The sequence below is a fragment of the Pezoporus occidentalis genome, unplaced genomic scaffold (assembly GCF_034315485.1).
Source record: "Pezoporus occidentalis ecotype Australia unplaced genomic scaffold, CSIRO_AGI_Poc_V1 ctg236, whole genome shotgun sequence".
Taxonomy (NCBI): Eukaryota; Metazoa; Chordata; class Aves; order Psittaciformes; family Psittacidae; genus Pezoporus; species Pezoporus occidentalis.
In genome coordinates this window covers 785,454-852,707 of record NW_026914244.1, presented here as the reverse complement: position 1 = coordinate 852,707, position 67,254 = coordinate 785,454, and the positions used below count along the sequence as shown (strand labels likewise).

The following is a 67,254-nucleotide window of genomic DNA, read 5'->3' as shown; positions in this document are numbered from 1 at the left end:
TGGAAAAGTTGCTTCTCCTCTAGCTCGATCTCTTCCCTTTCACGTATTTCAGGACATGTGTAACTTTTACCAAAGGGTGGTGATAATTTCACACCCAGATTTAACTTTGCTTCAGAAAGAGGCAAAACATTAAAGAAGATCAATTCATAAAAATGCCTTCAACTATTGCACATAAAATGACTACACATCCAGGAATGGAAGCTGAGAGTTCGGAGACAAATGGAAAGCATAGTAACTTGTTCCGAGAGGAACAGAGGAGCATCTTCCAACGAGCAGTGATATTTGTTCACCTATTGTTTTTTCCTAAAGGATTATTTTCTCATATAGCAAGGAAAGAAGCCAGGCCTTACATCATCAGAAACTCAATCTCTGAGCATCCACGTGAGAATCAAACAGGGTTGGGATTCAAGTATCAAAAAGAAGATATAGCATGAGTTTATTAAACTCTGAGTTTGGAGAACAAAAGGAGGAGATCTCAGCTTCTGCAGTGCATACAGGCAGGAAAAAAAGAGATTTGTAATCTAAAATTAATATACATTTCAATTGTGAATGCAAATTAAAGTTGTCATATGCTCTGGATTGACCCAGCACCAAACGAAAGGGGAGTTGAGCCTCCCCCTTGCAGTCACCAGCCTTTTCCCATGGACATTGCAGCGTGACCTCAGTTCATCCTTGGGAGCTGACAGCACAAAGCAGCAGGTCTGTAAGCAGCAAGCCCTGCTGTGTTATGATGCATTCTCTCAGTCATAATGATTTGGAGAAAAATATTGTTCATGGGCTACATAAACAATTTGAATTGGCTCAGGCACCCCAAATGTGCTTTTTTTGCTTGGCTGCCAAGGCTGCTTTCTCTCTTGCTAATTATGTTTCACTTTAGCTTTCAGCAAAAACAGGAAATAAAGCATCCATTACTCGAATGACAACTTTTCAACAAGCCAACATTTCAACATCCATTGTGTAATTTCCGACCTAGAGCCAGCCAGGAGCTAAGTGCCTTTAGAACCGTATATCCCCTCTTACAAGGGCCTCATCAGCCCCCTGTGCTCCTAAATAACAGGGCACAATGTTTATGAGGCTGAAACACAGGCCAGAGATGTTTGCCACTGCTACCTAATGCCCAAAGAACCTCCTTCCAAAACAGAAGATTTCAAGAATCATACCATCATAGAATCATAGAATAGTTAGGGTCGGAAAGGACCTGAAGATCATCGAGGTTTTTGTTGTCTCCTGTGGGCTGGCTGCAGCCACCTCCTGTGTCACGCTCTGACTGATGCCCATTTTCATGGTGCTTCTTTTCCTGACATCCATTTTCATGGCATTTCTTTTCCTCTCCCCCATACACAACAAGAAGTTTCTTCTTCCAATAAAGATAGCTGATAGCTCAAGTCAATGCAATAGATGTTCAATATTCACCTGCTCTGGTACAGAAGATAAAGGATGGAGGGAGGCTGGGAACCGTCACCCATGTGTCAAGTGGCCATTGGCCTTATTGAGCCATCAGTGGCTTCATTTCTTTCACAACTGTATTCAAACCAGCTCTTTGTGTCCTCCAGGAAAGTTCTATATAGATGTATTTGCAGCTTTCAATTATCATCATCTGGGGCAGTGGACATGGAACTTAGTACAAACAAAGCATCTTCAAAACCGTGGTTACAGATGACCGTTTTTCTTATGTAAACTCTCTGACATAAACGTTGTGGAGTTGTTTAGGATGTCTGAAAATCAACTGCTGAGATTCTGGAAGCAGATTAAAACACAGTGTCTCCTCCCTTGGATGAAAATCTGGTGGTCTTGAACCACAGCACCAGCAGAAGGGGGCTGGACTGAGCAGTGCCTGTATTTAACTTCTACACCTCTGTTTCTTTAGTGCTGATATTGATCCTGAGCTCTGATGTGGTCGTTTTTTAACAAGTCTTGTGAGTTAGATATTTTTCCGCCTCCTGAGATGCTCTGCTTTTTGTGGTTTCAATGCACACTATCAAAACCACCTAGACAAGATGCTGTGTACCACTTCCCAGTTTGCGTGTGGAGAAAAAGCTCTTATTCCTCTTGTTCAGCCAGCTGAGCTGTAATTGGCAAAGCAAGCAATAGGTATATACCACATCATGGGGGTGAATGAGGATGCCCTTTAAATTACCTATAAACCCCTTTGATTCAAACTGCTGATGTTGCCATAGGCAATTTGCTAAGCTTATTGATCATCTTCTGTTTAAATTAAAGTTTGATGTCCTGGAACAGGCTATTCAGCACGGAGAGCTAATGGGATGGGATGAGATACAGGGAGCGAGAAAAACACATGTACACAGGGGAAATGGATTGTGGTCAAGAAGAGAAAATAAAGAGAGGGTTATATGCTGAATAGGTTCCACGGGTCAGTTAGCAATAAATATTGTGGTGATAAAAGAGTCCAGTGTAGACATTGAAGGTAGAGGGTTTGCTGTGTAATTAAAGGAAAATGGGCAGCTTGTTAGAAAACAGTGTTTTGTAACTAAACTAAAGACGCTAAAAGGAGTGTTAGGATTTATTCCAAATGTGTGCCTACAAACTCAGTGATTTCTGCCAGAAATTCAAGCTCCCCCAAGTTTTGGTAAGCTGGGTTAGATGCCAGCTGGTGCAGGCAGGAAGTGATAGGCTGCAGGTAGATTTTGGCTGAGGCAGCTTGGAAGAGGTTGCTCCTAATAGCAGCCCTCTGGCTGCCTGTCTGTCTCTCCATATGGCAGTCAATCATACAACCATTCAAATAGAATAAAATAGAATCAACCAGGTTGGAGAAGACCTTTAAGATCATCAAGTCCAATCATTACCCCAGCACTGCCAAGGCCACCACTAACCCATGTCATTGATGGCCACTAAACTACATGGGTTTTGAACACACAGAGATGGTGAGTCCACCACTGCCCTGGACAGCCTGTTCCAATGCCTGACCACCCTCTGGGGAAGGAATTGTTCCTCATCTCCACTCTAAACCAGCTTGAGGCCATTTTCTTTTGTCCTATCACTTGTTATTTGGGAAAATAACACTTGGAACAAGTCCAGAGGAGGCCACGAGGATGATCAGGGGACTGGAGCACCTCCCATATGAAGACAGGCTGAGAAAGTTGGGGCTGTTCATCCTGGAGAAGAGAAGGCTGCTTGGAGACCTCATAGCAGCCTTCCAGTATCTGAAAGGGGCCTATAAGGATGCTGGGAATGGACTCTTCATCAGGGACTGTAGTGATAGGACAAGGGGTAATGGGTTCAGACTGAAACAGGGGAAGTTTAGATTGGATATAAGGCAGAAGTTCTTTACTGTGAGGGTGATGAGGCACTGGCACAGGTTGCCCAAAGAAGTGGTAGATGCTCCATCACTGGCAGTGCTCAAGGCCAGGTTGGACAGAGCCTTGGGTGCCATGGTTTAGTGTGAGGTGTCCATGCCCATGGCAGGGGGGTTGGAACTGGATGGTCTTAAGGTCCTTTCCAACCCAAACTATTCTATGATTCTATGAAAAGAGACCTACCCCCATCTCACTACAACCTCCATCCACGTAGTCGTAGAGGGCAATAAGGTCCCCCCTGAGCCTTCTCTTCTCAGACTAAACAACCTCAGTTCCTTCAACTGTTCCTCATAAGACTTACAAAACCAATAAAAGCTTTAGAAGGAGGAAAAATCAGGCTTTCATAGAGAATGAAATGTACCTTCCTCGTGTGTACCCAGCAGGACTGTGGCTTTTCTTCTTCTGTGAAGATCCAGCCTGATTTCATGGTCTCAGACTGATTTTCAAACTTTTCAATATTTTCATTGCACAAGACCACACTTGACCTAACATTAATGAAACAGATGCACCTGCAGAGGGAATATCAAGATAAATTCTGTATTTGAGTTACCGGAGGTGTGACTGAGAGCACAAGTTAACTCACTTCAAACTCAGGAACTCTGAAATCAGTCTTCACCCGAAAGAACTGAATCCTGCAGAGCTGTTGAGCAGAGAACCACAGGCAGAATGGTTTGGGAAGTCTTTCTAAACCAGGATTTCCCTCTAAGCTGCAGCAGAAGCATTGCAGTAGGGCTGGGGATGCACAGTGTGCATGGATGAAGAGGTTTTATTACTTATCCAAGAGGCAGGAAGACAACAGCTACTACTAAGCTTATAAATACAAGCTAGGCCTGTGCAAAGAGTAAATTTTGCCCATGCTGACCTAGGAAGTTATTTGATAACCCCCAAAGCTTATTAAAGCTGAAATAGTCCTGGTAAACAGTGGTCCTGTGGCATGCATAGATCTTCTCAGAAGCCCATTGTGGGCTGTGTGGCATGGCAGGATGGTTTTACATTCTCTGTTCCATTTTGTATTGCTGTGGGGTCCAAGCTTGCCCTCAGTACAATTTTAGTCATCTTCATATTTGGCAATAGAGAGATATCACTCCTGCTTCCAGCCAGTCCCAGGAATAGCTCATGCTGTTGCAAAGAGAGAGTTTTCACTGTTAAGTGACAAAGGAATTGCCTTATGTCTGGTGCTGATGCTTGTGTTACAGCAGCAAACAAGCAGCAGTGCCACACTGCATTTCATTTGACTTGGAAAGCAACAGGAACACAAGGAGGGAAGAAACTCTGGGAGTAAAGATACACAAATGTGACAGCAGAGATACGTTTACTTTCCTTCACCTAAAATGGGGAAGGTGAGAGGCAGAGATTTACCAGGACGGCTTAATGGAAATAAGAAATATAAGCTGTTGGCTACCACATCACACTAAGTCACACCATTCACAGCCCACCTCTGCTCATACAGCCCTTGGAACCAAGGGCTCAATTGCTCCAAACCTGAGTTTACTGCTTTGTATCTGTTTCGTATAAATACAGAGGTGAGGTTTAAACCATTTAACCCTTCTTAGCTGTGAGAAATTGGAGAAATCCATGGCCAAATATTCCATCCATTTTCTGATGTAGGTCCAAGCAACCCAAATGACCCAACCACAGCCTCAGCCCCAGCCTGCAGATGTTTTACAGCCATCAAACCTTCACTGCTGATGGATGTCAGCCGGTACCCGGAGAGCTGTGGTGCCCGGGAAGAGCTATCACAGGAAGCCATCTGTGCACAGGCAGCTCTGCAGGAAACCCAGCCAGGCCAGCACCCATCTTTTATTATTATTTCTCTCCGTGACAGCTTTCTCCTTGACACTTTCCCTAAACGACACTGGAAAGGAAGTGAGTTGTCAATTGAAAATCATCACTTATTATTAGTGGGGATATGCAAAGTAATTGACTTAAGAAACTGATGCGAAGCAGATTTGCATTTATTTCCTGTAGGCGTAGTTAACAGGAAATGTATTTGAAATGGAAATAATGAGAAAACTACAGAGGGAGCTTTTAGGATCATAGAAACACTCAGGTTGGAAAAGACCTTTAAGACCCTTGAGTCCAAACGTCCAACTTATCCTGAGAGGAGTAACATTGTCTGGCCAGAAATTCATGTTCTGTTTTGGTGAATTCTTGCAAACACAGCAGGGTTACAAAGAGGGAGGAAGAGGATAGGAAAAGAAATCAGTTAGTGAATGAAGTCTGATACAAGCTTTAAAGGAGTCACAGAAAAGCAATAGCACAGAATGCACCTGTAAGATCTCTGTGGACACTCTCCTAAGGAAGAAAAGCCAATCCCAAATTAAAATGATGTCTTTTCCACAGCTAAATAATGAGTGAAATAGCCATTAATTCTACAATGGCCATTAATGCTACAATGGCCATTAACTCTACAACACCCACAAGGTGGTGGGAAGAAAATACAGAAAATGATGCTGAGATTGCAAACTAAATTATCACGTTGTTCATAACCATCATTGCAATATGAGGGGAGTTATCCCACCTTGGAAATACCTTTCCTCTGCCCAGGCCACTATGTAATTATTCTATTTCCTATTGTACAAAATAACAAAAATATCTCTAAAATATTCCCTGAACAACTGTTATTCACAAAAATCTTCCTAGATTGAAACTGTAAATCTATAGAATGAATCTCAAATCTATAAAATGAATCTAAAAAAAAAAAAACCTCAAAATCTATAAAATCAGTTTTATCAATTCTATGTAGACGGTGTCAATTTAAGAGTCTGGGGATTCTATTTGTTATCTTAAGTCATTTCTGACATACCCCACTGTGGGGAAGACCACTAGATTTTGGAATCAGTCTTCTGTTCACCTTCTGCGAGTGGCCTCAGGGTGCTCACAAACCCTAAGCCTACATGACAAACTTGGGTTGGCTCAGAGATGGAAGGAGAAAAGATGCCAAATCCACACTGTGGTGTTGGCAAGAGCTTCTGCCACGGAATAATTCCTAGAATCGCAGAATGGTTTGGATGGGAAGGGGCCTTAAATCTCACCCAGTTCCAACCCCCTGCCATGGGCAAGGCCACCTTCAAGCCCTGTCCAGCCTGGCCTTGAACGTTGCCAGGGATGGGACAAAATTGCATTTCTGCCAACAGACCCTGTTTCACCTGAGGAAGGCTTCAAGAAGGTGCTGAAGGTTTAAGCTACGGCGACAAAATCAGTATTTTGGTGGCACAGTGTAACAGCATAGGCAAATATTCCTATGTTGGTCTGCCCCAAGTTTCCTACCCAGCAGGTAGTAAAGGCAATAGGAAATCAGACATCAGGAAGGCAGTGAAGGAATCTCTGTGTCTAACGGGGAATCTCCTAAAGCGGCAATCCCTCCAGTAAATAGGAACGCTGGGGATCTTCCTGCCCTGCAACAGCACTCGCAGCCCTTGCAGGCTGCAGAACAACCCAGCTGCAGGGGATGGGGAGGAGAAGTTGTGCAACAAGCTCAATCGGCGCTGAAATGCGGAAGGAAATAATGTGTTAAATGATTTAATTTTCTAAGTTTGCTTTGTTCCTTCCAGATAGACCTAGAATTGGGGCTGATTACAGTGCCTTGTTTTGATTAAAGATCTAAGGCAGAGACATTTCTATCAGTTTCAAAGAGTTTCCACGTCTTGTATTTCATTTTCATAGGGGGGGTCAGGAAAGCAAAAGGCATTTATCTTTCGTTCTTTATAGCTAAAAAATGATTCTCAATGATGTTAGTTTAACACCAGTCAGCTCCACTGACCTTACATTTCCTATACTTCAGTGGAATTACTCCAGATTTACATTAGTGGAAGCAGGTGTAACCTTATGGGATGGTAAATGAATATACAAGCTTACAGTCTGCACATGCTTGTTCCACTTCCTGGGGACTTTAGATGGAATTTAGAAGGAATCAATTATGTCTTTCAGCTCTACATATTCCATCAGGCAGGTTTACTGTGTAATGCAGCCAGAATTTGGGAGTTAATGAACCAAGTGAGGTCTCTGATGCACCCTGAGATGCGGTTGAGATCTCCCCCCCCCCCCCATCACTCCTTCTGCCAGCACCTGACAAATCTGAGCACCTCTGTAGTGCTGCAGGAGATTAAAGCAACATTTCTTTTGTACTACCCAGTAATCTTTATGCTCGGTGGTAAAGTTAATGTACGGGATTGTCACTCCACTCATTTCACAGCGGCTGCCAAAGAGCCTTCAGAGAACAATGAGGTGCTGTTGCTACCAGCCTAGAGCAGACCTGAGGCAGCAGTGTAGAGGCAAACGCATCTCGCACCCGTCCATTCAGAGGGTGCGCAGTACAGAAAGCAATTGCTGGAGAGAAACGTGTCACCACTGCTCCTAAATGAATCATTAAATAGAATCTAAGATTCTTGATGCTCAGCACTGTTGTAACTACTAGAAAGCACCTCCACCCCCTGAAGTCTCTAATTCTCAGGAACTGCAACTCTCTTGAGGCTTGATGAGTGGAGAAACGGGGGAGAAATGTATATTAGACAACTCTGTTCTTTAGTGAGTGTGTTCCTTTTAATAAGGAATGAAGACAGGCTTACTGAGCCTATTAGTTGTTCCACATACACATTCATTGGGAAGGGGAATTAGTTTCTGGCTACCACACAGCCGCTGGGTAATACAAAGGAAAGACTCCTTTAATCTTCTGCAGCAGTATAGCAGTGTCCAGGCTTGTCAGAAGCTGCAGGAGGGGTGATGGCCTGGCTGCTGACAGCCTTCTAATTGGGTAGTAGAAAGCAGCTCTAAATGATGTGTTTGTGCCAACAAGTGTGGCTTGACATCAAGAGAGATCTGCTGAGGAACGGAGAGGGGGAGTACAGTGGTACTGCAGTGCTGGATGCAGTCCGAGCCAACAGGGCTTAGGTTTCAGAGCCAGCAGAGCCTGATAATGCTGAGGTTACTGGTTAATGCTGCTGGAAAGCTACTGCAGAGAAGACATTGTGTGACAGGAACTAGAAGCAATTGGAAGGGGATGGCCAAAAAGAGGTCTCTGTGTCCTGGCAATGGAATTTGAGCTCACAAATTGCCTAGAAGATGGGAGATGCACTGGAAAGCATATGTCCACAGTGGGTTTGTCCTCCAGTTCTCTTGCTCTGTACCACATAACCACAGCGCTCCCAGTGCTACCTGCTGCATTGCTGGGATCCAGGTACTGAGATCCACAAGGACCTCCTGTGTTGGCCCCTGCTTTTCCAAAGCCACTACAAACCAGCAGCAGAGCTGCCAGAAGCTTCACACTGGAAAACACAGGCAACTTTCTAATACTGTCTTCACTTAAATATGAACAGGAGATGCTGAACAACTCCACCCTGAGACCTTAATGGAAGGCATCTGAGTGAACAAGCTGATGTGTATGGGCTGAATTACTGCACCTACATGCCATTGTGTTTAGTTAACTCTAGAACTGAGTCAAAGGGGAACTGAAACCACAGTTCAGTCTGAAAACACTCAGCCCCTGTGGTTGTGGAATTAAATGTCTGCTTGAAATATAAAGGCTGAAGAACCCGCTGCCTAAAATACCTGGAGAGAGAGCTGTGGCACAGGCAGGGTAAGAGAGGCACCCGGGCTCAGGAAGGAGCTCTGGTTGGAGCAGAAAATGCAGGCGAGCCTGTCCAGACTTCTTCAGGCTTTGCTGTTGTTTTGCTGACCAGTAAGACAAGCTGCAGCTCTGGGGTGAAAATCTGAGCAGGTTACATCAGAGTCTAAAGGTCCCAAATGGAGCTAAGAAACTGGAAAGGAGAGCTCCAGCAAAGGGTGCAGGCCAGAGGAAAATGTCTATTGTTCTAAACTGAGAGTGGCCCTGACTGTGCTTCCAGTAGCCCCAAGTCTATACAGAGCTTCTATTGTTAACAGCAGAGAAGCATAAATCAGCAACGGATAGGGGTGACCAGATGGGGTAGGAAAGTACTGAATGCTCTGCCAGCAAACCTCTCAGCATCCCAGCTCTCCTCCTTTGGCATGCACCTGACTTCTCCATGTCCTGCCAGAGTGAGGAGATGGCACTGCTCATAGCTGTGGAGGTGCTCCAGGGGTGAGCCAGCTACTCATCATCCAGGAGCAAGGAGGCAGGAAAACTGCCAGCAGCAGATTCCCCCATGGAGCGCACACTGCAACCCGGTGAAGGCAAAAGGATGACACCAGCATCACTCCAACCCTTGTGAACAAGGTGACCAAGGGAATAAAGGTCAGGATTGATGAATACTCCAAGAAACAGGAGAGTTTGATAGAGCCACTGTAAAGAGGAGATGTAGTAACAGCACAGAGAGATACCAGTTGTGCTACAACCAATACTGCTTTCTCATTTAAATGATGCTTATCCACACTCTGGTGTGCATGTAGAGGAAGCCAGACAATTCATACCCACAGCAGCTAGAGGTAGCTGATAATTTGGTCAGTGGTGGAGTGCAGCATGTTTCCCTCACATCTGTGGTAACTGGAAATGTACCCATCCAATTTTCTCCCCTACCCCAGCCACAAAGGGAGACCACTCCAATTATATTCTAGACAGAATTAAGGCTGATGTTTACCATTATCTCCCTGGTAACCCTCCTCTCATGACTACATTATGCAACCTAATTGTAAAGCTGCCTCAGCTCACTGGGGTTGTTATTAAATGCACTCTGCTGCTTTTCTTCCCAAGGTCAACGTTAATAATTAGGTGCTGCGATGCCTGTGACAGAGCCTTGTTAGGTAGAAAAAGGAAGGGAAGCAATTTAAAGGATGTATCAGAAATTCCCAGGTGATGAAATTTCAGGGGAACATTAGAATATGTGCTGAAGGTGGTCAGTGAAGTTGGGTGTATTAATGAATAGGAAGGGGTCCAGCACACTGGTCTATGGGTGAAGCTTGGCCAGACTCACAGTATGAAGGATGTTAGATGGATTTCTATGGGGAATGTGGGAAAGTAAGTGATGAGATTTGAAGCTGAGCTACACTGCATGACACCAGAATTCCTCATTAGAACTATCTCCTATTATATTGTTTTATCACATCTTAAAGCCCCAGAAGGAATTAACAGCAGAAATGACATTATATAGCGAGGAGTAAGAGGACTGGTGTGTTCCTGGAATGATGTTAGACTTTCTGGTAATATTGCCAGCTAGCACCAAGGTTACATCTACCTGGTGACTCTCAGGTGATAATATGAAACAGTGTGTCAGCTAGAGGCAGCAGTAATCTTTGTTTGGGAAACAGCTTGAAAAGCAGCCTTCCAGTATCTGAAGGGGGCCCACAAGGATGCTGGAGAGGGACTTTTCATCAGGGGCTGTAGTGATAGGACAAGGGGCGATGGGATCCAACTTAAACAGAGGAAGTTCATCTGAGATATAAGGAAGAAGTTCTTTACCGAGAGAGTGATGAGCCACTGGAAGAGGTTGCCCAAGGAATCTGTGGCTGTCCCATCCCTGGCAGTGTTCAAGGCCAAGTTGGATGGGGCTTGGAGCAACTTGGTCTAGTGTGAGGTGTCCCTGCTCATGGCAGGGGGGTTGGAACTGGATGATCTTAAGGTCCTTTCCAACCCAAACCATTCTATGATCCTATTACATGCCATGCAAATCTGCATGTGTCTCTGTATGTTTACAAGTACATGCACATACACACAAATATATGATTATATACACATTGCATAAAAAGAAATAAACACGTAAATAGACACACACATATGTGTGTATGTATATACAAACAGTGGAGCCCGAGCTACAGTTTCTATTTGGTCTATGACTTGCTCTGGAATTTTCCCTGAAGGAATTGCTTTCCCAGTCACTAAACTAAAAGTACTTGCAGGTCCGACTCAAAGCCCGTTTCGGTCCAGGTATGTCTCTCCTCTGATGTGTATGGGTTGGGATGAGCTATTTAATACCAAAGTAAAAACTATCCCCCAATGCTCTACTAGAGTGATTCCCATGCATAAGCATAGGAAAGAGGACTTACCATGGGAAAAGCTGAAATTACTTGGAGAGACTACACTGTAGAGCAGTAGTCTTATGAAAACCATAACAGGGTAATTGGATCTGGCTTCTGTGTAAGGCAGCAAGGGCTCGATGGGAGCAAGAGAAATCAATAAGACAAGAGAGAAGAAATGGGGAGGGGGAACCTTTCACAGTTTTGCACTGAAATATCCCTTCATCTGACCGCCTGTAACTCACTTTTCATCATCTCTATGTGACCTGCAGTTGAAGGTTTCTTTCAACTATAAACAGACTTGCGCTGGGTTTTTCCCATCTTTGTTGCCTGATGAGGAAAATAATGCAAAACGACCCAAAACTTTGTAACTGCTGCAACTTCTTTATGCACCAGGCTTCTTATCTAATGTCTGGACCTCACAATCCCACGGCAAACCTCACCCTGAGTGCGGTTTTTACTGTTCTGGTTTGGTTTCTTCCAGTTCAAAAGAAAGGTTAACCCCCAAAAAGAGAAGTGCATCCTTGGTCAGGAGTCTTTCAGTCATCTGAATCATACTTTACCAAAAGCCTCCAATGTATATTCAAGTTAGTGCATGTAGTCATCACTCCAGGAAAACTCCTTATCCTTTCTATATCACCTCTTTTATCCTCATGGAGGTTAGAAATTATGCCAGCTATGGGAATGATGCAGAGTCTGTCATATGAAAAAAGCACAAAACCAAACCAAAATCAAACAAACCAGCACTTGTGAAGACTGCCCAGTCCAGACTTGAAATTACTGGGTAAGAAAGAAATTTCTAGATCCATTTCTAGAGCTAAAATTTCCACTTCTTTAGAGCATCATCCAAAGGGCTGGCACCCGAAGTGTCAAAGCTTCAGTCCGATGTGCAGTGGGAAGAAGGATTCTTCCATTTTGCAAATAGGTAAATTAAAGAATGGAGTGGAGCAGAGATACTCTAACAGCAGATGGTGTGTCAGAAGCAGAACACAGCCCAAATGACAGAAATCCTTATTCCTCTTTGCCACCTTTCATGTTAACCATTCACCTTTAGTCATGGTCTGGAATTTCCTATCCCACAGAAAGCATTAGCAGAAAATCTAGGCCACTGTCACTGAGATTTAATTCTTCTATTTATGCAGAGACTTCAATCTCCATAAACTGCAGTTTAGGCAACCAGCATTTCTGGCTATTAAGGACAGCAAAGTTAATCTTACTGAACACAGACTCCTCTAAATGAGGGTAACCTGAAATAGTTCAATTGCATCCATAAGCTCTAGGGAGAATAAAGCTAGGATATACTAAAGAAATAAAGGTAGGAGCAACCTGAGACTCAGTGGTGGTGATGATGATGAACCAGTGGCCTTCCAAAACCAAGCTGAAAATACTGAGTCCAAGACAGGAGGTTTCTTTGGAAACAGGCACATTGAGCTATTTCTTTAGATTACACCACTCATAGAAATGATGCAGTTTTACATCAAATGTTCTTATAGAGCAATACCTAGAAAAGTCTAGCCAACTTATTCATGGCATGCTATTCCAAGTACTAAATGCTAAATGCAGTTACTAACAGTGTGTTTGATCTCAGCCATGAGAGATTAGGCTATAGCGTGATCTTGATTAATAAAAGTTAACTGAAGCCAAAACTCGTCCCTTAGGATTTTCAATCCATGTACACAACAAAAGCTGCACTAAAAAGCACTGGAAAATACAGCTTCACAGAGAAAGGGACAATGGAAAGAAAAGCCCTCACTAAAAATAGTGCTGCTCTTTTTGTCCCTGTGCAGGAAACGTCGGCACCAACAATTGTAGTGCTGAATAATGCTTTGTCTTTGGGAATGTTATTCAGCAGGAGGCAAAAGTAAATCAACAGCTAATTCTGCTGAGGGAAGTAAACATCTGCAGATGGGAATGTTGAGGCAAAGAGGTATTAAGGGACTTGCTCGAGGTGAGAAAAAGAAGTTGCTTTTGATTGCTGGTCACCTATCCCAGTGGGACACAAGAGTCCTCAGATGGAAATGACAAACTTCACTGTCCAGAGGAAGAATTTAGTATATGTAAACCCAAGAAATGAAAACTGAATTGTCCCCAAAAAGTGTATGTTTGTCCTTCAAAGCTATTAGAAGATGCAGCTCTTGGTTGGCATGCTGAGGACCTTTTTGTGGGGCTTTTTGCTGCAAATCCAGCAGGAACTGGCACTAAATGCCAGCATAGAAACATGAACAAAAGGTGCTTCCAGTAATGCCACTGGAACAACCCCCCAGTAGTCTGTTAGACATCCATGAGGCCAGGACATTGTTGCTTGGCAGCTTCTGCATCCCACACTAGATCCTGCAAAGCCATGTTTCAGTTTAGTTTGAAACCCAACCTGATGCGTGGTGTTGCCTGGTGTCTCTGCTGTGTGCTTTGCTCAAAGCACACTGACAACTTTAACCGTCACGCTGCATTTTCTGGTTACTCTTTGTCTTAGCAGACCAAGTTTGAGCTCTGCCCCACTAAGCACAGTGGAGTAACACATTTATTATGTTATGTACCAGCAGATTGACTGCTATTTTTCACTTTTCTTAGCTCAGACTTTCATTGAGCATCTCTCCTTCACAGCAGAGAGAGAAAACAAGAAATAATCTGAGGGGTTTAATTGCAATTATTTTAGATGAGGACACACATGGCATCTGCAGGGACATGGGGCAACACTACCGCAAGTACTGTGCTTCAAGAGCTGACTTTGTGTAGGAATATTTGTTCTGGATCTGACTGAAAAGGATGGCAATAAAACACAGCCAAATCGTCTTCAGCTTCTTTACTGCATGCTTTTATCATAGAATCATGGAACGGTTTGGGTTGGAGAGCACCCCCTGTCATGGTCAGGGACACCTCACACTAGACCGTGTCACCCAAGGTTCTGTCCAACCTGGCCTTGAACACAGCCAGGGATGGAGCATTCACAACTTCTTTGGGCAACCTGTGCCAGTGCCTCACCACTCTCACAGTAAAGAATTTCTTCCTTACAACTAACCTGAACTTCCCCTGTTTCAGTTGGAACCCATCACCCCCTGTCCTATCACTGCAGTTCCTGATGAAGAGTCCCCCTCCAGCATCTTTGTAGGCCCCTTCTGACACTGGAAGGCTGCTATGAGGTCTCCACAGAGCTTCTCTTCTCCAGGCTGAACAGCCCCAGTGTTCTCAGCCTGTCTCCATACAGGAGGTGCTCCAGCCCCCTGATCATCCTCATGGCCTCTTCTGGACTTGCTCAAACAGCTCCCTGTTTTCCACTGGTTTTATGCAGAAAAGCTTTCTGTAAGTTGAGAGACTGATCTTCCAGAGAAGTGCTCTTGGTCTGTCCAGCAATGCAAGTACTCAGCTATGAATGTGAGAAACATCTCATTAGCTTCAGGGAGCTTATCTGCTAGACCTGAGGTAGTCTGACCAAAGCAAGGAATACAGGTGGGCTTTCAACAGTCACTGGCCACTGTGTATTATAAGTCGTTCTGTTATTTTTCTAAGGAATTCAGCCATTCCTTGTGTGCCAATGTTGATGTCTTTGTCTCTCACCAGAACTTTGGAACCAGCTGATCCCTTTTAGATAGACAAAGGGACAGAGGTCTTCAATATATTAATTTCCTGTGAATGTTGAAGAAATGACTAGAAAGGAGGCAGCACGCCTGTATGTCTGCAGTGTGTGTGCACAACTGTGTCATCTGAAACCCCCGAACCGACCTCAAATTATGGAATTGTTCACATTATTCCATCAGGAGCTATTCAGAATGTGAATACCCCAATCATGAGGGAAATTTTGACTCAGAGTTTATACTTTATTAAGCCTTGAGGCACAGAGCCAGAGAAACCAAGCTCATAGACATGTCTATTTTAAGCAGCTTTCAAGTCCTTATGCGTGTTTTTGACCCACCTTTAAATTCAATTTCTGATTTTTTTAAACCAACAGAATAAATGCAGATTTTTTTTTGATTTTTTTTTGGTTTTTTTTTTTTGGGTGGGGGGGTGGGGGTGGTGTTGTCTTGCAATAGTTTAGTTATTCAATCTTCTGGAAAGGTTTACATTTTACTTTTCAGATCACAGTGTAAATACATCAGAAATTCTATAGCCATTGTATAACTCGGTCCTGTCTGCAAAAACCTATGACGAGAGCCTTTTCCCTTAACAGAAATAAGAGTGACTGTCATGCTGTAATAGCTTAAAATACGTTGGAGAGAATGTTTTTAAAGATGTGTTCTAATGACCAGTGATGGCTCTAAAGTATTGGGAGATCTTGGTTCAAAGCCTCTTGGAATGAATAACAGTCCTTCTGCTGACATTACTAATCTCTGAATCAGGATCATTAATGTATTGCAGATATTATATCCCTAGCTGGCAAAAATTAGAATGCAGTCATAAAAATAGACATCAAATACATTTCTCTTTTGGGAATTAATATAGGAGTGAAGTATTTCTGCTACTAGTGCTTTATTACAGATATTTTGTTCCTGTTTTTAAAGGAATTAAGAGGGCAAACTCAGGCAGAACTCTGCCTCCAGCATCAGCCAGTATCTAATGCCATAGAGACTGGGGAACGCTCGCATTGCTGTAATAGTTTTCACTCTGGCACTGTAAATCCATCCTTTCCGGGATGTGCTGTGCTGATGGAGAGGAGGAAGGGTGGGAGGGGAAAGAAGAGATATTCAGGCAAGACTTTCCCATCTTGAGCTTCTCTGTGATTAACTACAGATCGATACTTCGTACTCGCCGGCTTTTATAGCTCATTAACATCAAATGGTGTCAAGATACAAATTTGTTCTATTGCTTGCCAAAAACTAGAAGCAGACACCCGCAAATGTTCCCTGGGGATATAAATGCGGCACAATTTAGTTGCTCAATTTGAATCCTAGGTAGAAAAATAATCCTTGGGTGCTTTACCTCTGGGTCTCAAAGTACCACACAAAAACGTGTGTGGGGGGGAGTATGTACGTATATATGTAAGAGAAGGAGAGGGAGAGGAGAGAGGCGGTGACTGTTGCTTTGGTCCTGTGTGGAGCTGAGAAGAAACCAGTAATAGAGAACCAGGCACTTCTTTTCCAGCCGCTGGGATCATTTTCAGGTTGCCTACCTACCGCAGCACCCCTTCCGCACCCAGAAAGTGCTATGAAATGCCCTCGTAAGGTGAAAATGCACCGCCAGCTCCCAGCCCTGGCTCTGAGGAGCCCCAGCTCTGTCTCTTTAAGGAACCCAGCGAGTCGTGATGCTGCTGTTTGTATTGCTAAACCCCCAGGAGTCCAGTTAAGAAATGGGCAGCTGTCTCTTTAAGTGTGATTTCCTTCTATTGTATTTGAATCGTGATCAGGAAAAAGGAAATGAAACCAGAGACCCGGGGCTGAGCCACGGAGTAATAATAATACTAGCGATGCTGTTCTCCCCATTTGCAGCGCACCCACCGGGCTCCGGAGCATGTTCAGAGCTGCCCGGGCAGGAAGCCTGAGCGGAGCCCCGGGAGCTCCGGGCTGAGGCCGCGGTGGCCGCCGAGGCAGCCGCTCGCCGCCCGCGGCCGCGGGAGCAGCTCCGCCGCCCGGCGTGCCAGCGGAGCGCGGCGGGGATGGGAGGTCAGAGCGCGGTAGCCGCGGAGCCCGGCCCGGCAGCGGCCCCGGCCCCGGCCCTTATTTCTCTCTCTCTCTCTCTCTCTGGTGTTGCAGGAGGAAATCCTGTGAATGTCATTGGGGGGCGGAGGGGGAACTCAGCTGGTGACAAGGCTTCGAGAGCAGACAGCCTCTGCGGGGGCAGCGGGGGCAGATCCCACCACAGGCACGCTACAAAGGAACAATCCCTGCCAATGTCATCGGCCATCGAGAGGAAAAGCCTCGATCCTTCCGAGTAAGTGGCCTTTTTTTCTCTTCGCGTCCCCCCACCCCTTTCCTCTATCCCCGGGAGCCTTTCGTTGGCCACTTACCCATCCCCGAAGGAGCCACTTGCCCGGCTCCGCCGCCACCGGCATTGTGTGCCCGGCAGCGGGAAGCGGGGGGCTCGGCACCAGCTCCCGCCGCTCCTTCCCCCCTGGAGCCGCCCTGGGGGTACCGGTACAGGGCACCGGCGGCCCCGGTCCCGCGGGGGGCTGGCGGTGGGGTGTGGGTCATTGCCAGCTCCCCAAGTTATGGGAAAGACAAGCCGGGAGCAGGGACGCGGTAATTCCCCCACACACACCCCGAGCAGGGCATTTTCCACCCGTTCATCCGCCCCACGGGTACTGGAACGGCTCAGGGAAAGGGAGAGCATCGCGTTTTCACAGCTCAAGGTGTTTTTCGTTTGGAGGGACCCTCTCTCTGCCTTGTGTTTGACCTGCCCCAACTCATTGTAGCCGATTACAGTGAAAGGTCAGAGCTGTTATCTGTGGGTGCCCAACTTCCACATTTTTACAATGCAACTTTCAAGAGCTTGGATAAATTGCTTTGCTGCGGGCAGGGTGTTCTGCAAAGCACATGCAGAAAGACTTGGTTGTAGAAAGGATCCCTGCGAAGGGTTATAGATGAGAATTTCACCTTCATGAGGGTTTCCCACTCAGCGAAGGGACCAGCGCTGTGTCCTAATCCCAGCTTTAGGGCTGCGCTCTGCAGCTCTCCCATCCCTCTGGCACACACAGACATCCTATCCCACCGTGGCAAGAGGCACAGTAGCGCAGCATAAGCCCAGAGCCATTCCAGCTCTTCACATGCTAATAATTGAAGTTATGTTTGTCTGGAATTATGATAAAACAGAAGAAAAGCACATTCTAAACTCTCCAGTTTTAGATGACGCTTCAAGCATCGCTCTTAGTAAATTTGAGTCATTTGTGGTTTGTTTCCTGTGAGCTAAATGCCACTAGAAATGCCATTGCTGGAAGCCTGGAGTGAACACATGGAAACTGCTTCTTTGGGGGATTAAATTAATTCATTCCATGTCACATCTGATGTTTTATGTTATATTTCCTCTTATTCTATGCTGTTTTCTTAAGAAACAATAATCCAAGCTCCCAGGTATATGATGTCCAGGTTTCAACTACAAAGTTTTAGTAATCTTTATTTATTTGCCTACTTCGTGTTCAAGTGACTTTTAAGTGCTGGCTTAGAAACCTATGGACATCAAAAAGCTAATGCATAAACCAGCAACTTTGTTCTGCATAAACATCCGCTCGGCTGTTCCGGAGTTCAGGGCTTTCACACAAACCTGGCCTTGTGATTCCTGCACACCCCTGAGATGAAACATTTTAGGGTCCACCTGAAGCTTATATGGATAATAAAGGAAAATAATGTGTATCTCCTTCTATTAGAAAGCTCACTGAACTTGTCAGAGTGGAAACCATACGTTAGGAAAGGGAGGATGGAGCTCAAAAAAATAAACTTGGGAAAACCAGGGCCTAATCATGTACTGAATTCCTCATGATTCTAACAAAACATCACAGGGTGGAGAGCTGGTAGGAGAGGGATGTTGTGACACAACTTGCAGGGTACAGCAGTTTAAACATAGAGGAGCGAAAAACAGAACAGAATCTAATCAGATAATATCTTAGGGCTCAGCAGGAGGAGTTTCTCAGCACAGTTCTTGACCAGTGGTTGTTTTTCCCAGCTGAAGAAGTAATTTTTGCCTAGAAAATTGCTGAGCCAGTAAATAAGCAGTAGGAATATAATATTTTCCTGTTGTCTGCTGGAAACTGGGAGCAGCCTCATCCTTCTCCATCAGTGCAGGTCCCCTCTGCCCCACCAGCCCAAGGGAAGACAGACCAGGAACAAAGCACTGAGTGAGAAACCAATAACCTATGAGACAAGCTGGGAGCTCCAAAAAGAACTTTGGCTACCACATATTAAGCACTCAGTCACCATCCAGCAGAGCATTCACGTGCAGACATACACCTTCCTTGCTGATAGCCACAGGTCTGAAACTAAGCAAGTGCTTAAAGGATTGATCCAATAGTTTATTAACTTCCCTGGGGTTTGGATGAGGCTTTTGGTGGCAGCACCAGGTTGCTGCAAATGTATTTTGCTGTTCTGGTTTTGGGCAGAACTTGTAAAATTACACAAAAAGGCAAAGATAAAAATTCCTTAAGGAAGTAGCTTTGAAGGAAATTCCTGTTTTATCCCCAGGTATTACCAGAACCATCCTCGATTTCAGAGCTTTTCAGAAAGGGAAAAAAATAAGGTATGTGACTAGTCAGTGCTGGTATCACAATGATTGTGCCTCTTTTCATGCAGGGATGTGTAAATCCCAAGTAATTAGAGTTGCGTTGGTATAGACCCATCCCAGGGGTTCATATCCTTAGCTGAAGGGAAAAAAGAAGTCCTGCAGTAACATGAGGTAAAACTCCAGCTGTTAAAAACAGCAGCAAAACTTAAACCCATTGGGCAACGGCCTCATCTGCTGTATTTATTCATATCATGCTGTTCAGAGAAATAACATCCTCAGAATTAGTCTTCACATTTACACTTCCCAATGGAAACTTGACTGCACTTAAAATCCCTTAGGTGCCTTTTCCAGTCCTTTAGTCCTTGGTGAGGCAGAAATCCCCTTTGCTTCCAGCAGCACTGCAGCCAAAACCTGCAAGCTCAGGCTTATGATATGGGCTGGTGTATTTTTTGATTCATCATAAACACTTTATTGTTCTGCTGGGGTTCTTCAGTAATTTACAGGTAAATCCAGAGGTTATCTGTGTTGATCAGGTCACTTACAGTTGGAAATTAAAGCACTGCTATAAGCTGTTGCCAAATCAGAATGATTTGGAAAGGTGAAGAATATAGCAGGAACTTTGCAGATGTTGGCAGGCATCGGTCATAGCCAGCATAGCTATGAACTGGTGAATCCAGGCAGCTTTTTGATTGCACTTTTGCAAAGGGCAATCCTTAATTATGGAAGAATCGTGTTATGGGAAAGGTATTTCTTTTGTAAGAACGACATGAATTGAGAAACATGACTGAGCAGTTCAGGTGCTGGCCAGTAGAAGAAAAAGGATGGAGCTACACAGACAACAATGTCTGAGTAAAGTAGCAGATGCCTTCATAGCAATGAATGCAAGCGGGTGATACAGAGACGGTCAGGTTTATGCATTATTCTTTGAGGAAAAACGAGTAAGTTAGTACATTTGGGGGTACTCTTACTAACTCCTTACATTTTAAGCTGATCCTTTTTTTTTCTCTAAGGAAAAGGATAAATCATTTATTCCACTGGAGAAAAAGAAGGTGTAATCCCTGTTCTAACATGACCTATCTTGTGTTTCACTTTGGTTTTCCTTCTCCTTCTTCTGATGTGGATGCTTTCGGGGTACGTTTTCCTTCTGCAATGATTCTTTCATTCCCTCAGGGAGCCGGTGGATGAAGTCCTCCAAATTCCACCCTCGCTGCTGACATGCGGCGGTTGCCAACAGAACATTGGGGACCGCTACTTCCTGAAAGCCATCGACCAGTACTGGCACGAAGACTGCCTCAGCTGCGACCTCTGTGGCTGCAGGCTGGGCGAGGTGGGGAGACGGTTGTATTACAAACTGGGCAGAAAGCTCTGCAGAAGGGACTATCTCAGGTACACAACCCGCTCCTTCTACCCTCACTCCCCTTCTTTTTTACCATTTAATTCATTTAATTAGTACAGCTAGTGAGCAAAGGGCCATAGAATCATAGAATGGTTTGGGTTAGAAAGGGCCTTAAGATCATCCAGTTCCAACACCCCTGCCATGAGCAGGGACACCTGCCACTAGACCAGGTTGATCAAGAGCCTGCCCATAAAGAATTCATTTTGATTACTCTTAAATGTAAAGCCCGACAGCAGTCACAGTTGTAATACAGCACTGCCTGCAAGTTCAGGTTTATAATATGGGCTCATATATTTGGGGGGTTCATGCTGAGATGCTTTATGGTACTTCTGAGGTTACTTGGTAAGTTATAGAGGTTATCTGTGGTATGAGGTCACTCGAAGTTGTTTATAGGTTAAATCTTTAAAATCTTGTTGGGGAAAAAAACCCACATTTTTTAATGACAGTGAATTGGTCCTGAATAGACAAGAATTTCCTGAATCAGATCCTACAAATACACTTGTCACAAGTATTGTCATTAATGTCTCTCTGCCTGTCTGTTCTGCCAGAATTTGTAAGCAGAAGGATTAAATTGAGATTAAGATCGTTCACAAAAATGGGTAACAAAGGATCTTTACAGTCTTGATTACAATTAAAGGGCATTGATCTTTGCTGTGCTGCTTGTGTACCAATTCTAATGGATCTCCAATGTGTCAGGAAGTCTGTGTAACAGAATGATGGTATTTGATGTTTTTTCAGCTCCCCTGCTGAAGGCTGATTTACCTGCTAATAAAAATTAAGCAAAAATCTCAGCGGAGTTCCTAATTCCTGAGCTTTACTGATGGGAATTTTGCTAAGCAGAGACTAAGAACTGAGTTTTGTTAATGGGACCACTTGTAAATACTCTCCATACCCAACAGTTTCCAGGTACTTTTAATCTCAAAATGGAAGCAACCGAAATATGGGAATACAATGAATGTATTGTCTGGCAGTGAAATTCAACATTTTTACTTCTTTAATAATGCAACCTATAATATCTTCCCTCCTCAATGCAAAATTTGGCAATCTTTGTATAACCTTAGGCTTACTTTCGTTGGGCAGAAGTAAACGCTGCCATCTCCTGGTAGACGAAAGAAATGATGTCGTTTCCCCTTCAAGATCTCTTAATTTAGCAGGCCTTCTATTTCCAGTTAAGAAGATGATATAAAGCGGGCACAGCACAAGTAAGAGAAGTGTAGGAAGTGGAAAAACTCTTTCCAGAATTACTAGGGAAACTCAGAAGTCAAACTTAATAGGTTTATAGATTGAACAAGTAGGATGTAGCTCTTCTCCCCCCCCCCCCAAGAAAAAATATATATTCATACTTTTTTCTTAATGATTTGATGTACCAAATGTGCAGCCAGCACGGCATGAAAAGCTGGCATTCACACATAGATAAATATATAGTCTTAGCATGTATCCTTCTGAAATGCAGCAGGAGTGACTTCATGGATACGGAAATCTCTGGATTTGAAAGAGCCTCCAGTGTGGAGGCAGTGACAAGAGACAGGGAGGTCTTAGATCATAGTTTGTGTCAACTCCTTTCTGTAAACTACAATAGCAACAGCTGAAGATAGGTAAAATTTATCAATGGAAAGGTAATTTGTAATGATCACAGAAGTGGAAGTATTGGCATGGCACAACTTTATGCTTTGATCTGGGAAACCTTTACTCCTCCTGAAGCTACTCAGCAATTCATGATAAAGTCATTGATTAGAGAAGTCAATTATACTGAAAATAGATGAGGAACTTGGACTTCCTGCTTCAATTTTTGGTATGGCAAAGTTTAGAGTTCTGCTCAGCAGCTTTCCATGTGACCTCATCTACCTTGCCAACACAGTGACTAATGGATCAAAGCACTGATGCTGTGTTCTTGGTTTTGATTTGGTTTTTCCCTTCTCCCCAGCAAAGGAACTCTGCTGACTTCTCTGCTGTTGTTGTTTCAGGCTCTTTGGCCAAGACGGCCTCTGCGCCTCCTGCGACAAGCGAATCCGCGCTTATGAGATGACCATGCGAGTGAAGGACAAAGTGTATCACCTTGAATGCTTCAAATGTGCTGCCTGCCAGAAACATTTCTGTGTTGGGGACAGATACCTCCTCATCAACTCAGACATAGTATGTGAACAGGACATCTACGAGTGGACTAAGATAAATGGAATGATCTAGCAAAGACATGCCTCATAGTGTACAAAAGCCATCTCGTGGGCAACACCGTAGCTGCAGTGAGGAGATCATCACTTGAGCTATGGGCTTTGTCTAAAATGGGGGGAAAATACCACGGAGTCGGCTCTTTGCAGGCAGTGCTACATAGAATCTAAACTACAAATAGGTGAAGAAGGGAGACTGACGCAATAGTAGATAGACTGACTTCTGTTAACAAAGGCATATGGACAATAACTGACATCAGCCACGAGGGGAGAGGTGGGGAACAAACACAACACAATGATGAATTCTCCTAACTGGAAAAAGAGTAGGGACTTCTGTAAAGAGATGTTATGACTTTGTCACCTGCAGACTAGGATTGTGCAATTGAACTTTCTTTTCATCTTGTTTTAGTTACTGAATTTAGATGACAGCTCCTATCGTAGACATGAGGAAGAATACTGGGAAGAAAGGGCCATCACTTCCGTGGCCTTTCTATATGGCCTTACACTTTGGGTAGAAGAGAAAGAGGGAAGAGGGTGGGGGTTATTTTTGCATGGAGTTTTTGTTTTCTTTGAGAATGAACAGTGCATCCTCTAGTCCCAAACTCTTCTTTAAAAGAATCCTGCTGAATAGTTGTTTTTTGGCACTGCTGTTTCAAGATGAGGTGTTCCACAGATCATTTCTATACAAATATAAATCTAAAGAGTTGTTCAACTATTTTATTAACTTAGATTATATCGATAAAATATTTGTTGTGTGTAGTAAGACTCTGCAGCTTTAATAAAAATAACAGAAGATTTGAGTGGTGGTGTTCATTTCTTTTGGAGTTGGGCTGGATTTTCTGTTTCTATTATTTATTTTATGTTCTGTAGCAAGATTTACACACTCTTGTCTACAGCTGATGCCTGATAGATCCACTTATGGTTGTGCTTCAAAGACATAATGTGAGAACACCAATGTCTCAGTAAGCCTTGCCGAGTTCTTCATGCTGAGGATAAATTAGTGTTGTAGGAGAAATCATAGAATCATAGAATCACAGAATGGTTGAGGTTGGAAAGGGCCTTAAGATCATCTAGTTCCAACCCCCTGCCATGGGCAGGGATGCCTCACACTAAACCAAGGCTCTGTCCAATGTGGCCTTGAACACTGTCAGGGATGGAGCATTTACCACTTCTTTGGGCAGCCTGTTTCAGGGCCTCACCACCCTCACAGTAAAAAACTCCTTCCTTATATCCAAACCGAACTTCCCCTATTTAAGTTGGACCCCATCACCCCTTGTCCTATCACTACAGTCCCTGATGAAGAGTCCCTCTCCATCACCCATGAGACAGTGAGGCTCTTTGGTGTTTATGAGGATGTTTTGAGGTTGGTGGCCCAGAGAGAAATACATTTGAGTATACACATCAGAGTGTATCTCATCACAGAGGAGATCATGTAAGATAAGGTCTCTTAGAAAAGTAGCCCATTCTGGTTTTGCTCTGGATTACTGAATCCAGTATAACATCAGTAGAGCAAATCAATACTTGCTAGTATTTAGACGAATTAAGTTCAGAACCTTTCCTGCAAAGACCATTGTCACTTGCTTCCTATGCAAAAAGCACTGCAGTAATACTAAGAACACAAGGAGTACACCTGGTCAGGCAAAAGTTGACATTTGGTATTTTACTCCCTCAGGGACAAGTAGTGGATGTTCAGGCAAGCAGGGAGTGACCCCACATGAAGCCTTTCGAGCTTGTAGGAAGGTCCAGTGAGCTTTGTGAGAGCTTTCCTGCAGACCCCTCTGAATAACACCCACCACAGACCACCGTATTGTGAGAGATAGGAATGGCCACTTCCTATCACCTTTTTTCCAAACTATTCTTGGTTTAAAAGACCTGTGTCATATTCCTTCCAACTTGGTTTTTCTGAAATGAATAATCCAAGTTCCTTCTTGCATGAAAACCATTTCACGCCTCTGATAATCTGTTTCTCATCTCTGTGTGTTTTCTGGTTCTACATTCTGCTTTTTTCTAGAGTGCCACTAGAACTGCATATTGTGTTCAAATGTACTAAAAAATAGAGCTTTTAACAGAGCTGAACAAGTCTGACAGTCCACTCAAGACATCTGGCATGTCCACTCACCCCATCAGTACTAACATGGAAGGAATAGCACCTAAACATACGGATATTTGTCCAATTTTGTCACCTAAGGGATCTCCCATCCAAGTGGCAGTACTGACCAATGACAACATCTTCCTTTTTACAATGGATATTCTGAGAACTCTTATTTCTTTTCTTGCTTTTGATGTCACAAGTAGTGTTGGGGACAAAACCTTTAAATCTTATTACCAACAATATAGGAAACTATACTTAATGAGATCATGCTTGAAAAGTGATTTAGCTCTTCTCAAGTGATATGCTGACCTCTGGAGGCCACAGGCAGCTGGTTATAATTATAATTCTTAGCCTAAAACATCCCTGCCAGTCACAGGCAAGAAAGCTATATACCCAAGTTAAAATACAGCTCGTCACCTGCAGTGGCTCCTTGCAAGTATTTAGTCCAGCTAGAAATACCCTCATCAGTTTTCTCAATACCCTCATCAGTTTTCACAGGTTGGTGGGTGTAACCAGGATGCTAACACAGGATGAAAGCGACAATTATTATTCAGGTTGGTGAGTGCAGAGCTCACTGTGTGAGCTCTTCATGGCAGACACTTTTAAAGCCTTCCAGGTCATCATGCCCTGACATATCATTCTGATGTTCCTCTGAGAGTCCTTTTTCTTTCACCCCCTCTGCTTCCCCCCACCTAAAACATGCCTTGATAGCACTACTGTACAAGCAGGGCAGAGGAGTGCTTACAGCTTCATGAACATACAATCATAGAATGAATGGTTTGGGCTGGAAAAGACCTTAAGGATCATCTAGTTCCAACTGCCTGCCATGCGCAGGGACATCTTCCATTAGACCAGGTTGCTCCAAGACCCGTCCATCCAGTAACACCGGCTGGGATGAACACTGCCAGGGATGGGGCAGCCACAGCTTCTCTGGGCAGCCTGTGCCAGTGTCTCACCAACCTCATAGTGAGGGACTCTTTCTGCTACTTCATAGCAAGAAGATTTTGCAGATGATGGCAATCAGCTGTAAAGCTGATTGTTCTGCAGTCACACACTAGTGATAAGGAGACAAGAGCTCTGCCCCACGCCATGTTGCTGCCCACTGAAGAGTCTCTGAACCAAGAGCACATGTTTCAGATCACAGGTAGCCCTCTGTTGATAATTCTGACCATGCAAGGGGCAGTGGGAGATAAAATGATCTTCCCTTTGACAAAGTAAGCCATGATTTTGACTTAGCAGAATTGCTATAAAGATGTTTTGAGCCACACCCTGATCACTTCATGATGGTATAATTGAATATAATATAACTGCAATCACAGAGTTACATCAGCATAATGATAGCATCAATATAGCTAGAATCAACAGGTATCACTACAGGTGAGAGTTTTGACAATTGTTTCCTAAACCATTTCCAGTGTAATTTTTAGCCTTACTCAGGCACGCTGCAGAGCTGATTTCTGTGATTCCACAACCCAGAGAGGTTTGACTGAAGATTTAGTGTAAGGGACGCATTAACATCTGGGTTGGGATTAGTGTCAATGGTTCACGGAGGCTGTGATTTTGCATTAATGAAAGTGAGATCCATGTTCTGGTCTCACCTCAGAAAGGATTTCCTGTGTGACTTTTGGCAAGGTATTTAATTATTCTGTTACCTGCCTATAAAATGGAGCTATTATCACTTATTCTGTAAGAACTTTCTAATGGCAATACACTTATTATTTTCTGTATCACTTGTACTGGAAAATATGTCTTTAAATCTAAATGAATATATCTGTAAAGGAAGGATACTGCAGGGTCCACAGTGGATGTTCTTTTGTTATAAGACCATTGGTTTCATCTGGTCTATGTAACTTCAAAAAGAGCTTAAGCTGAACTGGAAAATGACAGCTTGTGCCAGAAGAAGAGCCTCCACTTGAGCAGAGTATACTCTACCTGTGTAATTATACCAGTCTGTTGGTGGACTTTTCCCATCAGATTCCTAACTTGTTCTCTCTGGATCCAGGAGGGGAAAGAAGAGGTTTATCTTGGAATTAGCATAACCAACACTTCACCTCTGTCCTCCTTCAGTAAGGACTCTCTCCTGAATAAGAAGAAAATAAAATGTTGCAAAACCACTGGCTAAAATGAAAGCAAAGATGATTTAAAGTCACAAGCAAAAAGCCCAAAAATCTGAATCTGTCTTCATCAGTTGATATTCAAATGCATTGTCCATTCTATGTTTTGAATATCACCAGTATTTTAAAAGGCATATCATCCTTCAAGATTTCCCTTCTTTGTCCCCATTATTCAATGTCACGGTAGGAAGATGAGAGCATTACCATCGATATCACTTTTTTAATTCCATGCCCTTGAATAAGGGCAATAAGAGCCCTGCATAATAGAGTTTTCAGGGGAGAGAGTAAATGGGAATCGGGTGTTAATTCAATACAGGATACAGGAGCTGTCTCTCCCATCTCTTTTCTGAAGGTAATACTGTGCCTCCAATTGTCATTATACCCAAGAATCAAATTATTTGAATTCTGGACACATCAGCACAAAACTGAAGACTCCCTGCCAATTTCATAGCCTGCTTGGAAGAGAACATCAGAGAGCATCACTCATTTATACGACTGCCAGCCTGAGACTGTAAATTCAGAAAACAAGAAGGCCTCAGGTGCTGCACTTTAACACGTCTTCCTGCTCCTGAATCGCCCCCTCCTTTAGCATCCCCATCACATACAAGGTAACATTTTATGTCTGAAAGGCAAAGCTTTCAAGCACCTGCCATGGCCTGAATGTGAATTGAAAATGAGACTATTAAGTATATTAATTGATAACAGTGACTTATGACTTTGAAGGAGATTCATGACACTGGGAAAAACAATCTATAAAGATTTTTGTTGCTCTAAAAAGACAGTGCAGCATCAGCTTATTTCACTTGCAGCAGGTTCATCTCTTTTATAGAGCATACTGCACTGCAGGCAAAGGGAATTTTAATGGACACTGGGAAAAAAAATGATCTATTCCTCTATCCCATGACAAAAAAGAAAGCACAAAAAGAAATAGAACAGAGAGACTGAGATAGGATATCAGCAAACATTTAAGGAACTGGAATTAAATGAAGAATCAGAAGTCTGTCAATGAGATGAAGATTAAACTGGCAGAAAGTTGAACCTTGTTTGAAGCAGCTTGTTCCCTCCTGCAGTGGGTTGGTTTGTACCAGGCTAATGAGAAGGCACATCTCTCAAAGGTTCCTAATGAACCAGCAGATCGCTGATGGTGAATTCATCAACGTATTTTGTAGGAGTACACCATGTTCTGTTTAACACTTTTCAAGTGCCTTGCAAGCATGGATGTGTTAATGCATTACTCTTTCCCTTTTTAAGCTATAAGCCACGCTCTGTAAGTGTGGAAACTGAGGCAGAAGATGAACCCAACCTGCTTAAAAATCACCCAATAACTCAGCCAAACTTGTACAAGAGCAGAAGTTAGACCAGACCCCCTGGCTTGAGCAAGACCATTCAACCACACACACTTTTGCCACCAGTGCCAAAGCACGGGGACAGCATTGGCCTGACCTGTCCAACAGTGGGGATCTCAAATACACTTTGAACAGTCTCAAACAGCATTTTATATTAATGCTTTCTATGAATTATGCCTGAAAGCGCTATACATCCCTCCCTGCATAACAGCCAACATGGTATATAAAGCCCAGCTATGTTTGCAGAGGAGTTAACAGCCTGGGGAGACATTTGGGCCATATGGGTGGTAAAAAAACATGAACTTCTGCATTTGATGACATCTATGGCTTATTCTTCACATACAGAGAGCAACCCACCATTTCATCTCTGTAGCAAAACTCATACAAAGCCTGAAGCATCCTTAATCCTCCTTATCTGTATTCTTTGCCCACACAGAAGAGATTAACTCCTGTTAAACTGTCTATTAAAAATTAATTTTTCGAATATTTGATTTTTTGGTGGGTAAAAACCAGATTGCATGTGAAAAAAAAATAAACATACAAGATTTTCAGGGAAGAGATTTTTCCTTTTTTAATGAAAAAGTTGAATTCACTTTTTGCTGAATGCTTCCTGGTCATCTCTGCACTCTCTGGCATATTCTGGTTACATTTATAGATCAGCATAATGCAGTGAAGCCTGTGACCAAGGGTGAATAGACTGCAACAAGTTTGATTTCTGTGGAGGTGCTGAAATAGGAGGAGCAATGCAAGATGCTGTAACAGGAATGACTGGAGTGGTGGGAAGTAGCTGTTGCTCTGCAGTGTTGAGAGAGAAATAACCTTTCAAAGCCATGATCCAGGAGAACTATCTTCTTTTGTAACCCAGTAGCTCTGTGCCAGCTTTCACATGATTCCTGAGAGGTTTCCTCTTCAGGGCTGTATCTTCTTGGGTTGGTTGTTAGAAGCTGACACTAAGAAGGCTATGAAAGAAGCCTGAAAAGCAAGGCAGGATTTTGTTTTCTTGCTTTAGTTAATCATTGAAGCTCTCGGTCTGAAAGATGAGAAAAGGAAAAGCATTTCTCTTGCTTGAAAGCTACAACAAATGTTTGCCAGGCTACCCAGGGTAAAAAAAAGATCTGGAAGCAGTGGTGCAGCAGAGCAGCAAATGAACATCAGGGATACAACCAAGGAGGCAAAAGCCTCTGGATATAACAGCTGTGAGTTAAGAAGTTCATTTGTAACCAACCGATAATCCTTATTCCAGTGAAATACTGTCTAATGACTCCAGCTCTCTGTTTGTAGCTTCCACAACATGTCAGTGACAAGATGTATTTTCCCTTCTAATGGCAGATTTGGATGCTTGTTAGTAGAGGGAGTAGCTTCCCAACCATGACACCTAAGAGTTTGACTTTAGTCTTCAGCCTTCCGACTTATTTTAGATCCCCGATTTGAGGCTGGGATTAGGGATTTGGTTTTCTTCTCTCCTCAGATACGTGTCCTGCATCTCATATCAGATAACTTTACCAATGGATTTCACAACAGCTGAGAACTGGTTTTGAGATACAGATGATTTACTTATATATAAAGAGACAACCAAAATAAACAAGAAATTCTTCTTTGCTAAGACACGCGGTCTTCAGTCGGACAATATCCTGAAGCATCTTGACAGCTCCCCAAAAGAGCGCTTAGATATCCCATTGTATCTGATTAAACAAATCCAAGACCTGCAATCATCAACCTAAGGATGCTTTGCAACACTGGGAGATCCTCGATTGGCTCCTAAGACAACACTCCATCACAACATGGTTATGGGGATTTTGCGGGTGGTAGGTACAAGCAAGTGCCAAATAAGCTGTGGCACAGTTGCCCTGGAATTCTTGGAGCTAGACCAGCAGTGAGTTTGACTCCACACACACAAGCAGCGTGTTGTTCAGCTGATAAGCAAACTGAGAACGTGCATCAGCAAATACAGTTTGTTTATCCCCTAATAACTGGTTTTGAGTAGTGCAAGCAAAAAAGAAACCAGGTCTGCACTGGGCAGATAAGAGCTCTGACCAAAAGGACGACCAAAGGTCGCACCAGGCCTCCTGGAAACTTCAAAAGAGAAGCTCTCAGTGGGAATGGATGACTAAGGGAATTGCAAAGGGCTTTTATCTTTGTGCTACCTCTTCAAATACAGCTCAACACTTCAGTCATTTCTTCTTGCCATCGTCTGATGCATTTACAGGGGTACAGGGCTGGGTTCAGCCTTGTTCCTTCTGCACAGGTGTTTGTAGCCAAAAACCCCATCATTGCAGCCACAGGTACCTGCCAGCCTCATGAACAACCTCAACTAATAGCATAAAGAGTGTGTGGAGCTGAAGACTGAGCTGCTGTTTCACTTAGATGTGGGGTTTTAGGGTCAAGAAAGACTCAACAGCAGTAGAATTTTCTCTAGGGGCACCTCATTTTTCTCCATGTTCCTTGGGTAAAGAAAGACCTTCTGAGCTCCCACTCAAACCCACCAGGGTCCCAGCACCTTCCATGAGATCATGAAATACTCTTCCTATCCTTGCTTTCAGTGGGGTCTCTCACACATCTCTTGGGTCATGAATCATGTAATTGCACCATGAATCACATGCAATGATACGCTGCAAGTGCATGAAGTGATAAATATTCCTGAGGCTTTATCACTGCCTTTTCTGACCAAGTTAAGTTTGAAATTAGCAGTCTTGGTCTCCTGTGAACTTCATCAGTGTTACTGTCAGTATTAAACCAGCACATTCAACTGTATATGTACAGAACCTGAAAGCACGTACTGGCATTGCTGGCCTGTGATGAAGGCATCTACTGATTATTCACTGCACTGAGTTTCTCTTCTACACTATCTGCTTCATTTAATATGTTAGCTCTTGGAGGCAAGAATTATGCATTTCTGTGCTCTGTAAAGTAAGAAAGCTTGATTTTGTATACTTTCACAGGTTAATGTTTACATTTGCAGCAGTATCTTATACGTGATTCATGTGAAAGAAGATGATATGGAAGGAAAACCAACTCTGAGCTAAGCAGCCCTGGAAAAGAATAAAACTCGGGTATGTCAGTGCGTGCCAACATGGAATCTTTCAGCTGAAGAATAAAGCCCAGTCTGGCAAAATGACTCTCCAAGTGGGATTCCAAACTCTGCAAACATCCATAAATATTTCAGATCCATTTTGGAGCTAAGAATCTGAGACAAAAAGATTTGCAAATGAAAAAAGACAAGTCTGAAGTCACAGAGCACCTTGACTCAGAGCTGTGCCCTGCAAGAGAGGGGAGGACCAGAGGTGGCTTTTTGTCAACCTTAGGTGACTGATATATGCAAGAACATCCATGTATCTGACTACTCCACCTAGACCAGCCACAGGTATGCTACCACACTGCTCCTTCCGTAGCTCATCTCCACATCAGGACCCACAGAGGCCAGGGACACAAGGATATGAGGCTCTAGTTCAGCTTCCAACTTTCCATGCTAAGGGACCTGCCTGGATTACTGTCTTAGAGGGTCCAGAAGGATAAATGCTGGGAGTAGACCCCAACTATGGCTGCTTTGAGTCTTGCATGTAACCACTAGATAAAGTCCATTGGTTGAATCCTTGGCAATTCATTTGATTTCATTTGACCTTGGAGCTGTCAAGGCTAATTTAGCATTGTGTGAGAGCTTTACGAGGGGCATTAGTGTTGGCTGGGTGATGTGGCAGTAATGAGGAAGGGATTTTGTTTCAAACCATTGTTTCATTCTGACAAAGGCAGCCTGAAGATGCACTCTGACACATATCCCATTTGTTACTAAAATGTCCAACAGGCTCCTATGCAATATCTGGTTTATTCACGTACACATGTCATTGAAGTTCTGGCTCTGATCCCTTTAGCTACCCCCCCTGTCATCTTTCACATCTCATCTGAGATTCATTCCTGGGAAGCCTGAAAAAGTGATTTGGTTATCAGCTCATATGTAAATCCCTCACCTTTTTAAGGGCTGATGAACTCTCCTTATGTTTATGTGATTCATTGGAATCACTGCATGATCCTACAGCTCCTAGTTTTAATTTTCTTACCTTACTCCTTTCATGCTCTTTATTACAGCCACTCAGTGTGTGCTGGTTAATTTCAGATGATCAGATTTCCAAGTAAAGGTCATTGTCTGCTTGTTCCTATGAGGCCCTGACCTTATTGCATCTTTGCTACAGTAAAGAACAAACCCAATAATAATAGTATAATAACAACAGAAATTTTCTGGACCTCAGCTTCTTTCTTTCAATCAATTCCCCAAGCTGTCTATTCCCCTCAAAGTCTCACTTTTGCCCATTTATTATTGTCCATTTAGAGCACTAAGAAGCTGATGTTGTGAAATGTGGATCACCCCCTGCCCAAAAATCTTAGCACATTAGCTGAATTTCAAGAGACACTCGGTACCCAGTGGCAAAGATCCCTTGTGTGCCATTTCAGCAGATTTTCAATAAGTGAAAATAAAGGAAGGAATCTAAACCCCTCATCATCTTTCGAAGATTAAACATGGGATGCACAAAGCAATCTGATAAATTTTCAGCCTGAGGAATACCTCTGATATATTTAGCCATTTGGGCTCTATGACTGGTGATAATGGAAGAAAAACTAGGCTCTGTTATTAAAGTGGGAAAGAACCTTTATGTCTAGACAGAGCTGGAAAAATGCCACCATAACTTACCTGCACCCATAGTTTGTGCACCTGTCACTTAGTTGATGGAGAATGCAAAGCCTGGAGTGGGTAAACCCCTTAAATGCTTCCATTTTAAGTGGGTTTATCTTTGCTTTTAGAGTTTGGGGGACTTTTTTATTTGTTTTTTTTTGTGCATTTTTTTTCAGCTTCAGGAACTGACAGGTCCCTTTTACTATGTGTTCTTTGCAATTGTTAGGCTATACATTAGGAAAGTACAATGACAGCTCTTCAATGCAGCCCTGAGGAGCTAGCTAACCAGCATAGCTAAGTAATTTTTACTACTAACTCCTACAGAATTATAGGCCAACTCCATTTCCATCCTCACCACTGCCTAAGCTCCCAAGTATACATTTCCCCACAGCGCAATCACACTGTGTACATTTCCACGCAGTGCAATCACTGACTGCTGTATAGACTGCCTGCTAAGTTTCAAAAGAGCAACAAAGAGCCATCCTCATCCACTCCCTGACACGTTAATGTTGGCGGAAATGTGAACCTACTTTCCAGTTTCAGCTAATACACTGATTTTGGAAGGCTAGTAGGTAAGAATGAGCATGCAAGTGCTGTGCTTCAGAGCACCAGCAGCGCTTCACAAACCATAGTAACTTAATGCCTTGCCAGTACGTGCTCACCTTGAACACACGTGCACACCAGTTACTGCCATTGATAGTCCCTGCCAAACCCACGCTCTCACGGTGAAGGTCTTTACCTTGTTTCTCATCTTTCCAGGTCTTCAGAAGCATTCAGCTCTTTTTCCATAGCCTGGCACACACTGTCTTGGCACACACTGTCCATGATGATTCCCCACTCTTGGCACGCAGTGTCCATGATGATTCCCCACTCTTGGCACACACTGTCCATGATGGTTCCCCACTCTTGGCACACACTGTCCATGATGGCTCCCCACTCTTGGCACACACTTGTCCATGATGGCTCCCCACTCTTGGCACACACTGTCCATGATGATTCCCCACTCTTGGCACACACTGTCCATGATGGCTCCCCACTCTTGGCACACACTGTCCATGATGGCTCCCCACTCTTGGCACACACTGTCCATGATGGCTCCCCACTCTTGGCACACACTGTCCATGATGAATCCCCACTCTTGGCACACACTGTCCATGATGGTTCCCCACTCTTGGCACGCACTGTCCATGATGATTCCCCACTCTTGGCACGCACTGTCCATGATGATTCCCCACTCTTTAATCCCATTATTATGTTGGTGGCGTGAAGATTTGGAGGCGTTTATGCTCGCTGGCCATTTTGCGCAGGTGTAGTTAAAGATTTAAGAGCAGTTTTGCCCTTTTGAATGGCAGCATTCCACATCACCCCTTTTTTGACTGGAAAATGGTCATTGTGATATGTGATTATCAAATCTGGTAACTTCACAGATTTGTATGCATTTTCTGCTTCCTCAGCAAACTCATGAAGATGCCTTTCTATTCCTGCTCTATTTCCTTCTGTTACTTTCTACTTTGCTCTTAAATCTTGATTATTTCACTTCCTGTTCACCCACTGAATTATCTTATTTCAAAAATTCCAGATGTGTTTTAATTGTTCAAGGTAATTCAGGCTTTAAGTTACGCAGAAAGTATATTAAGAAGCTTGATCTCTTAATAGTCTTTAAAACCAAAGCATAGCTTCACACCCAAGCCCCAGCCTGCCTGAACCATTGACCAGATGGGCTCAGGGCAGTTGCCAATCCACGCCATCTGGAACGCTTTAGGGTAAGGGGGACATCTGCGCAGGGCTCACAGATGGCCATACACCAGCCAAGCCTGTGGTGTTCCAGAGCAGAGGATCAAGGCCGAGTGGCCTGCACTCCCCAAGGCACGGAGCTCCTCTCCCGCCATGAGGCTTCCACCTCATGGTCTCCACCTGAGGTAACATCGCTGCGGGACAAGCTTAACCACCGAGATGGCACAGGGGGTTGGATATGGCTGCTGCACAGGGGACGGTGCCTACCCCAGTACCCGACCCCACGGTGAGGACTGAGGTGAGCCGCAACGCTGCGCTGAGAGGCGGCCGCCCGCAGGAGGAGCCGCGGAGGGCGGGGAGGAGCCGCCAGCAGGGGGCGCTGCGGGACTCCCCTCCCTCCGCGTCTTCTCCCGGCGCCCCGGCCGCTGAGAACGGAGCGGCGCAGCCGTGGGACGGCTCGCAAGATGGCGGCGCCCCTGGACATGGAGCCCTCAGCGCTTAGTCTGGAGCTGCTGCCGACCGACCCGCTGCTGCTCATCCTCAGCTTCCTCGATTACCGGGATCTGATGAGGTACGGGCCGGGGCCGGGGCTCTGCCGGATCCGCGCTGCCCGGCGGGTGGGGGAGCGGGGCCTCGGCGGGGGTGCGGAGGCAGCGCCGGGGCGGGGAGCGGGGCCCCGCTCACGGCGGAGCTGAGGGGGCAGGCGGGAGGGCCCAGTGTGTCTTTGCCGGGGGAGCCGAGGCCGGCTCCTGCGGCGGGGTCAGCGGGAGGAGCTGGCGGGGGAAGGCGGTGGGAGGTGGGGTGAAGGCTGCGGGCTGCCGGTAGCCCGGGGCCTCACAACTTCTGGGTGTGCGGATCGCTAAGGGTCGGGGCGAAGGGGCTCAGGGCGCTCCGTGAGTGCGGGCAAGGCGGGTTGGCTTGTCCTGCAGAGCTGCCGAGTGCAGGGCAGACCGCAGAGCGCCGCTCCCGTGCGGAACACCGGCCTTCTCTGGGGGTTCGTGGCAGAAGGCAACGTTCGGGCTGTTCTCTCCCCGGTTGTACGTTGGTTTTGTCTGGAGCTAGATCACAGTTCAGAGATGAACCCATAGCTGAATTTGCAGGGTCAATAACTCTCACGTAACTGTTGCATACCCTTGGGTAAACAAAGGGCAGTCTCTACCGGTAGGTATCTTCAGTGATTTGAGCAAAAACCAAATGAAAGGACAAAAGGTGACTTCTCAGGCAGAAAAAAACATGAGTGAAAGTTGCAGGTTGCTCTCGGACGCTTTGCTGGATGGCTCTAGAGTTGAGTCATAGCGTGAAGATGAGTGTGTGTTTTCAGTGCAGTACAAGCACTGGCAGCGATTGAAAGCACAGCACTTAATCAAAGAAGGAGGTATAGGCATGAATGCAATAGAATATTAACAAAATGGGGTTTGTTTGGGGTTTTTCTTTCCCCTGTAAATACTAGTCAACAAAGCTAAAGATGTGAGAGAGTTCTAACAGCAAAAAACGCATTAAGTGTAAGCAAAACTAGAACAACTGTTACAAGTCCAGCACAGATGATTTAGTAGTAGTTCCTAATGGTGTGGTGAAGACACTACCTATTTGTGTTATGTATTTAACAAAGTAAGATGGATTTTGCTGTGCAAGGACAATAACATATTGTGTAGGCTTCTCATTTGAAAGGTCGGTAATGGCAGTTTTGCAGAACTGACTGTTTGTGTTAGTTGAGGACAAATCTAGGTTGCTTACATTTGTTCTAGTGACACATATATGCTCGGACCATCACACACATTACCAGTTCCATGGGTTGGTTAGGCTGGTGGTGGCCCTAAATGATAGAAAAGCTGATGATTGACCAAATATTTATGTAATTATTGAGAATGGCTTTAATTGCATCTGTGTCATGTTGAAGACATGTGTTACTGTGATGCCACGGTGGGTGACTTCTTTCCTACCAGAAGCATCAATAATCACCAGTGTAGTAGATTTCATAGCATCATAGAATGGTTTGGGTTGGAAAGTTCTAAAGATCATCCAGTTCCAACCCCCTGACGTAAGCAGGGACACCTCACACTAGACCATGTCACCCAAGGCTCTGTTCAGCCTGGCCTTGAACACTGCCAGGGATGGAGCGTTTATCACTTTCTTATAATGTGTGTGTGGGGGAGCAGGATTGAACAGCTAAATATGAATTACATGTATGAAAAACACCTTAGTTTTGGTGCAGGAGATTTTGACCAGCCCTGGACTTTGGCTGATTTTACTTGTCAAAGACAAGCATGAGAGGTGTCTTTATTTTGGTACGTAACTGTGTCCATTTGCAGTGTTGGTCTATCTTACTTCCCAGTTTCTGAATCACACTGACAAGATCCCAGAAAGCAGTAACTGGAAGCTTAAGTTTGGTAACCTCATTTGGGGTATTGAGATGTTAATCAAAGCCATTAAATATGCCTAACTCTTAGAACAAACTACCAGAGGAAGTGATGTTGCCTCATCTAAATTGGTCGTATCTTTGGGGTGTTTCTTTAAAGCATAACTGATAATTCAGCTCAAACATAGAAGTGAAAAGGTTTATTGGCTGGTGTTCGGGTTGGACTGAGTGAGGCAATAATCTCTTTTAAATTCTATGAATCTTTGAATAACCGAATCATTCCCTATATTACTGCTCTGCATGTTGCTGATGCTCTGCTGCCCATTTTTACTCATATAAATAGGTTGAAATGTCTTGCTGTGGATGCAAGTTGTACATTTCAGAAAGGCTTTATAACCGTAAAAGTAAATACGGGAACAGACTGTATTTGATGGCACCTCACTTGCTGCTTTTAAAGAGCAATTTAGGAATCAGGAATATAGGTTAGCTTTTGCTATCTCCTTGCCTAGAGCCAGAATCATAGAATCACAGAATGGTTAGGGTTGGAAAGGACCTTAAGATCATCCACTTCGAACCACAGGGACACGTCACACTAGACCATGTTACTCAGGGCTTGGTCCAGCCTGGCCTAGAACACTGCCAGGGATGGAGCATTTGTCACTTCTTTGGACAACCTTTTCCAGTGCCTCACATGCTCACAGTAAAGAACTTCTTCCTTAAATCTAACCTGAACTTCCCCTGTTTTAGTTTGAACCCATTCCCCCTTGTCCTATCCCTACAGTCCCTGACGAAGAGTCCCTCTCCAGCATCATTGTAGCCCCCTTCACACTGTGGAAGCTGCTCTGAAGTCTCCAAGCAGCTTCCCTTCTCTGGGCTCCACAGCCCCAGTGTTCTCAGCCTGTTTTCATACAGGAGGTGTTTCAGCCCCTTTTCATCCTCATGGCCTCTGGACTTGTTCCAACAGCTCCATGTCCTTCTTACATTGAGGACACCAGAGCTGCACACAGTGCTGCATATGGGGTCCCATGAGAGCAGAGTAGAGGGCGGGATCATCTCTTTTGACTTGCTGCTCACACTCCTTTTGATGCAGCCCACCCTACAGTTGGAATTTAAACCATGACTAGGCTGTGCTACTGGAATCCTGCTGCCAGGGCAGTGGAGTCACGCTGGAATCCTTCACAGTGTTTACGATTGCACAGCCCTGCTGGGTGACCTGCTTTACAGAATTGCTTAATTGCTGGCAGTTCTCAAAGCATGGAGAAAAGTAGTTCACAACTGGTACAGCTATAATGGAGACTTAACCATTGTAAGCACAGCTCTAGAAAGGACAGCTAACTAACTTTCGACCTCTGCATTCGTTTAATGAGAATGCAGTGTGTAATACACTGGTCACTATTTATCCCTGTTTATTTTGCTAATCTTTTGTAATAAATTTAAATTATTTTATATTTATAGTTGCTGCTATCTAAGTCGAAGATTAAATCAGCTATCAAGCCATGATCCATTGTGGAAAAGACATTGCAAGAAATACTGGCTTATTTCAGAGTAAGTGTGGTTGGTTTAGGCCTTTTTTCTATTAAAATGAAGCTTATGTTACCGTGCTATCTGTTTTGGTCCACATTACTTCTAGTAACTCTTAAGACTGCATTGGTATTCACCAGCTTCTTACCAAACTGATGAAAGGTTAGAGGTATCAGAAATATTCATCTCCTAAAAAAGCTTCATGAAGGTACAAGTGTTAAAAAGCTTTATGGATGGATAGAGAAGAAGCACAGCTTCTCCTTCAGCCTCGGCATTAAGAGGGCAACTTAATCTTATCAGACACCATATATTCTATGAAAGAAAGTCTGAGTGCTGCAATTATGAGGGGTACATCTGGATGGCCATGTTAGGGGTACAACTGGATTCTTATGTCATTACTGGAATCACAGAACAGATGAGGTTGGAAGAGACCTTTTTGGTCCTCTAGTCCAACTCCCCTGCTCATGCAGGGTCACCTAGATCAGGTTGTCCAGGACTGTGTCCGGTGTCTTATCAATGAGTGCTGCTGAGAAGAATCTGCCTCCACCTTTACTCCTTCCCATTAGGTAATTGTACACATTGATAAGATCCCCCTGAATTTTCTCAGGCAGAATAATTCTTTCAGTTCTGTAATCACGTTTGAGGCCCTGCATTGGACTTTTTCCAGTACGTCCATATCTTTCATGTAGTAGGGACCATAGAACTGGACACAGTGCTCCACATGTGGCTGCTACAGTTTGGAGTCAAGCATCCTTTGTCAGATGTTAGCACATTTTTGGCAGCCTGTCTTCCTATAGCCTTCTGTTGTACCTGTGGGGAGAAATGAATATTCAGTAATTCCTTAAGAAATTGACTTTCCACATCAGTGCCCAGAGTTTTCATTTAACTCTCTGGTTTGCTCCTTAATCCTTCTTTATTGGGTGAATAAAGGAGTTTGTGACTAATGCAGTAGATCAAAAACGTGGGTTTTTTTTTTTCAAGCCTTGTCTTTGTATGTGTGAAATGTGATGTGAATTAGCCAGTCACCAGTTCTAAGATTTAATAATAGGCAGCCCTCTATTTAAAGGAATACTGTTTTTCCCCTGGTACTAAATACCCTGAATGTTTCCTAATTCTGTTCCAAGTTGCTGTTGAATAAATGCCAAAATTAAATGAGTTCGTGTAGCTTCATGTGGCTCAGAGTGTTCCTAGCTTAATATTATGCGTACTGCTGCTGCCAAATAACTTCTTGGGTATAGAAGTTAAGCTTTTTTAGGCTGTTTTTTTAGCTTCTTTTCTTCATATCCACTTAGAGAGGAAAAAAGCCAACGAAATCAGAGCTGGAAAGCCATCTTCATCAGTACCTACTCTGACCTGGGAAGATACATCCAATACTACGCTACATTGAAAAAAGCCTGGGATGACCTGGAAAAATACTTGGGACAGAGGTGTCCTCGGATGATTGGTTCTTTGAAAGGTACAGTGTAATACCTAGTAGGTTGCCTGTTGTTAACTTTCATACTGGCACAGGTTGCCCAAAGAAGTGGTAAATGCTCCATCCCTGGCAGTGTTCAAGGCCAGGTTGGACAGAGCCTTGGGTGACATGGTTTAGTGTGAGGTGTCCCTGCCTATGGCAGGGGGTTGGAACTGGACGATCTTAAGGTCCTTTCCAACTCAAACCATTCTGTGATTCTATGGTACTGCTTTCATCCTACGTGTGCGTTTCACTGACAATACTGGGGGGAAAAGGGTTCATGTCACTTTGTAAATACTTTCTACTTAAGTCAGACCTGTAGAGATTTCATGAGATGGAGATCGGTGCTGTATTAAGTAATCATCTTCCTTTCAAACGTATGTCGTATTCATTCTGTGCCACCTAGCTCATAATAAAGTCACCAAATATTGACTTGAGTCCGTGTTTGTTTGATCAGAGCTTTTAAAAATTCTATGCTTGGTATTGGAAATACTTGATTTTTAGTGAGTCTGGCCACTAGCATGAATTTAATCAATGGAAGATGTTTGAGACCATGCTAGTAGACAGCTGCATCCCAAAGTTGAGCTGACTTTATCTTGCTTTTGTATGTCTGTTACTTCACTTTCTCTGAATCATAAATGGCAAAATACTTGGAAATAAGTATTCCTTTTGTGATAACATAAAATACCTTCCATACTGTTAAGGTTGCTGGGGCTACTTAACATTCTCTTTGGAAGTTGAAAACATGCTGTTATGTGTAGAATGTGGCAAGTTTTTGCCTTACTTTTAGCCCTGCAGCCCTATTGAAATTATGTGAAATAAGATTTTGAAGGAGAGGTCTTAACGCAACCTCTAATACCAGCTGTGTCAGGAAGAGCACACTGGGCACTGGGGACAGAGCAGTGGAGCAGCATTACATTTAGGAATCTTGTAGGAGCAGCAGATTTCCCCTCCAAAACTGCCACTTACTGTCTCTTTTTTTTACACAGAGAGTGTGCAGGAGGAAGATCTGGATGCTGTGGAAGCACAAATAGGTTGCAAACTCCCTGATGACTATCGGTGTTCTTTTCGTATTCATAATGGACAGAAGCTCGTTGTTCCTGGGTAAGGAGCAAAAACTATATACCAAGTTATTAATTCCTTTTCTATTTCTTGGGTAGTTCCTTTATTAACAATATAAAATGTCTTCTGAACAGGATAACTCAAGCATTTAAATGTAACTGAGTGATGGCTTGAAGTGATGCTTCTAGAATTGGCTATCTTCCAGTCTTGGGAGGAACTGAAAACACAGTGTGGTTTTGCTGAAATTACTCTTGCACTTCAGCCCTTTTTCCTAGTGAGAGCCCTGATTTAGTTTCTTTTTTGGTAATAACTAGAACTTCCAACTCTTGGATTTTCAATGGTACCGCTGCAAGTTGTTCTCCTAAAGTTTTCTGTTGTATTACATGAGTAAATTGGCCTCTTGATCTGTTCAGGAATCACTCTTTTCATTAAAATGATTAGGGAATGGCTTTCAAACCAGGTAATCATTTCAAGTAGAATCAAAATGTCAGTTCTGCTAATGAAGTCTTCTCAGTAGAAGATTTGATACAATTTGATGAGGTTTCAGCAATTGAAAACTCCTCCTATGTTAAGGTTAGAAGGTAAATAACTAAACATAGTTTCCTATCTTGCAGCTATAGGCAGAGGTAGCAGGTCAGCACCTGATAAATGCTGCTAGTGTTAGCTAAAGATTGAAAGCTACAGCAAATCATTGCAGCGTCTATAGGGGCCAGTGCATTCATGTTACTTTACCAAAACCTTCACAAGTAAAGAAAGTGCAGCTTTCTCCAATTCCAGTGTTGTATGTTGAAGGATTGTGACCAGGAGGTTGAAGGAGGTGACCCTGTCCCTCTATTCTGCTCTCATGAAGACCCCCCTTGGAGCACTGTGTGCATTTCTGGTGTCCTCAACATAAGAAGGACATGGAACTGTTGGAGCAATCTAGAGAAGGGCCACGAGGATGATCAGGGGCTGGAGCACCTCCTGTATGGAGACAGGCTGAGAAAGCTGGGGCTGTTCAGCCTGGAGAAGAGAAGCTGCGTGGAGACCTCAGAGCAGCCTTCCAATATCTGAAGGGGCCTGCAGGGATGCTGGAGAGGGACTCTTCATTAGGGACTTCAGTGATAGGACAAGGGGTAGCGGGTTCAAACTTAAACAGGGGAAGTTCAGGTTAGATATAAAGAAGAAATTCTTTACTGTAAGGATGGTGAGGCACTGGAATGGGTTGCCCAGCGAAGTAGTAAATGCTTCATCCCTGGCGGTGTTCAAAGCTAAATTGGACAGAGTCTTGGTTGATACGGTTTAGCGTAAGGTGTCCCTGCCCATGGCAAGGGGGTTGGAGCTAGGTGATCTTAAGGAACTTTCCAACCCAAATCATTCTGTGATTCAAATGTGCAGAAGGAATATGTGGAACATTTTTATGCAGCCATAAGGATGACTTCTAGTTCCCTTTCTTTTCCAGGGAAACCTTTTTTTAGAGAGGAGATAGGTGCCCTAGTTCTATAGACTTCAGATACAGCTTGTGTGCTTCCTGCTCTTCCTCCTACTTTTTCACTCCCACAAAGCCTCTAGTGTGATGATGTGCCTAGAAGATTTGGGACTAGTTGTCATTGTTGAATGCTTCAGCTTTCTGTGTTTGCATGTTAGCATCACTCTTTAAACTGCACAACACGCTGATTCCAGCAAGGCTATGTAAGGGAAAAGAGGAATGGAACCTGTTGCCCAGGATGGGATCAGCTTATATCACACTGACGTGTGGCAGCTTGCACCTGAGTCACTGCTTTCATAACACCAGTAAAAGCTTCAGCATCTGCAGGAGTTTACATCTGAGAACATCAGTGAAAGGCAAATTAGTAGAGAGTATGGGTGGGGAGGTGTATATGACAGGTTTGTGTACTCCTCCTGCTGCTAAGCACGCTGCTGTAGTGTGTGTTCTTGTAGTTGATTAATTTGATCATGTTACCCCTTTTCTACCATTCTGACATTGTCTGCCCCTTTATTACATTGAATGTAGATTGCTTGTTTATTTTCACCCTGGCTGGCATCTAGCCCAACATTCATATCAAGGTTAAATTTAGTTTCCAGTACTCACCTTGTTCCTATTCTGTGCTATATTTCAGATTAATACTACTTTTCTTGTGTGTGAGAGGCTTCTTTTACTGTCTTCAATGTCACTTCCTTGTTGTCAAAACCAAACAGATAACAAAACCCATTCTTTGCTGCGATACTTAGAAAAAGCTAGAGAGGAAAAAAATTAGAAAGACACTTGATGGTCTTGCCATGTCCTGCTGATGAATATTGTCTCATTCTCTCCCTGTATGTCCGTTTACCTGTGTCTCTATGCCTTTACTTTCTATACTGAGATTATAATCTCTTTGACTCAATGGTTATTTAGCTAGTTTACTTCTCAGCCTTTTGTCCACACCGTAGAGAACCTTGCTCATTAGTTTTGATCAATGACTGTTACTGCAGTGGGTTGAAAAGTCATGGATGCTTTGATAGGATTGAAATGAACTTGCACAAAACTTAAGATATAGATAGGATATATTCTGCTACTATAGGAAGCTGTATCGGCTGTGAACAACTTCTTCAAAGCAGTTGCAGAGATGATGGGAATCACCAACACAGTTTAAAATATATACAACGAGGTGTTTATCTTGAAGCCATCAAGCCTCCCTTTGCAGAGGTTGATGCTGTGAACTAATAACCTAGTTCAGTACCTGGGTGTTAAACTTGGAGTTCATCTAAGTCTCATATGCGTAGAATCAGTACTTAGAAAAGCTTTAAAGCTGTCTTTGCCTTGTAAGTGGTATCTTCTCTTTATCATTCCTTTTTTGTTGCTGTCTGTTCAGTTTGATGGGAAGCATGGCACTGTCAAACCACTACCGCTCTGAAGACTTGCTGGATATCGACACAGCAGCTGGAGGTTTTCAGCAGAGGCTAGGCCTGAAGCAGTGTCTTCCTCTTACTTTCTGCATTCACACTGGCCTGAGTCAATACATGGCCCTGGAGAGTGTGGAGGGACGAAATAAATACGAGATCTTCTATCAGTGTCCTGTAAGGAGCATGTGTTTATACTCATGAATGTACTTTGCTAATGGCTGCTGCTGTCCCTATACACGTTATCAGATACCTAAAGTATTTTGCATTGTAGAAAGTGAATGCTGAAAAATCATGTTAGTGTGATGAAAACCAGATGGCAACTCAAGGGCAAGTACCAAAGCACATAAGTGAAATAAATTTACATGAAGTTGTTGATATCTATAACAATTTCTATACATTCGTCCTTATTGGAAGGTACTAATTTAATTTGTTCACACTATGGCAGATATACCCTTTTGCCCCTGTTTCTGTAAGGAAGAAAAACTTCCATTAAAGAAGATCAGCATCTGTATATATCTCCTCCCCTAGATATTTTAAATGTAAACTTCCTACAGTAAATGATAACCCTGGTTTCTAAGGAAAACTTACTCTAGTGAGAGAGCAGATTGCTTTTGAACAGCTCCTTTGTAGAATATAATTGAGTATTCCTCATAATTCTGGTATTTTAAGATAGGCGTATTGTTGTTAGCGAAGCTTAAGGATATTAAATGTAACAAGTTTTTAGCCCTCTCATTACCTTATGCCCTGATGACTCCCTCCCCCTTTTCCAGTAGATTGCATTGCTTAAAGCCCCATCCAACCTGGCCTTGAACGCTTCCAGGGATGGGAATGATCCTGGGCAACATCCTGTAGCTAACTCTGCCTCAAGCAGATGGATTAGACTGGTCATCCCGAGAGCTCTCTTCCAACCTTAGCTGTTCTGTGCTTCTGTTCAAAGGCAGTATTTGGGGGAGCCTTATTTCTTGAATGATGCATTGAATCTGATTCTGTATGCATGAGCCTTCATGGAACGTTCAGGCTGTATATTCAGTGATCACATGAGCGTTCATGGGGACAAGCGTGTGTGTTTTATACTCCCAGTCACGTATTCAAACTTAGAATGATGTAGTAAACAGACAGATTTTGTTTAGTGAATATAGGGAAAGTGTTTCCTATGTTGTATTCAGGTGTTGAATTTTAACTTTAGAAGTCTAATGCATTCCTTCTAATATATCCGTACACTTCTTGCTCTTTTAGGACCAAATGGCTCGCAACCCATCTGCTATTGATATGTTCATTACAGGTAAGCCTTTAAATAATATACTCTGCAAAATGTTTTAACTGTGCTGTTTAGAAAATGCCTGTCAGTACAACTTGAGCAAAGCAAGTGCTGAATTTTCTGTGTTACTTGCAAGATTCTAAGCTGCTTAAAATCATCAGTGCCTACTTGAATTGATATGCAAGCTCTCTTTAATGAAGCTTGTTCTTGTGTGTGCCTTGTGTACAAATCATTCAGTGCACTAACCTGTCTAACAAGGGGAGGAGAACCTTTAAGTTAGCCCTCATGCGAGTGATGTAAGCAGCTGTTAAAAGCAGCACCCATGTGGACAGAAAGATTGTTTTTTTTTTCACCAGTAGCTTTTGCAGCCATGTTAGGAGTTGAAAACATCGTGTCCTTTAAGGAAATCTATTTAGATATTAACATAGAAGAAAACCTTTCTGGATGTTTTAGTTGCCTGATTGCTTTGTTCAAAGGGTAAAGGAATTGTCGAATAGTTTGGGTTGGAAGGGACCTTCAAAGGTCATCTAGTCCAGTGCCCAAAAGGAGGGAAGGGGAAAACTGCGTGATTGTTGTTTGGTTATGTAATAATCTGTTGTGCTCATCTGTCTGACATGTACACTGACTGCACCAGTTTGATTATTTCTTTTTGGTAATCTACTGGAATCTGGTAATTGTGGCTATGTCTAAATTAATTCCTTTCACTCGGTGTGAAGACAGATGTGTAATAAATGGCACCCTACTTAAAATTTAGCCTGGCATGTTTCTGAGGATATACGTACTGATACTACAGTGAGCAACCACATTAGGCAGTGCTGGTTTGGGATGAAGGTAGTCAAATGCTGAACCAAGCTAACTTTAGGAAACCTTTTTAAGTAGTGATATGATCAGTATGAACCGATTTGAGTGTGATGTAGTCAACGTTCTTACCTGCTTTACAAAGGACTTATTGCAGGATGCATTGTGTACTTTAGAACCATCATAAGGAATACACAGCAAAAGCTCAAGAGTTTGGATGCTTGCTTCACTCCACCTGAGGGTGATATATTGGTATTGCAGCTCAAGGCTGTTGCTTTTATGGAATTGAGTCAGTGGTGAGGTGATCAGACATCATATTTAAATGTATTCCAATCTTGACTTACTGCAAGGTAGAGGGGAATTTTCATATACAGCATTTATCTTGTAATTTTGAGGGTGATGGGGTAAATTCATCCACTTCCTCCATTCAGAGTTCATTTATACAAGGTTTGCATTTTGTGGATTAGTGGTAGGAAGGAGGATAATAAACCTGGAGTTCCTTAGACTTCCAAAAGATCAAAGGACAGTACACATAGCTCTTGCTCAAAGGAAGAAGCGGTAAGTACACTTAATCTAACAGGAGTGGTAGCACTTGATAACACATCAGTGAAGGTGAGAATAATGATTTCTTAGTACTTCAGCTTAAATCCAACTTGAGAGTTAAATGTGACAGTTTGACTGTCTACTTGGAAATCAAGCTGTTCCTAAAGAACAGCTGTAGGTGTATGAAAGGCTGTTCTCAGACAATGGCTGTAAGTGTATGAAAATCCCAGCTTCTTCAGAATAACACACAGATTTAGTCTTCTGGGTTTGTCACAGGACTGCGGAGGATGTCTGTGACTTATCCCTGTTTTTAAGGAGAAGGAAATACTGCAACTTGCTAGCTTGTTTTTCAGAAACTATTCGTATGGAAACTTGGTTATCAAACCTAAGTCCGTAAATCCACCAGCAGGCTTGCATTCCTCTGCAAGTAGAGTAGCTGAAAATTGCTACACAAGTAGTATAGGCCTCTATACTTCTCCGCTTTCCCAGTCATAGCAGAACAGTCATGAGCAGAAAAGGAGCTGGTGAGACACATCAGCATTTGAAGACCATGATTATAACGTGACATACTCAGCTAAGAGATTCTTTGTTTGCTCTGTCATTTCTGGAGTATGCACCCTTAACTTTTAGTTCTTGGTTAGTTTCTCCAAATGGTCTTTGTTGGTAGATGGTCTGGAATACTGAGTCATCGAAACCAAGATGTTATTGTAACAACAATCAAAGCTGTAAACTTTTTCCTTGAAGTATTTATTGTAATCTGCTTAGTGGTGAATTTGCCTGTCCTGATGAATATTCTTCTTTGGCATCTAGGTACATCTTACTTGGAATGGTTTACATCCTATGTAAACAAAGTTGTAACTGGAGGTTATCCTATCATCAGAGACCAGATTTTCAGGTATCGTGACTGGGATTTACAATCTCTCTGCAAGGCTTTGGTGCTTCTTTTAGAATGCTGACCTTTTTCCAAGTAGTTATGAGTAGCTGGTGCAAAAGCTGTAGGAGTCTCTAGTTTTGGGAGTTTTTTAAACAGCATGATGACACATCCTTATGAAACAAGTGTATTTTCATTGACTTCAGAGGAAATCATACACATAGCTTAATACAAGTATTAATGGAGGTACAAAGAGATCCACAGCTGTATGAGTTTAGGTGATGGGGAGGTACACATCATGAAGACGCTGCATACATATGTCTTCTATTTAACTGCCAAATGGAGAGTTAAGTATTACTCGGCCCCATAGTGCTCTCGTTACATTACTTAATCACTTTACATGTGTAGTTTTCTGCACTGAATGTACAGAGCAATTTGCAGCATTAACATTTTCCTTTCTGTAGGTACGTCCATGATAAAGAATGTGTTGCTACAACTGAAGATATTACTGTTTCTGTGTCCACATCTTTTCTACCTGAACTCAGTTCTGTACATCCACCACATTATTTCTTCACTTACAGAATCAGGTAAAAATAACAACTGAATTAACTCTTATAACACAGGGACTTACGCAGTGTTCAAAGCATTGGTTGATGCTAATTTATGCCAAGCATTCAAAACTGTTCTAAAATGAACAAGATGTGCACAACATGCTGCACTTTCTAATAGGAAAATACTAGATCATTACCTGGTCAGGTATGTAGAGTACCAGTCAGGTTAGTAATTGGTAAAGTACAGTGATGGGTGGGGGAAAGAAGTTACAAGTATCTGTTGTGATGTAGAAAGGGGTAAATAACAGCAGATAGCGAAGCAGAGGCATGGAGATGGATCTTCACTACTTCGTGGGGTTTTGTTTGCCCAGTCTTAGATCCAAGGACACTAAAGCCTTTCTTAAATTGTACAGAGGTAGTTACCTAACTATTAAGTATGCATTTTGGCTTCTAGAATTGAAATGTCCAAAGATGCTCTTCCTGAAAAGGCTTGTCAGCTGGACAGTCGATACTGGAAAATAACAAATGCCAAAGGTGATGTAGAAGAAGTTCAGGGTCCTGGAGTAGTTGGTAAGTAAAAGATTGCCTTACTAACCCAATAGAGAGAGAGGTTTTGTATTTAGTGTACTTGGTGTACATTAGGTGTGCTCTGTATTTACATATTGGGGAATTTACATTACTAGTTACTCATTATAGCGACAGAAGGTAGTAGTTACACAGTTTATATCAAAATCAGCTTGTTGCTTGAAAGAAAGAGAGGTGTATCCTCTGTTTTGTCTTTAAAGTAGTTTTGCAAGGGATATCTGAACATCCTGATAGTTAACCACCCTTCAGACAGTTTAACATCAATAATGGCTGAGAATCATTTATGCATCCACTGGAATATAAAATGATCTGCCTGAATATGTTGTGGAGTGCAAGTTCTACTTCAGTCCTTACTGTCATGATCTATTATTTTACCAACAGGGGAGTTTCCCATTATCAGCCCAGGGAAAGTCTATGAATATACCAGCTGTACTACGTTTTCCACAACATCCGGATACATGGAGGGCTATTACACCTTTCATTGCCTCTACTACAAGGACAAATTCTTCAATGTCACAATTCCTAGATTCCATATGGTGTGTCCAACATTCAAGGTGTCTACAGCACGAATGGTAAGTGGAGGTGCAGTTGTGAAAACACTTCTAGTACAAAAATTACAGTACTGAACAGTATTTATACTGATAACTCCAAAACACGTGCCGGTTAAGCCTAGCAACTGTAGTAATCTCTGTAGGAGTTTGTACATTGGTAAAGTCACATAGCTTTGTTGCTTTTGACATGGAATACTACCAGTTGAATTCAGGACCCTCAGCCCTGGTTTTCATAGGATGCTGTATATGGCTCTGGGTCTTCTTCCTCAAGTCCTCACCTCTTTCTGGTGTGATACCTGGTTGTATCAGTGAGATGAGGGGCTCTGCGGGTTCCTGACAGAGGCAGAATCTGACTGTTCTGTTGTCCTGTGTCTGAACACAACTCCTCTTGGGGTACCCAGAAATAGATAGGGGTGTGTGGATGTATGTCTGTTCAGGGTGTATTTCAAAGGTCTTAATTTGTACTTAGAAACATGGCAGTGCATTAGCTGTTTAGATTTCACAGTTCTTTTGAATATTCTACTTCGGTATGACCGCTTTTGCCTCTTTTAGCCATAAGAATGTATCTACTTTCTTCAGCAAGAAGAGTTTCAGTTAATGGCAACTACAAAATTATAGCGGCCTCTATGATGCTCATTAGTTGTCACTGAAAGTGCATTTCATAAAGTCACTTAATGACTTCTTGAATCAGTAAGATATTTAGCTTGCTGTTAATTATAATGTAGTTTCAGTGTGGAGACTGCAGGTTAACTATATAATTTCTCCCTTTGCTATAGGCATTTAGACTAATTCAGATAAAACTTGGGAGTTTTCTGCAAGCACTCTTTCCTCAGGAGTAGGCATCTACTTGTACACTTCCTTGTGTTTTTCCAGGGATTTGAGACACTCATTACCAGTAGCTCTACGAGTTAAGTGCCAGGAGATGTCATGATTCTAACAAGATCATAGAATCACAGACTGGTTTAGGTTGGAAGAGACTTGAAAGATCACCTAGTTCCAACCTCCTGCCATGGGCAGAGATAATGGCATCTCTTAATTCATGCTTCTGTTTATGGGAGTTGTAACCTCCTTCCATTCAGTGGGCTGTAAATAACTGCTTTTCTCTTTTGCTCTACAAGTAATGACCCTTTCTTTTTAAACTGCTTTTAATAGAAGACAATATAAGCTGCCAAGAAAACTGGTACTGAATTGTGGCTTTACATAATTGTACATAGTAAATAGCCATCAGCCTTCATTATTTCGTGAGTTAATGGTCAAGAAGTTGGGCAGAATTATCTCTATGACAAATTAAGCATTGTTAGGAGCTGGATTTAGGATGAAGATCACAATGTGTACTTCTAATAGACACCATAATGCAGACCAGAGTTTTCTACACAGTTGTTAGTGCTTCCTTAGGACTAGCTGGAAAAGATGTTAATTAAATCGGGATGTGTTTTGTTGTAGGAAACAAATCACAATGAATATGCAGTGGATGAAGACGAAGATTCCACAGACACTGATGAATACGAAGATCGCCGCAGGGTGTTGGACATTCCTGCGCCTGGTGGACGCTGCCCACGTCACACCTGATGGGCTCTTTAACAGAACAAAATAAACTGGTTTCAGAAGCTGAACTCTTTGGGGCTAGTGCATAAGAATATTTCTGACTGTTGTAAATGGAATTCCTGTTGCACATCAGGACAACTAGCATGAATGTTGGTGCCAGTTCTAATATTCATCAGAGTTTAACTTGGTTTCTTCTCCTGGTTTGGAAGGGGAAAGATGGGGAGGGAGGGAGGGACAGGCAAAGAAGGTGTTTGGGCTTTGTTCACTTTTTTCCCAGGGTACAAAATAGCTTGATAAGCTGAGGTAATCATATCTTACATTTTTAAACTATTGCCTATTTATGATCATATTGCAAATACAGGTGTGGGGGTTTGGTTTTATACAAGCATTTAAAATTAGCAATAGACAAGATGGCAAAAAAGGTGAGTTTCTACTCTTAATAACTCCTGCTAAGGATAAAACTTGCAGTTTGCTCTTGAGATCAGGTGCTCTTCCACTCTTTTTGTTTATTAGCATAGAAGTACCAGAAAATTCTGGTCATCAGGTACATAAATGAGGAATGAAACTGGCCTTATTTTTAGACAATCTGTCTTTCAACTTCATTTTATGCTGAGTGACTCTGACTGGATAATGCCTTTTTGGAATGTAGTGTATGTGCATAAGCTGCCACTGGGTACCCAAGGAATTTCTCAGTGAACTACAAAGTATGAATTTGTAAATATGTTTTGAGGTTTTTCTTTATAAAATATTTGCTGTTCAGACTTTGTCATAGGTGTCAAATTTATGTTGAATTATCACGTTTCCCTCGATCCTCTCTGGGGTTTTGTAACTACGCCTAAATAAAAATGAGAAAAGAGGAAGAAAAGGGGAACCTGACAGAACACTAGATGATTAGAAACTTTCTATTTAAAGAAGTATCTGTTTGCTTTATCCCTTTTATTTTGTTTCCATTATTATTAATAAACAACTTAATTGCCTCCTTTGCTCTGAAGTGCTACATGGGACTCTTCTTGCCAAGACTTGAGCAATAATTGTGTGACCAGCCAGTTCTTCCTTTTGACACCCAGAATTAGTAGCTCCTGTGGGGAAAACCAGTTTATTCTGGTTCCAAGTGTTTCCATTATTGACTAGTTACTGCTTGTACAGAAAGCCTGGGGTTTTTGCAAGTCATGGTATTAGATTCTCCATGTGCTCATCTTAAGTGTCACGCAGCATTTGGATCTTCCACAGCGGTACAAGTGTTAACTGTGAGGGGAAAATATGTTTGTGCTGTAATGCTTTTTCTTCACAGAGTATTCATCATCTGTTTAAAGGATCAGTGAAAGAAGAATTTAGTTGGAACTAGACTTCATTCCAGTGATATTGGGTGTGCTTAAGGACAGATAATTCTCATGGTTGGAGGCTTGCTTGGTACTGAACCAGGATCTGTTCTAGTTCAGTGGTATCAGCTGAAAGTTCTGAGGCTCTACAGAAACACTCCCAACTCGTGGTAGTTTTCTCTGGGAGTGGTTCTCCCTTGGGATGTTAAAGAGGAGCCATAATTACTGCTTACTGTGGAAGAAGCCAAGACACAGGACAATGTTTTCTCTCAACATCTGAGCACTGTGATGTGTGGGTGCAAGGCCCTGGGTCCAAGCACAGCTTGTCACAGGACTCCTTCCAACTGTGCATGTCTCAAATGAGAAGCTGACCGTGTAAGGGGAATGAAATGTTGTTATCGTACCAAACGTGTGTTTCTAACAGGAAAAAGGTGGTTCCATTGCTCCAGGAAGCTGTTCTAGCACATGGCTTAGTGCCTAAAGCTACCAGCTGCAGTGCTGCTGCAAGCATTGGAACTCTTCATTATGTGCATTCGAAGTAGAGCTGGTGGTTCTCCTCACCCCACCCAAAACCAAAGCTCAAGCCAGCTTGGCATGAAAGAGAAGTGGATAAGAAAACAAGGAGAAAACAAGGCATCAGTTATATCTGCCAGCACAGTGGAAATCTTCACTGGGAAAGCAGGAGAGAAATGACTCGAGATCCTGCGTTGGAAGAAGAGCACTTCACTGACCCAGAAGACAGGCAGCAGGTAGGTGTGCTGTGAATTGCCACCACAGTGTACCCAACACCTTGAACACTTCTGTGGTTGGTACCGTATGTGTGTACACAGACTGAGATGTATCCATGTCATTCCCTTCAGCTGCCAAATTCAGGTTCAGCCTGAAGTTCTGTTGGCTTCTGACTCTCATACTGTGATACTGATGCTTGGTTAAGACTTGACGTTTCAAGCTACAATGAGCCTTGTTGAACATCTGTGAACTCAAAATATGGTTAAAACCATAGCACAGCCAACACAAATTCGTATCTAATCCAGTTCTTTTTCTGTACGTGGAAAACAGTGGGTCTGTGGGCTTTTGCTGGCTGGATGCTTTAATGGGGAGAACTTTTGGCTACCATTTCCTTGCTGTGACTGCATCACACGAGAGGAAAAACAAGTGGTGTGCCAGCTAGTGGTAAATAAAACCAACCCCAAAGTTGCTGTGCAAGTTATTCTGGTGCTGGGTTTTTTTTCCTGTCATTGTTTCAAGGAATTTCTCATCATCTATGCAAGGAATGTAAGGTGGAAATACCATATATCAGTGATGATAGAGATAAATGTATCCTGCCTGGGAGGAGCTGACCCCAGATTTTGGGAAGGGAAAACAAGTGAATGTTCAGCTGTGGCTGAAGTTCCTCATTCCCAGTTCTTCAGTACAAAGTTTCCAAACTGAACTAATAAATTAAGGAGGGAGTTTAATATCAGGTCTTAATTGAGTGGATTGTCAGTAAGTTGCATATAACAACCCAAAGCATCTTATTCTGACATCCCTTTGCTTTTATTTATGGCTTAAACAGAGGTAAAACCCTAAAGACATATAGATCACAGACTGAGCTGACTGATAACTCAGTTGGGACATGCCAAGGGAGCGTGATTTGACACACCAAGGGAAGGTGGTTTAAGATCCCAGTGTTTCTGGGTTTATTTTAGGTTTAATGAATGGACTGGTACTTGTGGCAACAAAAATAAACCCAGAGCACCTTTTTAAGTACAACTGGTAGTTACAGGTATTTCATCTTGCACTCAAGCCTGTGCTCAATGTCTTTTTCTAGATAGTGCTGGTTATAATCTCTTAATACAGCAAAACCCACTTTTGGTGTTTTCAATCACATTTCTGTTGCTCTCCAGTGATTTTCCAGGTTGGGAATGTTTAGCAGTATTCAGCTGCCTCTGGAGGAAACTGCCACTTTCCATTCCCAATGCCTTCCTCTGGTTTGTTCTAAGACTCTTCATCATTTTCCTTAGCCCTGTCTGTTAACTCACACACTTATTTAACCACATCTGGGGATGTATGATGGGCACGGCCACATCTTGCACTGGGAAGAAAGTAGTAGAGGGTAACGAGTGATTCTCATCAATCCCCCTATCCTACTCCATTGCCCTGTCTACCTCAGGAGCAGGGGCCTACTGGCCATTGTGGTTCTGGGGCTTTGGAACTCAGGTTTGTGGGGAGAGGGAAGTGCAGTGGGTGCAAGGTGCAGGTTTAGCCCCTGGGATAGAAGTCAAGTGTAGGAACAGCTGTGCTTAACTGAGGGTAGGAGGGATCTCTGAGCCATTAGGCAGGCCCCGTGGTGCCTCTTTGAGCACAAGTGTGATGGGGAATGGCTGAGGAACCGGATGGGGGGGTCAGTCTGGAGAAGAGAAGGTTCAGGGGGGACTTGATTGCTGCCTACAACTGCCTGACAGGAGGATGGAGCCAGGAGGGGCTGGGCTCTGCTCCCAAGGAAGAAGGGATGGGACATAGACGAAACGGCCTCAAGCTGCACCAGGGCAGGTTTAGATGGAGCTGAGGAACAATTCCTTGCCCAAAGGGTGCTCAGGCATTGGAACAGGCTGCCCAGGGCAGGGCTGGAGTCACCGTCCCTGCAAGTGTTCACACACCGTGGAGACGAGGCCTCAGTGCCATGGGATAGTGGTGGCTCTGGCAGTGCTGGGGCCCTGGCAGTGCTGGGATCCTAAAGGTCTTTTCCAGCCTGGCTGATTCTGTGGTTCTACGCGAACCAGCGGCGCCACGCACCGTTACCCCCAGCCCTGCGGCGTGCCCCTGGCTGCGGCCAACTTCGCACGGCCCGTGCGAGCCCCACGCGAGAAGAGGTCGCTCCCGCCGCACGGCACCGCTCCTCCCGCACTGCCCGCGGCGCCAGGGCAGGGCCAAGGCCGCAGCTCCGCCCCGGGGCTGGCCCAGCCGGGCGCTGCAGACCGCCCCGCATCCCGTGCCCGGCAGGCAGAGCGGTGCTGCCCGGCAGCAGGTGAGGATGGGGCGGGCGACTCCGGACCGGGTCGTGTCCCGGAGGAGCGGAGGAAGCCCGGTGCCCTTCGCCTTGTCGGGGCGCTGGGAGACTGGGGGCCAGCCCCTGTCTTGACGGGAGCCTACCAAGGGGAAACGGTGGTCAGGGGAGACGAGAGAGCAGAAGGACAAGTCCTCAGTGGGGATGAGCGGGGAGGGGTGGGAAGTAGAGTTTTTCCTAGGAACTGGGAGGGGGGCATGTTTTGGGTGGAAATCTGCGTTCGTACCTATTAACCGGTGTGGCGGTGGTGGTTTCCGTACAGGGGACTGCCCTCGGGTCTGAGTCACGGCGGTAGCACCGCAGTGCGCTAAGCGGGGCGGGCTGCGGCGGGGCTCCGGCCGTGGACCGGGACCGCGACCGCTGCGGGGGACCCCGGGGCTGGGGTAGTGGGGGGAAGTGGCTCTAAAAGAGCCGTGAGGAAGCCAGGCTGCATTTGTGGGGCCCTTGCTGGCTGCGGGGTACCGCGGCAAGAGAAGCGGTGGCATCCCCAGGAGCTACCCCGGGCCCCCCGGCACCGCGGCTCCTGGACCGGGTCGTCCTTCCCTTGCCTGCTTGGAGGTGCTGATGGAAGCAGCAGCCTGGTGTGGAACGGCTGCTGCCTCCCAGGTGGGACTGCAGAGAAATTCTGCTTCACAAGCAAGGCAGTAAGTCCTCCGCGCTGTTGCAGTTGTTATTTCTTGCTACGGAGACTGGTCAGATGCTCGAGTCAAAACAGCAGTTTAGAACATTCAGTTTAGGAATTGTTTTCTGTGTTGTTTCTTTTAAGCCACGTTGTGAATTTCTGTTTCTCTCTCTATATATGCACTTTTTTAGAGCCCAAATTTCATTGTCTCATCTCTGAAGTAAAAGAAAAATTTACCCATTTCCACAGAAAATGGATAGGTTGAATTACTCCTGACAAAGCTCTTGTGTTGGCTGCGATGCTTTTTATTAATCTGCCTTCTGTTTTTTCTGGTGATGATTTGGTTTGGCTAAAAGACAAACCCAGTTTAATCTGCTGACACCACTGGGTGCCTGAGGGCTCCTGAAAGATGGAGAGGTTCCCAGCATGATGCTGGTTGTCGTCCAGGATGGCTCTTGCTTTAACCACCAGACTAACGGCCCTCCTGCAGATTCACGTCACTGTGGGATGAGCCTCTGGTCTGGAAAAGGCTTCTCACAGAGTTGTTTACCCCAGAAAAATCACCTCATCCTGAACATTATGGTTTTGTTTTTCTTGGTTTTCCTGCTCGACAGTAGGTTGTACAGACAGGAAAATGTCAGTGGTTTTGTTTGTTGGGTGGGTTGCTGTTTTGGGGTTGTTTTTTTGGCCGGTAACAGAATTAACTACTTAAGGTTGAGGATTTCAGTTTTATTTTACTATGAAAACATATTTTTTTTTAAGCCCACAGTCAGTCTTCTGGGAGGAAAAAGCTCCATCCCAGCATGGTTATGGTCTGCCATGCCAGACTCTTAACTGCATGTAGAAATAGCTTCAAGTGGTATTAACAGGGTCAAAGCAGTGATGTGGCTGTATCACTGCAGTTTTATAAGTGAATCATGTTACCTGAATGTCTTTAATCCTTTTGGACTTCCAAACCCACTAGGGCTTTGAAGACAAACATCAAATCATGTCCTTTCAGCACAAGTATGGTCCTTCTTGCCCTCTCAGCCTCCTGTATCCATATACATGGTCTGAATAGCCTGTTCTTTGTGACAGTAGAGATATTTTAGTAGTATGATGACAGTAATTGTGGAGGACTTGAGCTATGGCTGCAGTTACTTGGTGGGTTATTGCATGTGTTGGTCCCCTAGTGAAAGGGAGAAATCTGGGGAGAGGAGAGGCAAAACACCCCTTAGTACAGACAAATCCCTTGCAACCCCATGAGGGAGAAGAAAGGAGGCCAGCCTGGCTCCAGGGTTATGGGAATTGCTGTGAAAGAAGAAAGTATTTGAGACCTAAATGGTCTTTTATGTTATTAAGTGCATTTGTAGCTCTTAGAAATAAAAAGACCTGTTGAATGGTGTAATCAAAGGGAGAAGAAGACCCATCTGCAGCCTGTCAGGGCTCAAATCTCAGCTCTTGAGACAAAAATACTGTTCTCAGAATAAAAACCTTCTCTTGTAAAGTGCAGTTATGTTTCTGTCTTTCCTTTCACTGGTTTTCCTGGCCAGTTCTCCATTGAATCAAGTCTTTAACCCTCAGTTCCTCACTATGTATTTTGCTAGTTTCACGTGCCTTTTGAGTGGAATGTGTAACGTATTCCATCGTTACATGTTTGTTTGTTCCATGCCTTTATGCCTGTTATTTATGCCTTCATATTAGGGAAGAATCATGACCAAGATGAACTGCATCCTGGTGACCGCCTGCATTGTCCTGATTGCTTTTTGTACTTCTGGTGAGTACAAGGGAGCTACTTTCCTGATGTAACGTTGTTACAGGGGCTGAGGAAATCATGGAAAAAATAAACAGGGCAGCCTGGATCATTTAATACGGCTTTGGGCAATGACAGTAACTGTCAAAGTAGGGCTTAGTTTCTGTTGCTGGGTGTCTTTGGTCAGAAGAGAGAATCAGGTGCTGAATATCTTGCTGCTTAATATGGCAGCAGACCATTGTTTTGCAGCTGGAGGGGTCAGTTCCTGTTGTGTGTGTTGAAAATGTGGTGTATGGCAGGAGAGAAATGAGGTGGAATAAAAAAGGGATAGAATAAAGCTGCTGGAAGTGTCTCCTGTCTGTCCTTTTGGAAAAGGCAGGATTTAAGAGTAGATAAAAGAAGCAAATACATTGCTCTGCAGGCACATGAAGGTAAGTGAGTTTAAAGATGATGTAAGTGCAGGCTTCAAAAATCTTCCTTTCAGAACTGCCAGTCTCATTTGTACACTGACGAAAGCTGGTGAATTTTAGCTTAAGCCTTGGGTTTAACAACCAGGCATACGTTTTGTGACAGATGCAGAGAGTGATTATTCTCTTTTCCCTTTTTAATGCTGCTGCAGTCTCAGTCCTTCATTATTCAGTAAAGGTAAACCCTTGTCTCCTTAGGTTATGCCTTAAGGTGTTACCACTGCGAGAACAGCCCTTCCTTGTGCAAGACCAATAGTACTTGCTTAGCAACTGAAGATACTTGCTTGCAGATGAAATTCGGTATGTATCCTGCAGCCCTAAAATAAACATGGTTATATCAGTTTTCATTGCCTCTATGCTTCTAATCTGGCCTTAGCACGCATTTCTTATCCTTGCTCAAAAGATGGTTGTGAATGTTTTTGAGGGTCATGCTTATATCCAAGCAACTGATAAATAAGATGATGATTTAGCTGATTTATACTTGGACAGGCATATACAAGGATAGCTTTATATCCAGAATTAAAACAAAACTACAAAACAAACCATGGGGAAGATGGTCAAGGATATTCGGGGTGTAGAGTTAATGTTCTTGTTAAATAACATTTCAGTAGCTCTTTTACTGCCAGTGACAGGAGTTTCATTGGAAAAATGGAAGTACCAAGTCAAGTGCAATAATCTCTTGCTTCCCAAACTGGTTTCCTCTGCTCTAGAAAGATGCTTGGCTGGCTTTGGACAGTGGGAGTCAGTATGGAATGGGACTGCTCCATTCCCTGGGATGGTCCCTGGTAAGGCTCATGACTTGGCATTGAGAAAGGAAGATTCTAATGTGCCTGGACCAGGATGCTGCTCCGTGCTGCTTGCAACCTAAGAGATTTTCTCTTTTTGCTGTTTCCCGTGAGCTCAATCTGTTTTCTAGCACTCAGCCTGTCCGTTGTTGGAGTCACGAGTTGTGTACTTGAGGTGTCAAGCTGGGGGAGATGGAAGATGAGCTGCTTGATTTGTGGTGTCCAGGGAAATGAGTGAGAAAGGCGAGGACTCTTCAAGCTCTCTCTTCACATATTGCTTCTGGAAATAGCACTGCTCAGATCCGATGGGATTTGTTTTCAGAACAAAAACTAACTTGAGTTATTGAGCTTTGTGGAGGGAGAATGGCCATGCTGTAGGACAATGCAAGAACAGTGCAAGTTGAGCTAGATGGTGATGCACTGTCCATCTCTGTCAGGAGCCCCAGAGCAGGCATCACTCAAACTCCCCCTGTATCACCCAGCTGGTCATTTGGGCTGAATTGGAAGCACTGGTTAGCTTGAGGTAGAAATCTTTCTTAACCTATGGCTAAAAGATATCTGAGAGGCAGAACCATGCAGTTGTAGGCAGTGATTCTCTGTCCCAAACCCACTATTGCTTTCAATATTCTTTTAATCTGTTTAATTTCTTTTGTAGGTAAATTGAGAACCTCCTCCTGCTGGAAGGCATCCCAGTGCAGTATGAATGATATTGCTGAGTTCTTCCAGTTGGATAATTTTGATTTCTTTTGCTGCCAACACGACTTGTGCAATGAGAGTGCAATTCCTGGGCTTAACAAAGCAGCCTTCAGTATTGCCTCTGTACTGACCATGTTCTGGATGCTCCTGTAACAATCCTCATTTCTATGCTGTACTTTCAAGCTGAAATTACACTAAATCATTACTCTTTTCTGAATTGTACTTCTCACATTTGCAGTTCCTAACAGTGGGCAGAAATATTCCCTTTTAATTTTAAATGCTCTTTCCTAAGGTTCTATCTGTTAAATCATTGTCGTTATTCATGGGAAGGAGATTTAGCTTGTTACCAGTTACAATGAATTCAGGTATTTTGGCCTGCCCTATTCATGGGGGAAATAACTTGCTATGAAGTAGTGTTATCTTGTGGAGAGCCCTGGTCAACTTCAGTGGGTGATGTGAGAGGGAAGGAATACTCTTAAGTTTAATGCTGAAAAACTATTATTTCTTACCATCCCATAAATTGTAATTATTGCAGTGAATTTGCCCTCAGCACAAGAAGTGTTGGATCATTAAGTATAAACTTGCTTCGGTCTTCATGATGAGGATGGGAGTATTTAGTTTCAAGTGATATAGGCTCTTTGTTCCTGTCACTGTAATGTTTTTACAAGACAATGATACGACCTTGTGAGCACTGTTTATTTTGGGAGAAAGCATCTACATTTCTTAAACCAAAACGAAAATAATGCTGTAAGTGAGAAACACTCTTTTTCTATTTTGGCAAGCGTGCAGACAACATGTGCCAGCTTCTTTTTGAGTATTTTTTTTCCCCCTTATAGTTTATCCATGTCTAAGATTTTAAGTAAGCATGTGCTTTGCATGCTTATTGGTACACTGAAAATGATTTCTAAAATGCTAAGGAACTGAAGTGGCAGATCTAGTTTATTTTCCCCACACATAACCCTTCAAGCTCTCACCTAAGAGTACTAAACAAAACCTTGCAGAACTTTCTATTTTGACCTTTATGCAACACTATAAATGCCAATGCAAACTTGACATGTATTTATATAGCATGAATAAAACCCGTTCAGTTTGTATGTGTAAGGGGTCTGGAGCTGAAATACTCTGTACATTGCTCTGCCTCAGAGGTAGACACAGAGCTTTGACACTCCTCTGGTATTTAGGGACCCTCTCAGTCAGGTACACTGCTAGGTTCTCCTTTTTGTCTTCTGGAGCTCTTGGCATGTCCCTGCAGGAGTTGTGGTCCATTCCCAGTGAGATATTCTCTTCCCAAGGACCCCTGCTTGTGCTGTGCAGGGTGCCAGCAACACCAGTTCGCCATAACAAGGGTGTTACTCCAAATCCACAACGTATTCTGCAATGTATCTTTTGGTTAAGCTTCTGTTAGCTATGAAAGTATTCTGGGCTATCTCTGATCACTCAAAATACATAAGTCATACTGTCTTTGATTAATAAAAATGTGAAAAAAGAAAATGTGGAGAGCGTGGTTATTTGTCAGCATTTACAGCTATGTACAGGTGTGCTCAGTTTTGGTAGTGGTTATCTGCTTTAGGAGCTGCTTGATGGGAAAAGGGGTCATGGTTTTAAACTAAAAGAGGAGAGATGGATGCAGGCTGGATACAAGGAAGAAAGAAGGAAATAGTCCCTGATTTCCCATTCTTTTTGTCCTTACATCTTTTTAGTTCCATCTGGTTAACAAAAGCAGACCCTTAGAAGACAGTAAGTTGTGCACAGTGGCTTTTTCCACTAAGGCACCACCATTTGTCACTACCTCTTGTTCATTTGAGATGAAAAAGTGGTATTAAAGCACTGACTCAATATAGAGTTGGGGGGAGGTTTGTAGCAGAGAAGCTATCTTGTATTAGACGAGCTGATAAATTCCTTATGTTTAAACCATCCCAGTTGCACCACTTTTGCTCTATTATGTTGTCAATGTCTCTCTTCTGATGGTTGGCACTTTTAAACCTGTTTAATTGCATACGTAAAGTATTCTTTTTTCTTTTTAAGAAGGGCAAAAAGAAGCTCTATTTTGCCTCTGAGAATAGCTTGAATAGTTTTGGTATTTGGTTTTTGGTAGCCTTGAACACTTGTCTAATCTATCCTATTTCTCCTTCCTTTCTCTTCCAGAAGCAGCTTGAGCAATGAATCCTTGTAGTTTGCACTGTAGAAGGCCACTTCTTTTACAAAGATTAGTTGGAATGTTGTTTGATTCTCCTGGGGAGAATGCATGTGGCAAAGGAAAAGAATTTTTCTATGATAGCAAACAATTTCTAAAGAAATATGACTAGATTTCAAGTGGAAAAATATCCCTTGTGTCCCTCTCCTGGGAAAGGCAGATTAATTATGTAGGCTGAAACACATCTCATGCCATTTACAAGCTGAATGGTGATGCAGGGTTTCACGGTTTGCTATATATTTGTGTCTTCTGAGCCTGCATGGCTGCCTGGTGAGCTCTGTCCTGCAGAAAAAGCTGAACAGTGACTGCTGCTTGAACATTGGCACTTCTCCCAGGGTTGCTGTGTTACATCCAGATTTGATGGCTAGACCTCAGAGATGGGGAACCAGAGCCATCAAGACCTTAGATCAAACACAGTTCCATTTAGTGACAGTAAGACACTGTAGTACAGGGTACCAGGGGTCAATTCTACGTATTGGTATCACATCAGTGCAAATAGTGGTTTTGCTTTAGGTTTGCAAATGCTTTAAAGACAGCTCCAGCTTTGCTCTGAGCTACAAACAACCCTCATTAGGTTGTTAGAAATTTTCCTGTAGCAGTAACTGGTCATTTGTGTGTGTAGCCTTGGTCCAGTGTTGTGACTGTTCACTTATCTGTCCCTGTTCTGACAGTGATTTTTTCACTCTATATAACAGTGGGGCTAATGTGTATGATAATGTCTTGCCTCTTATTTATACCTAATTATAGCACTGGTTTTGGATGGACTGGAATTTCTCTCTTTTCTGGTTGTGACAATTAATTGCAAGAAATTGAAGGACTGGTGGGAAATCTCAGAATGCTGAGGCTGGAAGGGACCTCTGGAGGTATCTGGTCCAAACCCCTGGGCTCAGGGAGGGGATCTAAAGCCAATTATCCAGGGCCATGTCCAGGTGGCTTTTGAATATCCCAAAGTGCTGAGCTCAGGAGAAGGAACACTCCCTGACCCACTGGCAATACTTTACTTCATGCAGCCCAGGGTACTGTTTGTCTTCCCTGCAGCAAGGGCACATTGCTGGCTCATGTTTAATTTGGTGTTCACCAGGATACTTTTCTGCAAAGCAGCTTTCCAGCTGGTCAGCCCCTAGGATGTGCCACTGCCTGGGTCATTCCCAGTCTTTGGAGTGGGTGTCATAAAATGGCGCTTGAACCCCAGGGACTCCCAGGTTTAGGTCATCCTCACTGGGACATGCCAGGGGTTTTGTGTGGTTTAACTGTGTCCTGCAAGCTACAGGATAATGCAAAATATCTTCAAGGTGAACTGCTGCTATGGAAGTGTGTTTGTCTCTCTGCAGTGAGTGCTGGGTAACTTGCCACTATTGTGTGGGTTTGGCTTTTAGTTTGTTTTGTAATTATGTAAATGATGTGCTCTGCTTTGAATTAGTGGCATGACTAAGACCTCATCCTTAGCTCTGTACCTTTGAGCATGCTTTTTTTGCCAACACACATAATTTATACACTAATGCCCATCTAATTAGCAAAGACTCTTAATCAGGGACTCTTCATCAAGAACTTTAGTGATAGGACAAAGGGTAATGGTTTTAAGCTTAAACAGGGGAAGTTCAGGTTAGATATAAGGAAGAAGTTCTATACCGTGAGGGTGCTCAGGCACTGGAACATGCTGCCCAAAGAAGCGGTAAATGCTCCGTCACTGGCAGTATTCAAGGCCAGGCTGGACAGAAACTTGGGCAACATGGTTTAAAAGTGTGAGGCATCCCCTTGGAACTACGTGATCTTAAGATCCTTTCCAACAGAAACCATTCTATGATTCTACGACTATTCTTCCCTGCATCTGCTTCTCAATATTCATTGCTCTGGTAACCACGAATCGCTTTTCTGGGGATGGGAGTGTGTGTGTGTGCAATTTAACAAAGGAGTTATTTTTCCCTATAGGAACAAGATGGACCCAGAAAATGTAAGCTGCAGTAGCAGCAAGCAGCATGTGCAGAAATTTGTTCTTGTGATCTGTCTTTGCCATTAATTCCTCCTTCAGTTTCTCATCCTGCTTTCTGCTTCTGCGTGGTGGTGACTGCAGGGAGCTGTCAGGTAGCTGTCAAGGTTGTCCTTTGACTTGAACTTGGGTGTGGAGAGCTTGGAAGCCTTGTGGTACTGGGGGGAATGTAGGGCTGATATACCTGGTTGGTAGGGATTTTGCTTTATCCTGTCTCAAGACCTTCTCACTCATCAAACTAAGGTGGGATGGCTCTGCTATTTCAGGATTCAGGAAATTGTGAAAAGAAGCAGATGCATGGGAAAAAACAGATAAGAAGAGCAAGCAATTTCCTCCCACTGCTTGTTGCAGTGAGAGGAAGGAGGAGGCTGACCAGCAAGAAGCTTTTATTTTGTCAAAAGAAGGAGGAATTGCTAACATAATAAAGTAGTCCCAACAGAGAACTGCATGTTAAGTAAGTCACTATTGCACTAACTGAGGCATCTGGATACTGCTGTTACCTAATATTAAATGCAGTGTTGCTCCAGCTGGAAGAGAGTTTGATGTGTCTGGATCTCTACATGTCCAAGGGGCTTGGATCTAGGGTTGGCTTCATAGCAGGAAAGTTAGGCTGCAGTCTGGGCCTATACATCCAAGCCAGTGTTATCTGTAAGAGACCCACGTGTTTGGGCAGAAACTAGTACTCTGCTTACTGACCTGATAAAACAATGTCAGGGTTGCACTAGTGGGACATTCTGCATTTAAGGAAGGGAGAAGAAAGCATCTAACTGGCTGTGGTATCTCTGGAAGAAGCAGGTTGTCATTTCCACTCTCATCTTTCCAAGAATAATTTATACATTGGGATAAAATAAAGACCTGCAGATGATATTATCTCTATGGGTTTATATGCTGTATCTCTTATTGTCATATGACAATTTACAGCCTCGATAGAACTGTTTTGGAGCCTAAGAAAGGGAAAGCTGAAACATGTTTTTGATTTCTTTCACTTTAGTGGAATGAATGAAGAAAAATGTTTGGAGCAATGTTTCAGAAAAGAAAGCTTTCTGAAAGGTGAAACTAATGCTGGAGAGTCAATTAAGATGATGATACAGGTGCAAACATGAAGCAACAGAGATCTAAACACAGCATGTTCCCTCAGGCAACTCTGTATGCACATCCCCATACAGGAGAGCTAAAAATTCTGTAATCCTTGCCTCCTGCAGACCACAGGGCAGGCTCCACTCAGAGACCAATCTTTTATGTGTAAGCCTTCTATATTGATGTCTTTTTGCATCCACCTTCTGCTTCTGCTGCTCTTGGTTTTAGCTCAAAGCCCCAGGTATTTATTTGGCCGTGGGTGAGGACAGCTGTGCTGTAACAGTTGTTACCAGAATTTCAGTACTGCAGATACACTGCAGAAAAATCTCTGCTCAGAAATGAAGGAGGAGGAAAAACTACCTGGATATAGACAGACTTACGGACTATTGCATCTGAACCCTCCATCCTGCATATGAACATTTCTACACGTGATCCAGTGTTGGTTCTATTTAAGTGATTAGGAATCTTGCACTGGTTTGGATGCTCTTGGAATTCAGATCCCAGCACCATTCTGAGTCAGCCGAGTTATTCATGGCATGCCACTGCTGTTCAGGAATAATAACTTCACCATTTCTCACTATAGAGGGCTGGTTTGATGCTTGATATAATTTAAAGCAGCCACCAGTTTGCTGGCTGAGGTTGAGAGTGAAGCACATTCGTTTCATTTTCTCCTTTCTGACAGCTATGCAGAGATGCTACTCCTCCAAACTGCAGGTTTGGAGGAAGAAAAATCAAGCTATGGATATACTGCAGGATAGGACTAAAATCATGAAGGTTACAGGTTGAGTAAATGAAGGTTGTGGTCAGATGTACTCTGGTATTTGGAGACCACTGCAAACCTAAATTGACTGAAGCAAGAAATAATCAAATGTGACTGTCTACCTTGTGTTCTGCTGGATGCATGAGGAGTACTAATCAGGGAGTGTAGTAATGAGAATATTGGCTTAAGTTTCCTTTGGGTTTCATTAAAATGCACAATATTTTTGACTCACTACCTTGCCCAACAGTGTCTTGAGGGTGCACCATTTGCATGAGTCCCAAAGAAACCTTTATTCTCATGAGCGCTCTGTGACACATTCAAGCCTGTAGTGCTGTAGTTCGTTTCAGACTCCTATTTCCAGAGATGCTAATGTCTTCCAGAGGACTTCAGGCACCCATCATCATCATCTGTCATATTCCTAAACAGTGAAGGCACAGATGAGAACACACACAATGCGGTACAATCATTTAGCTCAAATCTGAAATGAATAGAGGTAGTCTGCAGCATTGCACCAGGACAAGATTAAAGTGATTAAAACGATAACTGCGTCTTGAAATCTAATCAGTTTTAAAGTCTGATGGGCTGCTTCCTTCCTGTTCCCAGTCATTGTAATGTTGCGGTCTCCTGTAAATTAAGACTTATTCTCTGTTCCATGTGCTATAGGATGAACTGGTGCGTGTCTGGTAAATGCTGGGGCTGCAGCTGGGGCTCACCAGAAACCAGACAGTGCCAGATGCTGCTAGAAAGCTGCAGTTTGCACGCAGAAAAAGGACTATCTAAGCTATTATACAAGGCAAAATACAAAAGCTGCTGCTGTCAGACACAATGTGCTGCTTGATTGCTACTTACAAGTATGTTCTACCTGACAGAAAGTTGAAGGTGGTTTCTTTTTTTTTTCTGTCTAGAAAAAGGATTTTCAATCCATTCCTCTCCCTGAAAGCAAGATCAATATAACTATTGTTATGAAAATTCCCCTCCCTAACTATACAGCAGCCAGCCTGGGTAGCATGAAAGTGTTTTAACTCTGTCAATCTATATATTAGTTCACAGTATACACTGCAATGTAACGAGGTAGTGGAATTTTACTGGAGACTTTGGCATTGTTCATGTGTGAGTATAACAAACTAAAGGACAGCCTGGCCCTGGGAAGAAGGACTTTGCTTCTCGGAAGCTTAAAGCTATCCACGAAGGATAAAAGACACCCTTGAACAACCATGATAACGCCAGCATCCTGTTGTAGTTGAACAGTTGAGGGGTAGAAGGACCCTGTGTAGAACCACATCGGGGCTGGGGCAGTTTGGTGGGGACACCTTATAGACATCAACATTATACACATTACCTTTGGATTTCTCTGTGTTCCGGCCTGGCTTCCCTCCATTGTCACAGGCCAGTTGTCACGTTATGGGCACCTTGGTGACCACGAGTGTCCTTGAAGACCGCCACTGAATAAAATCCCTTCTCTCTATAGGAAACGTATCAGAGGGCTTTGCTTTTCCCTCATGTTTCACTTCCTTGCTGCGATCTAAGTCTGCTGCGATCGTATCCCCGCACACACGGAATGCGTTCTGGTCCTTTCTGCAGGGTCACCCTTCTCCTTTGGAATTCTCCATCCAGCTGGGAGCGTACAACGGGCTCATCCAGCCTTTCCTCGAGCCCTCTGTTTGCTTCCACTGAATAATCACCTTTATCTCTTTTTTTTTTGCCTCAGGGATGATTTTTTACCT

At 43.5% G+C, this 67,254-nt stretch overlaps 3 protein-coding genes across 5 annotated transcripts; all 3 read left to right on the top strand.

The window, feature by feature from the left end:
• Positions 1–16,570: 16,570 nt before the first annotated feature.
• LMO2 (LIM domain only 2) lies at positions 16,571–23,740 on the top strand. Its single transcript, XM_062621944.1, has 4 exons — positions 16,571–16,831; positions 16,922–17,099; positions 20,550–20,765; positions 22,740–23,740. The coding sequence occupies exons 1-4, from the start codon at positions 16,825–16,827 to the stop codon at positions 22,957–22,959; spliced, it is 621 nt and encodes a 206-aa protein (XP_062477928.1). The 5' UTR covers positions 16,571–16,824; the 3' UTR covers positions 22,960–23,740.
• Positions 23,741–35,300: 11,560 nt separating this feature from the next.
• FBXO3 (F-box protein 3) lies at positions 35,301–51,836 on the top strand. Its single transcript, XM_062621938.1, has 11 exons — positions 35,301–35,460; positions 38,701–38,790; positions 40,059–40,222; positions 41,209–41,323; positions 44,113–44,317; positions 45,380–45,425; positions 47,553–47,637; positions 48,078–48,200; positions 48,619–48,734; positions 49,131–49,321; positions 50,744–51,836. Exons 1-11 carry the CDS (start codon positions 35,354–35,356, stop codon positions 50,867–50,869), a joined length of 1,368 nt encoding a protein of 455 aa, XP_062477922.1. The 5' UTR covers positions 35,301–35,353; the 3' UTR covers positions 50,870–51,836.
• A 1,002-nt stretch (positions 51,837–52,838) lies between these two features.
• Positions 52,839–61,003, top strand: CD59 (CD59 molecule (CD59 blood group)). 3 transcript variants are annotated; one of them, XM_062621941.1, is made up of 4 exons: positions 52,839–52,913; positions 57,516–57,588; positions 58,230–58,331; positions 59,472–61,003. In XM_062621941.1, the coding sequence occupies exons 1-4, from the start codon at positions 52,854–52,856 to the stop codon at positions 59,663–59,665; spliced, it is 429 nt and encodes a 142-aa protein (XP_062477925.1). In that variant the 5' UTR covers positions 52,839–52,853; the 3' UTR covers positions 59,666–61,003. The 3 variants fall into 3 exon arrangements, with proteins under 3 accessions (XP_062477925.1, XP_062477927.1, XP_062477926.1); XM_062621943.1 differs by lacking the exon at positions 52,839–52,913 and adding an exon at positions 55,058–55,171; XM_062621942.1 differs by lacking the exon at positions 52,839–52,913 and adding an exon at positions 55,684–55,816.
• Positions 61,004–67,254: the final 6,251 nt, after the last annotated feature.

Bases quoted from the DNA above. Each gene is read 5' to 3' on its own strand.
- FBXO3 (XM_062621938.1), top strand. From the start codon at position 35,354: ATGGCGGCGCCCCTGGACATGGAGCCCTCAGCGCTTAGTCTGGAGCTG. The intron at 47,638-48,077 runs GTATCGTGACTG...TCCTTTCTGTAG, and splicing joins ATCAGAGACCAGATTTTCAG to GTACGTCCATGATAAAGAAT. The intron at 48,201-48,618 runs GTAAAAATAACA...TTTGGCTTCTAG, and splicing joins TTCTTCACTTACAGAATCAG to AATTGAAATGTCCAAAGATG.
- LMO2 (XM_062621944.1), top strand. The intron at 17,100-20,549 runs GTAAGTGGCCTT...TCATTCCCTCAG, and splicing joins AAAAGCCTCGATCCTTCCGA to GGAGCCGGTGGATGAAGTCC. The intron at 20,766-22,739 runs GTACACAACCCG...TTGTTGTTTCAG, and splicing joins TGCAGAAGGGACTATCTCAG to GCTCTTTGGCCAAGACGGCC.
- CD59 (XM_062621941.1), top strand. From the start codon at position 52,854: ATGACTCGAGATCCTGCGTTGGAAGAAGAGCACTTCACTGACCCAGAA. The intron at 52,914-57,515 runs GTAGGTGTGCTG...CCTTCATATTAG, and splicing joins ACCCAGAAGACAGGCAGCAG to GGAAGAATCATGACCAAGAT. The intron at 57,589-58,229 runs GTGAGTACAAGG...TTGTCTCCTTAG, and splicing joins GATTGCTTTTTGTACTTCTG to GTTATGCCTTAAGGTGTTAC.